Raw genomic sequence first — 72,089 nt, forward strand, 5'->3', positions numbered from 1 at the left:
ATGCACCCCTATGTTCATAGCAGCACAATTCACCATAGCTAAGATCTGGAAACAGCCTAAGTGCCCATCAGTAGATGAATGGATTAGAAAACTGTGGTACATCTACACGATCGAATACTATGCTGCTGTAAAAAAGAAGGCACTCTTACCATTTGCAACGTCATGGATGGAACTGGAGAGCATTATGCTAAGTGAAATAAGCCAGTCAATAAAGGAAAAATACCACATGATCTCACTCATTCATGGACAATAGAGACCATTATAAACTTTTGAACAATAATAGATACAGAGGCAGAGCTGCCTCAAACAGATTGTCAAACTGCAGCGGGAAGGCCGGGGAGGGTTGGGGGGCAGGAGGTAGGGGGGTAAGAGATCAACTAAAGGACTTGTATGCATGCATATAAGCATAACCAATGGACATAAGACACTGGGGAATAGGAGAGGCTAGGGGACTGTCTAGGGCGGGGGGATAAAATGGACACATATGTAATACCCTTTGTAATACTTTAAGCAATAAAAAAAAAAGAATTGTTTTCTATTTCTAGGTTCCTTAAGATTGTATGACAAAGAAGTGTTGAATTTTATAATACTTTATTTTCTTCTGGGGAGTAATCTCATGTGGTTTTTCTTCATTAATTGTTTACAATAGTGGGTTGCCTACATAGATTTCTTAATATTAAGCCAACCTTGCATTCCTGAGATATACTCAATTTGATTATGATGTATTTTTTATACATTAATAGCTTGTTGGATATATTTTATTTACAATTTGTTTGATTTTACTTTCTTAAATTGTGGCAAAATACACATAAGATAAAATTGACTATTTTAATAATTTTAATGTGTACAGTTCAATATTGTTAAGTAAATTCATATTGTTGTACAGCCAATCTCCAGAAATTCTTCATCGTGAAAAATGGAAACTCCATACTCAAATAACTACTTTCCATCCCTCCCCTCCTGAGTCCTCAACAATTCTCATTCTACTTTCTGTCTCTATGAATTTGACTATTCCAGGTCCCTTATATAAGTAGAGTTATAGATTATTTGTCCTTTTATGACAGTCTTATTTCATCTAGCATACTGTTCTCAAGGTTCATAGGTTCACTCATTTTGTTATGTGTCAGAATTTCCTTCTTTTTTAAGGCTGAATAATATTTCATTATACATATACTAGAGGCCTAGTGCATGAATTCGTGCACAGGTGGGGTCCAGCCAGTCAGCAACAATAGGGGCCAATCGGGCAGGGACAGCTTGGGGGAGGGGCCATGGGCGGTTGGCTAGCCGGCCTTATCCCCTGGTCAAACTCCTAGTCGAACTCCCAGTCGAGGGAAAAATTTGCATTTAGCCTTTTATTCTATAGGATATGTTTGCATATATATATATATACCACATTTTCTTTACCCATTTATCCATTGATGGACATTTGAGTTGCTATTGTAAATAATGCTGTTATGAATATGGTATACATATATATCATTTATTTCTGATTTATCATAAAGTCCTTGTCTGATTTAGATATTAAGTTATAATAGCTTAATAAAATTAAGTAAGAACTATTTACTTTTGTTTTATTCCTAAAATGATTTATATTTTATTGGAACTATCTGTTCCTTAAATATTTAGTGGATATGATCTTTAAAATCATTTACTTTTATTGTGGTGGAGTTTTTACTACTTATACAATTTATTTACTGTTTTCAGGTCTATTCAGATTTTTTTATTACTTTTTTTGTCAGTTGTGGTAAATTATAGTTTTCTAAAAATTTTTTTACATTATCTAATTTTCTGATATATTCACATAACATCTCACACAATTTTTATTAAATTTGTGCACTTTATACTTATGCTTTAGTTTTTATTTTTAATATTTCTTTTATATTTTCTTTATCTTATATTGTATATTTTTCCTCTTCAACCAATTCTGTCACAGGTTTGATGCTATTTTAGTCTCTTCAAAAAATCACTAGGATTTTTAAGTTTTTTCTCTTGTATCTCTTTAAAGTCTGCTCCAATTTTTAACATTTTATTTCTTTTTATTAATTTTAGATATATTTTATACTGTACAAGGCATTAGTAGTATTATTTTAACAGAAAATATTAATTTTTATTTACCTGCATTATTTAACACTGGTCAATGATTTCTTCCTTTCTTTTCTCTCTCTCTCTCTCTCTCTCTTTGCTTTTTGTTTTTGACATTGAGCTTTCTTTAAAGTAGGTTGTTCTGCTACTAGAAAAACTAGCAAAGAAACCATTTACCCAACAGATTACAGTTTCAGCAGAACAATTTGCCTCATGCAGGCTCAGACAAGGTGACCATGAAAGGAGTCTAAAAACCTGAATTTTATGCCGGACTCACACATGGCTGGCTATAGAATATGAAAAAAGTTTCTCAACTTGCCTATATCCATATTCTTTTATCTTTAAAATGAGGGGATGGGATTATGTACAGTTAATTCTAATTTTAGCTTTCTGTTATTCTAAGACATTTTTCTTTGCCAGTCCTACTATAATGAACTTTGCCATAATACTTATGTAGGGAAGTTCAAGGCAAGGAATGTTCATGTCTGCTTTAAATGCTGTTCTCTCTTGTTTTCCTTTATCTTAAAAACTTTGTGCTGAGATCTGTTCCTAATGTTTCACTTATTAAAGTTAGGCATTATCAGCATTATCACTTATGAAGTAAAAGTGAACTATATTGTTATGCATATGTCCACAGTCCAAAACTTAACTCACCCTGAGAACAATTAGATATGATTAACTTGGCAGAAAGAACATTTTTGAAGTTTTCTAATAAGTTCTCAAAATCAACTTTCCTACATTTTTCTCTTGGATGTATATTTCAAATACTCACTCCTCTTCTAAGTTCATCTAATGGTTTCTCTCTCATATCCCATCAAAAAGTTCTGCCTTTCTAGGCTTTACTGTGGAAAAAAGCATCACATTGATTTCAGCAATTGAGAGTGAACACTAGGGACAAAAGGGACAAGTCTTATCTACATGAAATAAATCTGGGGTTCTTCCGGAAGGATCTTCAGCATGTCTCACAGCCTTCTAAATAGTATTGCATGCATTTGACTCTCAATATAAAAAACAGACATGTTCATAATATAAAATTTGAAAAAATAGATAAAAGTGTATAAAAAGGAAAAGTAAAAAGTATCAGTAATTTTATGACACAGATATAATATCTGTTTATTCTATGGTGCATTTTATTTTATAGATGTACTAGAATGTATTCATTTCCCAGTTGATTAAAATTTAGGCCATTTCTAATTTTTAAATATTTTAAATATTTTATTTTTTTTTAAATATATTTTATTGAGTTTTTACAGAGAGGAAGGGAGAGGGATAGAGAGTTAGAAACATCGATGAGAGAGAAACATCGACCAGCTGCCTCCCGCACACTCCCCACTGGGTATGTGCCCGCAACCAAGGTACATGCCCTTGACCGGAATCGAACCTGGGACCTTTCAGTCTGCAGGCCAACGCTCTATCCACGGAGCCAAACCGGCTTCGGCTATTTTAAATATTTTAGATGTATACTATTGTCCACAGATCTTTATGTTCATAGCTAATTATCTTCTTACGATGTATTACTAGCCATGAAATTAGGTGTGCCTTTGACAAAGTAATTTATAGCTCTAGGTAAGGTTTCAAAATTCCCAAGAAAACAATTTTTTGTACTCCCTGCAATGATGTACAAGAATAGCCATTTTTCAGCAACTTCAACGGATTTGTTATTATAGCTTTCTTTGCTCTTTTCCAGTTTTTAGAACAACAAATGCATCTATTAGTTTCATATGCACTTTTTTCACAACTTATTCTTGAAACAGAGAAGTTTATTGTGGAGAAAGGATTTAAGCAGAGACTGATCCCACTGAAATGCAGATACTTGCTGCATCTGAGCAAATCCAGTTTCCTCACTTCTCCAGTTGAAAGGATGGCTCACTTACTTGCATATAAAGTGCCATAGCTTATTCCCTATGTAGTTGGCCCACCAAATCCCAACAATCTATGTCATTGAGAGGTCTGATTTGTGCAGACAAGATGAAGCTATTGATCACCTTCTGATGTCAATGATTTCCCTCTGACAGGGAAGGATTGTTCTGCCCTGCATGTAGAACACTAAAGTTCCTACACGAGTCTCATGGAGGAGACTCAAGTTCCTAGAATCTGAATTTACTGTACGGTTGTGTATTATTACATTGTGTAATGAAAATGAAAAAATCAATGTTGGACTTAATGCCCAGAGCAATGATGTTGTGTATTCATTAAATAGCATCAACTTTTCAAAAAATATCATAGTAAGTCAACACCCTCTTAGATGATTTATAACCTCAAGGCGTTCTAGAAACAAATATATTGTGGACAAGTGCTTGGCTTTCTTGCAGAAATTAATAGTTTATTCATAAACAAATTTTAATGCACCCTGATGATTTTTTTTTTGTTTCCTGTGCTAAGTGTTCTTAAAAAATCTTGCCGTGGTAAATGAAACTGCATTATAACTGTTAGGAAACTTCTACTGGCTTATGCAACATTCAAACAATGTTTATCAGACACAGGCAGTAGAATGTATTAGTGGGGAATGTAATGGCTCCAGTCCATCTTTTCCACTTAATAGCCATGATCCTGGGCAAGATAGTTAACCTCTCAAGGCCTCAGTTTTCTCTGTAAAATGGGGATAATTTAAATCTTCCTTCAAGAAGTGCTATAAGATAATGTGTGCTTATAGCAATGCCTGAAACCTAATAAGTGATCTGTAGACAGTATTGATTGATGTAATTATTCCATAGATCAAACATTCTGCTCAACACAATTATATATATATATATATATATATATATATATATATATATATATATATATATATATATGACATGATGACTAATTTCAACTAATTTATAACATAGCAGGGAAAATAAAATATGTATGCAAAGCCTACAAATTCTTCAAGATTAAAGGCATTAATTTCTTCATTAATCTCATCTTGTTCAAGGTAATCTTTCCCAGTGCAGCTTACATGAACTTCTCCTTATCATGTTCTACCAAGTTTTATAATTAATTATGTACATGTCTATTCTTTTCTACCAGATTCTGATCTCCTTGAAGCTGATTTATTTCATCCTTCTCCTCCATGCTTTGTCCATTAGCTGGAACATAGTCAGTGCTCAATAATGTTTGCTGAATGAATGTACGAACGAACAAGTAAATGACTAACAATACAAAGCAATATTTGGCAATTGCCGCAAGGGCATCACAATCAAAACCCTGCAGACATTCACCTTCATCTCCTTCCATTAAAACTGGAGAGGTCCAGGAGATCCTCTCCTGATTTGCCTTATTAGGGATAGTTTTATGAGAAACACGGCATTGGAAGAGCTTCTTAAATGATTGAACAAGGCACTCAGTCTCGCCTCACTGGGGTCTCAGCTTCTTTAATCAGCCTTTTCTAACCCTGTCTCTACAGTGTGAAATTCAGGAACCATGCATTTCTTTGCTGGATACATGCCTCTTTAAATGTACAGAAATAGCCCAAGCATTGATTTTGACAACGTACTTCACCCCCACAGCACATGTCCTAGGAAACAGGAGAGCTATACGACAGAGATACACATTATGTGTGCAAAGATAACTTCATAATGGTCTCTGGATTGTTAAAATTGGAGGAAACCAATGCCTTTTAGAGGAAAGTTACAGTAAATGTCACCATATGAATAAACATTGTAGTGACATGCTTAAGCCTGTTTTTACTTGTTATGATTATGTTGCCTGACTCTTACAGCAGAAGTACTTCTCTCTGATTTTCCTTCACATTAACATTTACGACGAAGGGGCAGCATTCCCCTTTGCTCACATCAGCCAAAATGAGCCCCTTTCACCCAGCAATATTTCAACAGTGAGCGACCAGCACAAACCCAGCTTGCTATGGACCTCAGCATGTTCCACCAGCTTTACCCCAGCCAACAGAACTGCCATTTGAAATCCATCTGCCACATTTCATGGACCGAAATTTTGACCTAGCGGGTAGTCGTTGAGTTCGAACTGAGCAGAAAGGAGCAGGGGTTCTAAAGGGAAACATTCTTCAGCGCTGCTCGGCGTTCCCTGAGACATGAAACACCTAAGACAGCACCGCAAGGCATATTTTTCCGTGCAGAAGCAGCAGAAAAGAGAACATGACTCCCCACCCTTTCTTTATATCCCAATGAGATTTGCTAGTTTAACCAGGGCTGCAGTACAAAAGCACTTGTGGTTCATGTTATATTAATAGTGTGGCCTGATTATCAAAAACCATTACTCTTGGTTATCTTGCAGCGGCTGTACGGAGCTGCTATAAGTCAGAGCAACTGCCCACACAACGTTTGCTCCATGCGTATGATAACAGTATTCTTAATGCAAAAGTGCATTTGTAAAATTATTGCCTTTTAAAGATCAGATGTGTTATAAATGAGATGTGATCACGCAATTGCTTTTCCCTGCATAAAAAAAATTAAATACATAAATTAAACATCAGTATCCTCCTTTGTCATGGCTTCACCGGGGTCAGTTTACTTGTGGTCAAACTCAGAGGGATGGCTTTCAAAGCAGATGCGCTGTGAGCTGAATCCTGGCCAGGGGCACAGCGGTGGTTTTTCCTCTTTGCTTTGATGTTGTCTTCTGTAGCATTGCTTTCTTTCTCGGCCTTGTGAATCCACCCCTTTTTTATGCTGGTCGAGGGTGCTTTGTTTAGTTTAGTTTTGTTTTTTAAATGCAGTCATGATAATGGATCTGAAACCTTCAAATCATTGTTTCCGGTTCTTTGCAGAACTCCATGTGGCTCTGAGTGGCTGCATTCACAGCGCCCTCATGCAAATGCCACGCCTGTGGTTGACTTTTTAACTTCGCCCTCCCTGACTATGACACTTTCACAGGCCCGGCTTTGTAAGAAAGAAGAAACAAAGATCAGGAAGGAAAGCAACTCTATTAAAGTAAAGGAACTCAGTTTTCATGCTCACTAATCTTCTCTGGGTTACATGTTTCATTATACATGTTACACCGACTGGGAATAAGAGAGCTATGGCTTTACTTGTGAAAACGCAAGGGACTCTATTACTGTACATCTTTCAAGCTCCCAAGTTCCCTTATAAACAAACATGTAAGCGGTAAATATACAGGGCTCTGTCTTCCCTTATGTTTTTCCTATCTGAGCAACATTTTCGAATCCTTGATTGTTATAGACAGTTAAGCTTTTCAGCCCTAATTCATTAAAAAAATATATTCATGACAAGTTGTTTGAAATGTGGTCCCTTAAGCTTTTTCTGTCTTTTAGAAACTGTTTCATATCTCTATCTAAGAAGAAAAGCCAGCCAAGATTTACATTTTAATTTAGTTAACCAAATAGTTCAGACTGTGTTCTCCAAAGACAAAGACTGGTCTGTAAGTGGGCCGGATTTTCCTGTATTTTATTGCTGTAATTTGCATGAGAAACACCAGATCCTGTATAATTGTTGCTTTGTTGTTGTGATCCGAGTAGCTGTTTCCAATGTCAATAATTATAACTTGAAATGAAATTTAGTAGCAGTTAGGGGGTGGGGAGTGGAGGCGACTGCCAGCCAGTCAGAATTTCACATCAAACTAACCACAGTCTAGCCTTCTAATGCCATGCAAGCGGCAACCAGCTTCCAACAAAACTCCAAGCAAAGTAAACAGAACAAGCAAGTCACTTGAGCTTTGCCACACTGTACATCTTGTGTTATGACATTATCTTTGGTGTCTAATGAAGAACTAGCATGTTTTATATATGATGACTCCTAATTGCTTCATTACCCATGCAAATCATAAAGGCAAACTGTGTCTTATCATAAAATCTGTAACTAGGCCATTTAAAAGCCGGGCTCGGAAAAGCATTATTATGTCCATGCTTCTTTTGCTCCTGCATTCTTTTTTTTTATGACTCTGTATTAAGTTGGAGCCTTTTCTCTGTGGTCATTTGTTCCTTTAGGTTAGTCTTCAGTTAAGATAAGCATGTAATGGATGATGCGAGGGGCCGTGTCGAGATTGCTGCTGCTGCTGCCGCTGCCGCTGCTGCTCTTGGCCCAGCTGTGTCAGCAGACCCACCCAGCCCTTGGCCCCGGTGATCCCAACTTATCTGAGGGGAGGCTGCAAAGTCAGGGATCTGCCCTAGAGCCATGTGCCTGCTTGGGCCCTCTGTCAACATGGGCAGATGCCACTGCTGGGACTCACTGCTGGGCCCACCTTGTTAAAGGGAACATGAAAGCAACAGGAGTGGAAAAAAAGAAATCGCCAGTGTAAGCTGGGGAGAGAACTGAACACCTTCTAGGACCCCCAGCTGAGTGGGGTTTAGTGATAGACAGCCACCTCTTTGTTCCTGGGAATTTGGAGCCTCCTGAGCTCCTTATTCCAGGTAATTAACACCTCAGCCTTGACCAAGGCTTCTTTCCACATTTTCCTAATAACCAACCCATAGCTCATAGGCAGCATTTTGTTGCTTTTCTTATCAAAGGGAAAAGGAAAGTCTTCCATGAAGGAATTTTGATAAATAAATAAATATATAATAACACGAAATTAAAATCCTACAATGCTGTTTTCAAGGATTGCAGGCATACAGACTGGAAGACGGAGGAATCTGTTACAGTAAATATAATTCTAGACTAACTAGCAGAGGTGGTGTCATGGAAACAAAGAAATTCTGCCTGTGCACTAATTCCTCACCGCAGCTGTTGGGGTGTTAGATTAGGAGGCTGTACACCTTTCGGAGGAATATTAAAGCAGACTGTCTCACCGCCTGTGTCTGTCCTCGTAGCCTCATTCTTGCTGCTAGCAGAGCATGTCCCAACTGTTGTCAATTTATCAATGTAACCTGCACTGGTGGGCACAGTGTGAGCAGCCATTAGGACAGGTGCCTCTATCCATCACAGCCAGTCACTTATTCCACCTTGTCAAGGAAACTAAATGGAGCTTTTGGAGAAATGTAAACAACTCTCTAATGGACAATCAAAGCGCCACTTTCTGAAGCAAACAAGAAGAAGAAATCTGACAAGACATTTTTTTTTTTGGGGGGGGGATACTATTTAAGTGTTCTTTAAAGGAACTTTTTAATGGTTGTGGTTTTAAAACAAGGGGGCGTAGTGGACAGTGGAAATAAGAAGAAGTAAAGGGAACTGGTAAAGTAACGAAAACAAAGTCCTCCTTGTGGGCAAAGATTGAGAAATTAGGATTCAGAAAAAGGTGATGTGTTGAGTGGACTATTCTGGGGGGAAGAGTGACAGTTGACAAGAAAGTTAACTTACAAAGAGATTCTTAATAGAAAATGAAGGCTTGTCGTTATTTTTTATTAATGTGTTTAGAGTTTCAAATCTACATGAGGAGAGCAGAAAAACACTATTTAAATATCCACTCCCCAAGACCACCCTTCATAGCAGAAGCCTAACTAAACAGATGGCTGTTCCACCGTGTCCCTGAACACAGAAAAGTCAGCTTTGTCAAACCAGGAGAGGAAGCAAATTCCTCAGAAAATGCCCTGACTTTCACCCCCTGCTTGGGACTGCTCTTAGCTGATCAGCATCCCCCTGCTGTGATGGTGCTGGAGGGGAGGAGACAACCTTCAAAGCGGCAGTTTCAAGCCTGGGCGTTCGGGGCTGCACCTTGAATGTCACTGAAGTGATGAGGTAGCCAGGGCAAACTGTGGAGAGCAGGTGTTCCTGGCGCGGCCTGCCCGTGCCTTTGGGCAGATGGACAGAGCCACACTGAGCCAGCTGAAGCTTCTGAGTGGGCTTCCAGAGACGCTCTGCGCTTATCCATTCTGGAGGCAACAAAGACAAGAGTAGCTGCCAATAGCTGCATCATGGGGGAGGAGAGCTGGCCAATCTCAGAGCTGAATGCAAATAAAGAGAAAAGAGAGATGCTCTGGGAAGAGGGTACTTTCTGGGAATCAGGTAGCAGCAAGGGGCCAAGCGGTCACTGCAACCTTCCTTGCTGACATTTCTGGGAATAAATAGGAAGCCTAACTTGGGAGCCTTGAAATTGGCCCTGACACTCTCTCAGGAGAAAATGCCTTCCCTGGTGGCGTTCACCTACTTTAGTCTCATTACTGTTCCTAATTTATGGTTACCCTGGGATCTAGAGGTCCATATGCTATTCACATAATGTGAGCAAATGGTGGATGCTATCAAACATCTAGTGGCACTATGACCCCGGTTCTCTAGTCAAGCCGTCCCAATAGTCAGGACCAAATAGGAGGGTGGTGGAAACAAGCCACCCACTGGGGGGTGAGCCATTCTCCAAACCAGTGCCCTCCATTGGAACTTTCTGTAATCATGGAAATATTTGGGGATGCCCAATGTGGACACCACTAGCTGCATTTGGCTTTTGAGCACATGAAATGTGGCTAGCATGATTGAGGAACTAACTATTTAACTTTTCTTTTATTTTAATTAATTCAAATTTAAATAGCCCCATGTGACTAGAGACTACTCTGGGAAAAGGCAGCCTTGACCTATTTCCTAAAAAAATTTGACTGTGTGTGAATCAGATAAAGTTCTGCTGGAGCTGTGCTGTCCAGCACAGCTGTCCACATGTAGTATTTAAATTAATTATAATGATAAATAAATTAATATTTAGATCCTTAGTTTCACCAGCCATGTCTTCAGGGCTCAACTAACCACTCATACCTAAGGGGTACTGTATTAGCCAACCACAGAAACAGAATATCTCATTTTTATAGCAAGCCATATTGGACAGAGCTGCAGTGGGAGTCAGTGTAGACACCAATGCAAGAAGCAACTAACCCACTAAAAAATCATCCCCTAATTCAACATAATGTTCACTGGGTATCTACTTCTTTTTACCAGGAGCTATGTCAAATGTTAGGGCTATAGTGGTAAATAAGAAATGGATAGCCCTATCCACATGAATCTTAGAAACTAGTGGAGATTGCCTGGAGAGTATTATGCTAAGTGAAATAAGCCAGTCAGAGAAAGATAAGTACAACATGATCTCGCTCACATGTGGAATCTAATGAACAAAGTAAACTAATGAAAAAAATAGGTCCAGAGACATAGAAGCATGGAACACGTTGTTGAATTTCAGAGGGAAGGAAGGGAAGGAAGGGAAGGAAGGGAAGGAAGGGAAAGAAGACTGGGTGGGAAGAGATCAACCGAAGAACTTGTATGCATATATGCATAACCCCTGGACACAGACCATAGGCATGGGGTGGGGGCAGAGGGTGGGCTTGAAGAGGTCAATGGTGGGAAAAAAAGAGATATATGTGATCTTTTCAATAATAAATATTTTAAAAAAGAAAGAATATCTATATCTCCTGTAAAATATGGGAGAATAACATACATCATATATAATGGGGTCATTTGCGCTCAAAGTTGGTGGTTCTCAGCCTTGGGTACATGCTAAATTCACCAGAGACTTTTGAAAATAGAATTCTTAAGATAAAAGCCAAACCAATTTAATAAAAATATATTTTAAAAACAAAAGTAAATATTGTATTATTATATAGTTATTATGAGAGGTGACCAGAAAAGCTATGGTAGAATGTGAAAAGATCAGCTAACTGAACTTCAAAGGTCAAAAAAATTGTCTCTGAAGAACTATCCATGCTGAGTCAGGGAAAAAGAAAGCATGACCAGCTGTGTTAGAAGCTAAGGGGTATTTGCAAGGGGTGAAATGGCTAGAAATGTAAGCAAAAGCTAAGTCACATGAGGCCTTGTAAACCCAAAGTGTTGGCCTTAATCTCAGAGCAGTGGGAGCCACTGAAAGACTTTACTTGAGAAAAAAGATTTGCCATAAGGGGCAAGACAGTAGACCAGTTAGAAGGATATTGCGATAACTCAGGCATCACATGATGGTGGCCTAGAGTATGTAGGAGTGAAGATGAGAAAAAGTAGGCCAATTTGAGGAATATCCTATATAATAAAAGCCTAATATGCTAAGTGTACAGTTGGCCATTCAACCAATCAAAGTGTAATATGCTAATGATATGCTAAGGCTGCTCAACTGCTCGCTATGACATGCACTGACCACCAGGGGGCAGACAGTCAACTGGTTGACCAGTTGTTATGATGTGCACTGACCACCAGGGGCAGATGGTCCAACCAGTAAGTTAGCTTGCTGCTGGGGTCCAGATGATTGGGACTGAGTGAGATAGTCCAGACATGCCCTGGAGCCCTCCCGTGGTCCCTCCCCAGTTGGCTAACCTCCCACGTCCCTCTCCGGCCCCAATTGTCCACTGGTGGGGTCCCTCAGCCTGGCCTGCGCCCTCTCTCAATCTGGGACCCCTTGGGAGATGTCAGAGAGCCAGTTTTGGTAGAACAACCGGTCACTATGACGCGCACTGACCACCAGGGGGCAGACGCTCAACACAGGAGCTGCCTCCTGGTGGTCAGTGCGCTCCCACAGGGGGAGTGCCACTCAGCCAGAAGCTGGGCTCACAGCTGGCAAGTGCAGCAGTGGTGGCGGGTCTCTCCCGCCTCCGTGGCAGCACTAAGGATGTCCAACTGACAGCTGGGAAGCGGGCCTAAGCCGTCAGTTGAACATCCCACGAGGGCTCCCAGATTGCAAGAGGGTGCAGGCCAGGCTGAGGGGACCGCCCCCCCCCTCGCCAAGTGCACAAATTTCATGCACCGGTCCTCTAGTTTAGAAATAAGCACATTTAATCCTTCTTCATGGCTCCATGAAGTCTGCTCACCCAGCCAGGTTACGATTATTTATTCAAATTTAGTCATCTAAAAATGAAAATAACAAACAATTGGAAGCTTTTATATTGCTCATTCTGCTAATGTTTCCCCATAGTTTAATGTGATCTTTATCATCAATGGTATATATTACAGATTAATATCCTCTTAAAGCCAGAGGCCAAGCTTATTTCAGTTTTCACAGCACTCAGTGTAGCTTCATAAGTAGATTGGTAATTAATTAAAGCTTTCTGGTACTTTGGAAAGGCAGTTTAATACTCTTTAGATAGAAGAGTGAGGTATTATCTATGTTTCAAGATATACTTCTTTTTAAAGTAAGACTTGAACTTCAGTTTTTCAATAGAAGTTGACACATTGGATCATCTTAGTAAGAAAACTTCAAATTTCTCAATTTCACATTTAAGATATCAATGATTTGCCTTTTAATTAGGCACATATATTTACTCGAAAAATGAATTTTGCTTGTATAAATATAGGCATTTGCAATCATTAATTATTATGATGGAGATTTACTGACCGCTGCTTTACAGCTTTCAATAGGAGGCTAGTTTTTTTGTTTTGTTTTGTTTTGTTTTTAGATATATTTTTATTGACTCCAGAGAGGAAGAGAGAGATAGAAATATCAATGATGAGAGAGAATCATTGATCAGCTGCCTCCTGCACATCCCCTACTGGAGATCAAGCCCACACCTGGGGCATGTGCCCTTGATCAGAATCAAACCTGGAACCCTTCAGTGGGCAGAGCTGACACTCTATCCATTGAGCCAAACCAGCTAGGGCAATAGGAGGCTAGTTGACTTCAGATGAAATGATTCTCTTATCCCCAATGGCAAAGTAAGGAAGAACAGATAAATAATGGGCTAGCCTAGAATAGAATCATATACAGTAAGTCCTCACCTAACGCCATGGATAGGTTCTGTAACTTTAAGCACAAACATATCATGAAACCGATTTCCCTCATAGGCTAATTTATATAAACAAGAGTTCATTTCTTATGCGTCTCATCAATGGTGTAACAAAATAACGTTGAATGAAATGATGTGTTTTTTTTTTGAGAACCTACTATACAAGTGGAAGATAGTCACGAACCACTTCATGGCTTCCTTGGAGCTTTAAATTCCAAGTCCAGCCACCTCAGAAGTTACTATCTGAACTGGGAAACCAAGGTATTTACTCCCACCTGCAGCCTACTAGCAAATTTGTTCCCCCAAACAATTCAGAAGTATGATAACATTTGAGACCTGGAACACTTGACACTATTATTGCCACTTGCACCCTAAAGTTGCATTATGTGTCTTCACATTCATGGATTTGACATTCGTGGTTTTCCTTATCTGTGAGTGACCATGAATAAAATCAATCACAATGGCATCAAAAGGATTATAATGTAAACAGACCCAGAGAAGCTATGTCAGTCACCAAGGGCCCTAGTTCGTAAATTTGCAAACCAGGGTTGTCTAACTCCAAGGTGAGTGTCTCTGACCGAATTATCCTGCTCCCAACAACACAGTGATTTAAATGTTATTGAGGCATGAAATTCTATGGCCGAGGCAGAACTGAATCAGTCCGCTGGTGGGATGCCTGGTGACCACCCAGGACCTCCTCCCCCGGGGACTTGATTGCTCTCCACTCCCTACGAGGAACAAATAAACAAAATTGCTTGATGTGAAACACTGCTGAAACGTAAACTAATTGTTGGGGACTGGTGAAGAGAAAGTCACCCTTTTTAAGAACTTAAGGCTTTCCGAAGGTCTCAGTCAGTGACTCTCTTACTGGGATCAGGTGCAATGCCAGTGGAGAAAACAGAGGGTGTGGCTGTGCAGTTGAGAAGCAGCTCTGGGTCATTTCTCTTCTGATGAGCTGGGGCTGTTGCCTGGCAGTTTACTGTCTGTGTAATCACTGCTCTGTTTGGATGTAGTAGATGTGATTTGTGTCTGACTGGCACCATGTGACTGGATCGTATAAGTCACAGTCACTTCACGAACGTTACATTATTATTGCCAAGAATATGTATGTATATGTATGTATATCAGGGACCGTTTGACATGGGAAAACTTACTGTAAAACTAAATTTTCCAACTCACAATTTTTTTATGGAGTTACAATAAAAGGAGGAGGATAAAATCTAGGGGTGGCTTTTCTATGTGCTGATTATTTTAGTGCTGCTGGGAAAACTACCTGCTGAAGGTGTGGAAATCACACCACAATTCAAAAAAGCATGTGCCATTTTTAAGGAATAAAATCAAAATTACCATAGATGTTCTCATCCTCCTGAGACATTCTCCCAGGTTCGGTTTTAGCCACCCAAGTCCCAAAGCAGTCTTCACTGGACTACCTTGTTTTGTTTGAAGGGGCAGGGAGGGGTTGAAGAATGTAGAAAGCTGGGGTGCTTTAAAGAGAATTCCTAAAATCAATGTTTTTCTCCTTCCTGCCCCAACTCTCTACTTTCCTCCTTAAGAAAATCTGTACTAGATACAAGACTCTTAGTTTGCTAAACGATGCATGGGGTGGGGTTGGGGTGGGGGGTTGTTCTTTTGCTCTATTTTGTTTTGTATATTTAGCTCTTGGTCATAAAATTAGGAGTGGACACAATTGCCTTCGTTGGTCTGCTTTTCCTTGTTTTGGATTCTAGCAGCATGGGCAGTCGGTCCTCCATTTACCTGGAGCCATTTGTTTTCTCACAGAGCAAATGAATACTGAGTAGCTAAGGTGAGGCAAGCATTGTTCCAGGTCCTGGGGAGACACGGGGGAGGGGGAGAGAGAAAGAAAAAGACAGCCTGCCCTCATGGAGCTTATGTTCTATATATATGAGCAGTTTTTAACGGGAGCAACTTTGCTCTCCCATCCCACCCAGCTGACACTGGGCAATGTCTGGGGACATTTTTGACATTTTTGTGTGTCAGAACCCATGGGAATATTGTTACCAGCACCTGATGGGTAGAGGCCAGAAATAATGTTAAGTATCCTGCACTGCACTAAGCTATTTGGTCCCAAATGCCACAGTGCCAAGGTTGAGAATTCCTGACGTATGCACACACGGTGTGCTGAAAACTGAATGTCAGATGGGTGTGTTTATATCAACAGAGGTTGCTGTATTATATGCATCTGCTCTGGATGTAGGGATGAGAAGTGGTCGGGGCTCTGAAGTGAATGTTTCAGATCTATAGCCCAAATGTGTTGGTCAGGCTCTTTTTAAGTTGCAAGCAACAGACATTCAACTCAAATGAGCTTGAAAACAAAAGTGGTATTAGCTTACAGGGCTGAAGATGAAGCTTCATAGCTTTCAGAAGTGAAGAAAAGACCACCAGCAAAGGGCCCAGGCCCTGAAACCAGGACTACTCTGCTCACAGACTCTCCTGCTCTCCTTTTGCTTCCCTCATCTGCTGCTCTCTTCTCTTTGAGCAATGGCACCTCGTGTGCTGCTGCTGCAGAAGGGATTGCACCTAGTGGAGCCTCGCCTCTGAAAGCCTGGCTTAGAGACCCCAGAGGAAGGGATGACAGTTTAAGTTTAAGCAAGTTTAAGCATGGCATCCCTATCTTGAACAATTTCTTGGCCTTGTTCTGATCATGTGCCAGTCTCTTACCTGAGATGAGGTTCTATGATTGGTCATACTCATTCTTTAATATATATATATATATATATATATATATATATATATATATATATATATTATTGATTTCAAAGAGGAAGAGAGAGATAGAAACTCCAATGATGAGAGAGAATTGTTTGGCTGCCTTCTGCATACCCCATACCGGGGATCAAGCCCAGAACCTGGGCATATGCCCTGACCAGGAATTGAACCATGACCGCCTGGTTCATAAGTCCATGCTCAACCATTGGGCCACGCCTGCTGGGCTGGTCATACCCATTCTTAAGACTAGGCAATAGAGAGGCAGGAAGGGAGTCTGGGATATTATTGTTCACAACTCATTACACCACAATAAATAGGCAAAAGGAAATAGCTCTGCAAAGGAAAAAAATGTGGGTGGGGAATATGTATATCTAAGTATACTGTAATGGAGGATGTCAAATTGTAGCCATGCTTTAAAGCAGTCATTTCAAACCATTTTTGCATTAAGATCCCTTATATTGACACCCTTCTCTTTCCCAGACTTTTGCCATCCAAAATATGTGGCATATATTGCTATATTTATTACATTACAGAAATTTTTTTTCTTTTAAAGTATACTCTAAGCATTATATGGAAACTTTTGATTACCAGTAATAACTAGAGAACAAAGAAACCTTTCCATTGATTAGCACATTTATTGGACACCTATTATGTGTCAAGCTTTCTACTGAACACAGGAGAACACAACAAAGAAGAAAACACAGCTCCTGCCTTTGAGCTTAGAGTCTAACTGGGATATAAGGCAGATGCACCTGAAACTTCCAATAGAGATATCAGGTAGGCTGGATATCAGCATCTTCTGTCCCTGCCTCAAAGGGAAAATGTCACTATCATCTCTGAGTTTTACCAATTGGGTTAGAGAGCCAACTACTCCTGCCTCGAATTCTCCTACTTGCTTTGACTTGTTTCTCCTAGATCCGACACTTTTCCTGCTGAGCCTGTCCCATCTGCCAGAACCTCTAAGATGCAGTGGGACCATCTACTCTGGCCCCATATGGCAAATTCCAACAACAAAAAAGTGCCATTTTTTATTGGGCACTGTGCAGGGTGTTTGTATCCCCATCACACTAATGCTTTTGAGTCGTGCTGTGAGGTCAGTATTTATGCCCATTGTGCAGTGTTGGGATCTGAAGCAGCAAGCCTGGTAAGTTCATCCAGTGATGACACAGCTCCAAAGCGACCAGGCCTGAATTTGGCCCCAGGCCTATCTGACTCCAAAGATCGTAGTGCAGAGTCTCTTTGCCATTTCTACCTCCATGAAACAGCCAGACAGTAGATATGATGAATATCTTTTAAGTGACATAGATACTAAAAACTATAGTATTAGGATTATATAGTATAGGATTCAAGAAGGGAGAAATAGGGAGAAAATTTAGGACAGCTTTGGCAGAAGAGTCTAGAGGAGGTATTCATCCATTCCAGATGTTCTATTCCCAGGCTCAGGCCAAGTACTGAGAAGTGACTTCCGTGTACCTTGCATTAGCCCAGTGAGGTAGCGATGCCGTCCCCGTCAAGATAACCAACCCTGGTGGTGAAAAGAAACATAGAAGAGCCTACCTGTGCCAGGCATTCTACTAGACTCTTCCACACACTATCTCAATCAATCCTCCTGGGGCCCCAGCTCATAGTCCCTGCATCCTCTCCTTACAGGTGTAAAAACTACTAACTAACCAGAGCAAGGTCACGGGCAGGAGTGGAGCCTAGGTTCTACTGACTGCTTCTGCCCCACCCTCACTATCCTCATTCCATTCCTTCCCCCAGGAAATATTGTCCTATTCAAAAGAAGGGATTAAAAAGCAGAGCCTTCGCTGCTGGCCTTCCCGGTTAGCACCATGCATTTCTTAGGCTAGGTAAACATGGCAACCTGTGCGGGCAATGAAGATTCCATCCATCATGAGCAGAGCTGGTGCTTCCCCGCTCTCTGCAAAGCCTAATAATTAACTTTTGTCAAGCTTCACACAAATGTTAACAGGGCCCTGCCACTCTCCACATGTACAGCCACATTATTACTTTTTCAATATGTGACAGTGGTTTCCTCCAGTGGCAAATGCATTCACCCCCACGGTCTAAGGCATCCAGCCCCTGAAATCATCATAGAGGAGAAGGGGAGGATGCAGATTGAGGGCTAGAGTTTGTAGACCTCACCCGTTTTTGAAATAAAGGATGACTTCCAAAAACTGACGTGAGTACAGAGCTTGTGTAATCTCCGTTCGCGGTGATTTTTCTTTGATTGATGTGCCATTAATACTTTAATTGGCAACAGGTGCAGTTGATTGTTGGTTCCTACGCTGAGAAATCTGAAATTGAACATAAGGTTCTGATAAATTAATAAACTTCTCTGCTCCAAACAGTTGTTGCTGTGAACTAACTTTCTATGAAGCACTGCTCCATCAAGCATGCTGAATTCTTTATGTTAAAAAGCAAAGTGTTACTTAATGATAAATTAAAATTACACAAAGAGCCGGAGAAAGAACACAATAACATCCCCCCTCCCAGGGAAAAGGGAAATTGCTGGAAGGAGCAGAAGAATGTGATTTATGAAATAAATTGGTTCCCTTTTGTAGACCAAAGTGTTTTGTCTCTAGATTCCATATCACATTATTAAAATAATTTTGTGTTACTTAATATAAATGGGGGAAGGGAGAATAAAGGATTTTTATATAAGGTCCTTTTTCTCCCTGAGGTAAAAATTAATATTGAGCGGAAACTTAGGGGGGGAAAAACCTGAAGTTTCTATAAAATCCCTTAAAGTTATGTTTGTTTTATTTATTAACCCTATATATATTGAAGCCATTTGCAATTATTTTATTGCAAAAGATTGTCTCTGATGGGGACAAAGAGCTATAGGCTTTAATTTCTATCAGTGAGAAAGAGACTATTTATTCACAACCCTGGTTTTGATGGTGAATGAGCACAAGCTATTATTTTTGTTCCCTGAACCAAACATAGAAGATGATCCAGGATATAAGGAGGTTGAATGGTATCAGAGCTTCACCCTCCCACCAAACAAAGAGTCTCAAAAGTGGAGAGAAATCCCAACAATGTGTGGGGAATGGGAGCTTGAGCAGGGGAGCCCCATGGACCCCAGAAGTTAAACTAGACAGATAAGAGATTTCTAGTTGTGTGCCTTCTCCTTCTCTAAATGGATCTTTGCTACATTGTGGCTCTTATAGGTCAGAAAGTCAGAAACCTAGAGCCACTGGGGCACCAGAACTAAATAAGGGGAATGATGCCAGGCAAGGCTGGGAAGCCAATGTCATTGAGTACAGGTGACATTGCATTTCTTCCTCTCCCTCGTAGGTTGTGCCAGGGCCAAATCATTATGAAATAAAAGTTGTGGGGGAAATGTGAGAATATGTCAAACTCAGAAAGTGATTTCTACAAGTTCTTACTCTCCTCATACCCATATCAAACAAATAAAAACTTCCCCGAAAGAGCACATACTCTTCTTTTACAATCTACTAGTAACAGATCAGGCTGAAAAACTAAGCAAGGATATGAAAGATATGAATACTATCCTTACTAAACTTTATTTATTATCAAAATATATGCAGCCAGTTATTGTGCGGTATCAATTCAATGATAATAAGCAAGAAGTGGTTTTATCATTTCCAAGAACTTCTTTCCACCTTACCTTGCCAAATTTCCCTTTAGCATTCTTTACTGATAACTTGGACAAATGCCCTGACTCTTTGGTCACTGCTGGTTATTAAAAGTTCAATCTAGTTGAAACTTCAGACTCCGTGTCAATATAAATCTTTTCTCTCTCCCCGCTCCTAAAGCAGATGGAGCACAGGAATCCACAGCAGGGAGGGGCCCACAGCGGCCTCTTTCTCTGCTCTTCTCCACTCTCAGGGGAGGGGTGATGTCCAGTCCGGTGATGATTCTGCCTTTTCCTTTGTATGAGGCCTAACTCGTTTGCTATTGGGAATAAGAAATCTAAGCTAACTATTCGGGTTGATGCTTGGGAAGTTCCTTGCTCTCTCTCTGGTTCAACCTGGTTCTGTGGTCTTATATGGTGGCCAAGAGTCAAGAACCCAGTCCTGCTCCACAGAAGAGAATAAAATCTTCTTATAGAGAATAAAAGCTTCTCACCATTGTAAAAAGCTGCACTTTTTACAATGCTGAGCATCCGGGACCAAACTAGGATGAAGCAGTGACAGTCACCTCAGGTACAAAATGTAAGGAGGCACTCAAAAGCTCAATAATCAAGATAAATAGTATTGCAATGTAACATTTTTAAAAATAAAAATTAATTCCTAGCCGGTTTTGCTCAGTGGATAGAGCATCAGCCTGTGGACTAATTGGTTCTGGGATCGATTCTGATCAAGGGCACATGCCTGGGATGCGGGCTCGATCCCCAGTAGGGGGCATTCAGGAGGCAGCCAATCAATGATTCTCTATCATCATTGATGTTTCTCTCTCTCTCCCTCCTTCGTCTCTGAAATCAATTAAAAAATATATTTTTAAAAATAAAAATTAAGACAAAAATATCTATCATGAACCAAATATCGAAATTTTCAATAAAGATAGGATCTATATGGATTATTTTTCCTTTGCCTCAGGGTCTAAAGTGTCACTGGGAGGTCCTGATTTTGACAGCCTCTTTCCCTGACTTCCACAAGACTTTTACATCGAACAGAAAAGAGGGTTGGGTGGTGGCTGATGAAAGTGGGTCCGTTCTGCTTCTCATAGTAAGTGAGGAGAAGACATGTCTTCTCCTATTGATGAGTCCTTTTACAAAGTAGAACACTGGGTGCCTCATTGTTTCCAGCAGATGGCCTTGCCTTCTGGCCATTCAAGAGCATTACCGAAAGCCCAGCAAGAGTTTTAAAGAGAGAGAAACTAGAGTACCTCTTACAAATACAGAATGCATATTATTTTATACGCGTACATTTTTAAAATCTCCATATTCTAGATACTAAATCATCAATAAAATACAAAAAAAGCCACTATATATTGAAAAAAAAATTAAGTGGCAACATTCTCCTGTGTTAGACTTATAAAAATGGCAACTTGATTTGTCCAAACCAATATATTCTGTAAACTGTATATTATCTGACCATAATGCTATACTATTAGAAGTAAAAAAGGAGAGCTTGGAAAATATTTCTGAAGTTTAATATAATTACTAAAAAGAAAAATTTTGCCTTCAGTAATCTTGATTTGGACTAAGCTCCTTCCCATTAAAATCTACAATAAAACCAGTATAAGGAACATAAAATAAATAAAACATTGAAGAGCAACACACACAAACAGAACCTGAGACTCTGATCCTTGATAGAAAGAAAGCACTCAGTGAAGTCCACATTCACCTACTTTTTCCCAGGGGACATTTGCAAATTTTTTATCATGAAAGAAGAGAATCTTAGCAGAAAGTGGCAGTTCCAATAGTCTGAAAGGACAGATCTTAGAGTTCAGGACAGCTGAAGCAGCTGAGACTTGAAGGGTAAAATCCTGAGAGAAGAAAATCACAAGTTAGCCTAAAAATCTCTACTAAAACTCCACTTGAAGCTTTAAAATGCTACCAGGCACCTGCAGCTAGAAGGCCAGAGAATTAAGCAGGGATTTTTAGAAGCCTTGTGATTCTAGGGAGACAGAGAAAGGTATTCAAGGCCTGCTAATGTGGAGTGGCCCTGGTAAACATTCTAGGCTCTCAGTTGAGACTTCGGGAAATATATATCCAAGGAGTAAAGATGAGAGGAAATATAACAACTCTAAAATAAATCTTCAGTAAGATTAAGGTGATCTGCATATATTCTCTGCTGCCAAATCTTAACCCTCTTAGAAAGAAGATTCCATCCAGACTCTATAATTTTAATGCAATTAATATACACTGTCCACCATCCAAACAAGAAGTATGAGGCATGTTAAAAAAAAAAAAAAAAAGGAATCAGTATGGCTGGTGTGGCTCAGTAGTTGAGCATCAACCTATGAACCAGGAGGTCACAGTTCGATTCCCAGTCAGGGCATATACCCAAGTTGCAGGCTTGATCCCCAGTAGGGGATGTGCAGGAGGCAGTCAATCAATGATTCTCTCTCATCATTGATGTTTCTATCCCTTCCTCTCTGAAATCAATAAAAAATAATTTTATAAAACGAATCAATTGATCAAAAAACCAAGAAGAAACAGCCCTAGAGATAATTCAGATATTAGAATTATTAGACAGGGACATTAAAATAGCTATGTTCAAGAAAACAGAGGAAAATATAGAGATTTTAGCAGACTTGTATTCTATACAAAAAGTAGATTTACATTTATATAGAACTGAAAAATATAGTAACTGAAATTAAGAATTCAAGAGATGTGCTTATAGCAAATTAGGCAGTAGGAAACATTGTAAACTAGAATATGCTAAGTTTTAAGTAAGGTAAGTTCAAGCTAGAGCTTGAAATACAGAAAGAAAAAAATATAGAAGTTAGGATGAAGAGTAAGAGAGATATACAAATGTTCAACATGTATAATTGGAATCCCACAAAGAAAAGAGAATGAACATGAGACAAAAACAATATTTGAAGAAATCTACTTGAGAATTTGGAAAATTGAAAGGCACCAAATCACATTTTGATTAAGCTTTAAAAATCCAGCAGGATAAATATAAGAACTACATCTAGATACAACATAGTAAAACATGCTAAAATCAAAGGAAAGAGGAAATCTTGAAAGTAGTCAGAAGGAAGAAAAAAAACACATGTTGCCTTCAAAGGGGTAATAATAAGTCTTGAAGCTGTTGAAATAACAGTAACAATAAAATAACTCTCAGAGAACAATGGAAAGATATCTTTAAAGACACTGAAAGAAAGTAACTACCAACCTGTAATTTTATATTTAAATATTTAATTTAATATTTCTCAGCCAAAATATTTCTCAAAATAAAGATGATAAAACATCTCCTTATGCTAAAATAAAGACAAGCCCAAGGAATTATGAGGACATATCAAAAAGACACAGAGCCAGCTTAAAAAAGGCTCACAATGATTGAATCTAGGACAATTTAACATCAAAATAAATAAAAATAAATAATGACACTGAGGGATTATATCTCATTGAATAAAATAAGAACACTTGAGTCTATAGAGTTAATAAATATATAATTGAATTAAAGTAGAATGTTAACCCAAAAACTGTAGAGGGAAAAATGGAGTTGGAAAATGACCATTTGACAACCATCATATTAATAATTGATTCAGGCAAGAATCATCAATGACTAATAAAACTACTTGGTGAAAAATTGCTGAGGAAATAGGATATTTAAATGGTTTCAAAATATCTTCCCACAAATTATTTATTAATTACAAAGAAACATCATGTACCTTCTAATGTGATGCACTGAGAAGGGAGGCTATGTTACTTATGTACTATTTCTGCCAAAAATCTATGATTTGACTCCAAACATAAGGAAACTGAAAATGAGGACATCCTGCAAAACATCTGTCCCATACCCTTCTAAAATGTCAGTGACAAGGGAGTTAGGAAGCTGTTTCTGTATGTAGTTCAACTAGAGATGATTAGGATAAAATAAAATACCACAAAGCAATGACAATGGAAGCTTTGGGGAGGGATCAAAAACATGATATACAAATTCTACATTTATAGCATTTAAAAACTGCTTATTGCCTGGCCAGTATGGCTCAGTTGTTGAGTGTCAACTTCTGAACCAGGAGCTCACAGTTTGATTTCCAAGTCGGGGCATATACCCAGCTTGTGGGCTCAGTCCCCAGTGTAGGGTGTGCAGGAGGCAGCTAATCCATGATTCTCTCACATCATTTTTGTTTCTATCTGTCTCTCCTTTTTCCTTCCTCTCTGAAATCAATAAAAATATACTAAAAAAAGAATTAAAAACTGCTTAGATGTGTCAGGAAAGGAAGATGAAGAAGTCCACGTTTTCCAGCTTGAGGTATTTACCCAAATGAGATTTGGAAGATTACTCCTAGATGACAAAGTAGGATGTGCTCTGTGTTAGAAGTAAACTTACAGTAAGATACACATTAACCATTAGAGCAAAGATGCCTGGCTAGTGGTTGGGTTGCAGGATGAGACACAGATAGACTGTGGAGACACTTACGGGAATGGCTGAAGCCATGGGATCAGGTGAGAGCACCCAGGTGAGCATGAAAAATATTAAGAGAAGAAAGAAAGATGAAAGTAGGAACCACCAAAGGACTGAGAAAAGAAAGAAGAGGAGCCAAGACAAGTAAAAAGAAGGATCAGAGAATTTAGAAGAGGCTTTGCTGAAAGGCTTTGCTGACCAGGAAATCAAGGAATAAGAGGATTAAGACCATGTGCCAGGCACTCCAGATATCAGCTTTGTCTACATATCAGCATATAGGGGTGACTAACTGCCCCCTCAAAGCTCAAAGAATGTCAGAGGATAAAACAAAAGCAACAACACAAAACACTTAAATCCTTAAACATGGATCTACCCAGTGCACAATGGAAGAAAAATATAGATGCAGTACAGTGGGAACACAAGGGGGAAAATGTTTCAACACCCCTAGGACGTTCTTAGGAATGTGTCCCCAGGCCCCCATAGAGCATCTCTGGGTGTTCTGGAATGAGTAGTTAATGGGTGTGGTGGCACTTGTTCGTGCTGTTATTACTAAGTCCAGGACAACCACTGCTTATGCTTGAGTGAACTAAGTATCTACCTTCAGAGGATCATGAAAACTAATGAATGGGCATCTTACTGTTTACATTGCACAGCCTAGTCACTACCTTTTACATTCAGTCGCCTCTTTTTCTAAAGGAAACCAAGAAAATATTTCCCATTATCAGCCCCTTTTTCATGTTTGGCCTTTTTCTTATCATGCAGTTGTTTGGAAACTGTGAAAGAATGGATATTCCAGGTAGGGAAAATCTATACAAAGTCATGAAAACTTAGTTAAAAATGCAAATAGTTTAGAGCCAATGGGATGGCAAGAGATAAAATTGGAAAGAAAGGCAGGTAGCATCCAATCGAAGAGACAAGTGGTGAAGGAGACAGATGAGAAAATCACAGAAGTATGCAGGTAGAGCTTAATATATGTGTCAGGTACTGTTCTAATTATTCTACATATATTAACTCATTTATCCTGCATCTGACATAGCTTCTATCATTAGCCTTATTTTACAGATGAGAAAACTGAGGCACAGAGAGATTAAGTAATTGCTCACACAGTTGTAAATGGTACAGCTCAGATTTTAACCCAAGCAGTGTAGCTCCAGGGTCTAACTGTGCCCTTAGCCATCACAACCTAGCATGGGAATCAGACATCTATACTAATAAAAGCCTAGGTGGCCCTCATGCATGACATCATCACAAGATGGCCACATGCACAGTGGAGGCGGGGCCTGGCGGCTGCTCCATGCAGTGAGGCCTGGGGTTCCCGCAGCTCTGTGTGGCACGGAGGAGGCTGGTCCCAGTGTCTTCACCACCTGCGTGGAGGAGGCAGGTCGCGTCAGGGGAGGGCAGTTGTGGGCAATTGGGCTGGCAGGCAGAAGCAGTTAGGGACATCAGGTAGGCAAGCAGGCAAGCGGTTAAGAGCCAGCAGTCCCAGATTGTGAGAGGGATGTCTGACTGCTGGTTTAGGCCTGATCTGGCAGTCAGACATCCCCTAAGGGGTCCCAGATTGGAGAGGGTGCAGGCCGGGCTGAGGGAATTTCATGCACCCGGCCACTAGTGAAATAATAACAATTATGGTAAGCACTGTGAAAAAAAAAATAGAGGTCAATGAGAACCATTTTTCAGATGGGGAAACCTTAAATTGAGGGTAAATGATCTTCCCATGAACACACCTCATCAATAGTTGAGCTGAATTCGAAATTTGATCCTCCAAATTCATAGGCTAGTTCTGGATGGTATTCTCCTCCCTGGTGTTGCAGCCTTGAAAAGGAGGAAATAAAGTTGAGAAAGGTTTTCACTATGAATCAACTAATAGTGCCTTATTGTGGGACAGAAAGATCTCAATGGGAAGATAATGACTTTGGGTCTTGCTTCCCTGGTTAACAACTGTGAGACTGCAGGTGGGTTCATGGCATTCTGTGCCTTCATCTCCCCCTTTGTAAAATGAGAGTGCAGCACTAGATAATTACTGCAGCCTTCACACCTCTCTTATGACCTCAGCTTTAGATCGGCCTTTCAATGGGGCTGTGGACACTTCTCAGTTACCTGGAAACTTTAAGATATTTATCAGAGGCAACAAAATTATATTGCCTAAAAGAATAAGCTATTTTAAATGTATGTTAGCTAAAAAAAAAAATAGTTACTTGTTAAGAGATAGAGCTATATATCTGTCAGAAATAAAACCTATCCTGTTTAAAACCTGTCCTGGCTATAGAAGAACACTCTAAACTATCAGAAATATTTGGCCTGACTACAGCTAAGATGAACAAATACCTATCAGTATGTGACTGTGCCTAGCAGCATGCCTACCCATAATGGATATGCGAACAGCATTCATCATTGCCCTTATTTATCATCCATTAGCTTCTGTCTCCATATTTCTTATCTCTTGGTGGGTGCTTTCTCATGAATTTATTGTCCTATTTATTCTTTTTTTATGAGCTTGGGCCATTTTACAATTACTCATTGTCTCTCTTAAAAGTGAATTAACCTCTCATATATATACTAGGGGCCCAGTGCACAAATTCGTGTACCTTGAAAGGAACTATGGGCTGCGAGGCTGCGGTGGGCCCAGGGGCGGGTCTTGGTCCCTCCTCTGCATCCCTGCCCAGACCCTCCCACCACAGCCCCCAGTCCCCTGTCTGCCAGCAGCCCCGCTCCTGCCTTCGCCACTCCCACGCACTGACAGCTCTGGCCCTGCTCGCACTTGCTGATGGTGCAGAGCAATTGGGGCTGGCGCCAGCAGCAGGTGCAAACAGGACCAGTACCATCAGTCGGTGTGAGCTGTGGCTGCTGCTCCGATTGCCACTCAGGAGCAGGGGGAGGTGGAGAAGCCCTTAGGGGCGATCAGGGCCAGCAGTCGCCGCTTGCACCTGCTGATGGCTCCAAGTGATCAGGACCAGCACTAGGCACCAGCAGTGGGTGCGAGAGGGGCCTGTGCCAGCAGCAGGTGTGAGTGCCGGGAGGGACCGTGGTGCGCTGGAGCAAAGAATTTTCAGTAACCACCAAAGGCTCGCCCTGATGATAGCAACCAGTGCCCCCCACCTTGGTCTGGCACCCCCAATCACCTGCTCCACCATCCCACCGCGGCCAATGCCCACCATGTTTCACACGTGCCCCTGGTGGTCAGCGCATGTCATAGCAACCAGTTGTTTGGTTTTTCCGCTTTTCAGTCTATTTGCATATTAGCCTTTTATTATACAGGATTTTTTTGTACTTCTACATGCTTCCCCACTTTTGGAAAAAAACTTTCTACCCAGTAACAATAGGCCTACCCATCTGCAAATGGGCACATATCTAAGCATTTGTCAGGCAAATTAGCCTGGTTTGATTGAAGACACCAGGTTCAAAGACTCCAGCCTTTGAGAAAGTAAAATGTTTGGGATAAAAATAGAAACTAAGCCTCTCAGGACTGATTGGTATGTCTTTAGACATCTCACATTCTTAGGCATCAAATGCATCATCATTGTGACATTGGTGAATATAAATGGGCTAGCAAAATCTTTTAGATGAGGGAAAATTGAGATTTGATTGATCGATTCTCTCTGCAAAATAAATGGACTCAAACGTAAGTGCAAATTCATATATCGTGGAAAGTTATAAAGAGATTCTCAAAGAATAGTAATGTCAAAAACAAACTAGCATTTATTAAGTGCTAACTTTATGCCCTTGGCATGCTAAGTGTTTTATATGTGTTTTTTAAAGTTAATTCTTACAGCAACCCTGTGAGGTCAGTATCATAATCCTTATTTTGAAAAAACTGAGATTTAGAGAAGTTAAGTAACCAAAAGAATCACCAGAAAAAAGACCGTTGATTCAAAAAGAGTGACTAGCTTTGGAAGACTTAAATGGGGGCATGAAGACAAGCCTCATTGGGGTTGCAGCTGTAACAAATTACCACAAACCTGGTGACTGAAAACAACTCTAATTCATTCTTTCAGAGAAATGGAGGCCAGAAGTCCCAAATCAGTCTTAATAGGCTGAAATCAAGGTGTTGGCACAGCTGTACATTCTCCCATGATTCTAGTGGAAAATCTATCCTTGCCTCTTTCAGTTTCCAGTGGCTGCTGGCATTCCTTGGCTTATGGCTACATCACACCAGTCTCCAAGGCCAGCATCTTCAAATCTCTCTCTGTTCTGCCCCCACATTGCCTTCTCCTCTTCCCTGTGTTATATCTCCCTCTGCCTCCACTTAAAAAAAGATACATATGATTTCAATTAATCAAATCTTTTTCCAGATGAAATAATATGCACAGGGGCCAGGGATGAAGGCCTGTTATCTTTGGGGGCTACTACTCAACCTACTACAAAGAGAAATGGCATTCTCTTCCATTTGAGACTTTCAGTTGTACTTCTCACTCTCTCCTGGACTTCATGACATTTAAAAACAGTAGTATAGTATCTATAGTCAATTACTTATCTATATCTGAAATCCTAAAAGCTCTGAAAACTGAATATTTTTTCCATAAATTTGGTATAAATTCAGTGTAAGAGAAAACTGATTCAAAGTGACATAAGGCTCCTTATTTATTCTCTTGGTATGAATGTTCATACCAGTATATTCACTAATTTTACTTGTTCTACTGGGTGTAGTAGGGATATTAGATAATTTACATTATTGCTATTCTAAAATCTAAAAAGATCTGAACTCTGAAATACATTTGAACCCAAGAGTTTTGGATAAGGGATTTTAAACCTATAGTAAAATAGGAGCTAGAAATAATCCCAAAGGATTTCAGAAGTAATGGATCCTGTAAGACAGACTAAAAATTTCTTAAGGACCCTAGAGTATAGCTGGAGCCTTCAGGGAGTCATGAAACCAACACATTTAGGAATTCCTGTGAGATGGTTAAAAAAAAATTACTTCTGGGAAGATGATAAGTGCCATAGATAAATGTGCAACCAATAGAAAAAAAGACAAGGTATTCAGAGATTAACACTTTCATCCCGTTATCTCCAGGAAGCATTGTGCCCATATTTGCTTGAGTGTCTAAAGCTCCCCCAGCTACCAAGGCTGGAGCCTCAGTTTCTGACTCCTAGGCAACATCTCCTGCTGTGACCAGGAGTGAGGAAGTCAATAGAGGGGTGGCAGACAGTCTGCCTGAACATGGAAACACCTGTGCCTCAGCCTCTGCACAAAGCCTGTCAGGGAAGGGCTTCCCCTTTTCCACTTGACCAAGCTCTTGTGAGCTTAAAGTGGATGTTAGGGCCAGGAGAATCTCGGATTTTTTTTATCATCTTATGGACTCAAGCTTTCCCTGTTGCCATCACTACCACCACCACCAACAGCAACAACATCATCAACTATAACATTTTTCCCTCTTCAATATTGTCCTAGTAAACCTAGTTCTTTCTTTCCAATACATACATGTGGGGCGCGGGTACAGTGTTTTGGCCAGGTTCAAGCCTCGGACTAATGAAAAGACAGGGTCCTCTCATTGCCACGTGCAAGTCCCAGCTGGAGGGCAGGGCTCTCCCAGCACAATCAGAGCCAACGGCTGTGGTTGTGAGCTTGAACCTATGGTCCGAACACGTGGCCCCACGTGCCTTGTGATAGAGTTCGGGTGCCTGTAGTTAAGTGGGGATGAAACTCACGAGAATGCTGTAAAGAACGTAATCACGCCCCTACTTTGCCTCGTGGCATCTGCTATAAAATAAAGACACGGCTTGTGGGCGCTGTCTCCTTATCAGGGAGCAGCGTCCCACTGAGACCCAGCTTTCATTCTATTGTCTGTCTTTTCTCAATCTTTTCACCACCACCAACCCCCCCCCCGCGCCCCCCCCACCCCCACCCCCAGGATCACCCTTGGCTGTGCTGGCGCGGCACACATACACACACACACACACACGCACACACAGATACACACGCTTTAAAAAGAATGTGCCTTCAACACCTTGCAGAAGGTGGTCTCATTATACATATGAAACAAGTAAACACTCTTTCTTAGTTATTTGGAAGGATCTAAATACAGACCCTTAAAGTTTATTACAAAAATATTTTAATTTCTAGTGACTATACTAACATACTCCTCTGGGGTCAGCTATTTTGAAAATGCATACCCTTGGCCAAGGAGAATGTGTATTGCCAAAGAGGGCAAATTCATCATGTCAACAAGAAAAGAATTAGTCAAAAACATGAACTACTTTGTAAAGATGAAAGAACTCTAGTAGTATCATTTCCCTTTATAAAAGATAATGTATTGTTTATGAAGATATCCAGAAAAAAATTATGCTATCTCACTTGGTGATTCACTCAAGTTTGTCATAAACATTCTTCTTCTTCTACTTCTATTTATCATCAATATAAATGGTGACATCCTTTATAATTTGGATGCAATTTTAAGTTGGCCTCCAGATTCCTTATTGGTGTTATGAAAAAAGGAGAGATTGAGAGATTTCACATAAGTAATTTTTTTAAAGAAATAAAGCATGCTTTTATAAAAGGCAAAATGTGAAAATGAAATTATAATCATTTTAATGGAAATATTTATAGTGCATTACCCTGTTTCCATATGGAAGGAATAAGTAATGCTTGACTTCTGGCTATTTGATGGACAGCCATTCCTAATAATGGAGCTAGTTTGCTATACCCATATGATCAGCTCTTAGCAGAGAGAGCAGGATATACCCATATGATCAGCTCTTAGCAGAGAGAGCAGGATATACCCATATGATCATCTCTTAGCAGAGAGAGCAGGATATACCCATATGATCAGCTCTTAGCAGAGAGAGCAGGATAGTACCCATATGATCATCTCTTAGCAGAGAGAGCAGGATATACCCATATGATCATCTCTCAGCAGAGAGAGCAGGATATACCCATATGATCATCTCTCAGCAGAGAGAGCAGGATATACCCATATGATCAGCTCTTAGCAGGGAGAGCAGGATAGTACCCATATGATCAGCTCTTAACAGAGAGAGCAGGATATACCCATATGATCAGCTCTTAGCAGGGAGAGCAGTATATACCCATATGATCAGCTCTTAGCAGAGAGAGCAGGATATACCCATATTATCATCTCTTAGCAGAGAGAGCAGGGTAGTACCCATATGATCATCTCTTAGCAGAGAGAGCAGGATATACCCATATGATCATCTCCTAGCAGAGAGAGCAGGGTAGTACCCATATGATCAGCTCTTAGCAGAGAGCAGGATATACCCATATGATCAGCTCTTAGCAGAGAGAGTGGGATATACCCATATGATCATCTCTTAGCAGAGAGAGCAGGATATACCCATATGATCAGCTCTTAGCAGAGAGAGCGGGATATACCCATATGATCAGCTCTTAGCAGAGAGAGCAGGATATACACATATGATCATCTCTTAGCAGAGAGAGCGGGATATACCTAATGATCAGCTCTTAGCAGAGAGAGCAGGATATACCCATATGATCATCTCTTAGCAGAGAGAGCGGGACATACCCATATGATCAGCTCTTAGCAGAGAGAGCAGGACAGCGACAGACAAGAGGACCCAGGTGATTCCAGCAGCAGCCTCCAAGGCTTCACAAGAGTTCCCTGACCCTCAGTCTTAGTTTGGCCCTCTGGCTCGCCTCATGAATGCACAGACACCCCAAATATCTGCAACAGACAGCAGTGTCACTGACCCCTTAGGGTTTGAGATGAAGATGGTGGTGCTCTAAGTAGTGAGGGAAGATGGATAATGTTGAGACCCAGTATGACTGAGAAAACATAGCTAAAAATAAATTTTCAAAGAATATTTTGAGTAATGACACCAACATTTGAATAAATGCACAGTATCCCAAGGGAAATGTGGACTGCTCATTAGAAAGGACAGCTTGGAAAGAGCATTGGCTTAGGAGTTAGAGGACCTGGGTTCCAGTCCCTCATTCTGTCTCTTATTAACTGTCTATTACTAGGAAAGGACATGTAATGTCATTGACTCTCAATCTTCAGGAGCAACAATTAAAAATAATAATAATGATAGCCCTACTATCTACACTAATAAAAGACTGGGGTGCAAGAGGGAAGCTGGAGCTGGCAGCTGGGGGAAGGAAAGCCTACTCTTGCACGAATTTCATGCATCAAGCCTCTAGTCTACACTAATAAAAGACAAACATGCAAATTGACCATACCTTTGCTATGCCTTAAGCCATGCCCACCAGCCAATCAGAGCAACTATATGCAAATTAACCCAACCAAGATAGCGGCCACCAGCCACGGAGCTGGAGCAAGCAGGAAGCTTGATTGCCCCAATGATGGAGGAAGCCAAGCTTCCTGCTTGCCACGGCAGCTCTGAGCTCCACTCAAAGCAACAAAGTTTCAATTATAGAAGGTAAATGAACCCCAGATTCCTGCTTTCAGGTGGCCGTGGCCACGGAGCTGGAGCGAGCAGGCTTCCCTCCCGCCTGCCCTGGCAGGTGCTGACCTCCTCTCAAGGCTACAAAGTTTCAATTATGGAAGGTAAATAAATCCCAGAATTAAAAAAAAAAAAAAAAGGATAAAAGGAGAGGCTGGGAGCTTCTTTCGCTGGGGGACTTGGTCAGCCTGAAAATGGCCCTCAGCCCCTCACCCAGACTGGCCAGGCACCCCAGTGGCGACCCCCCACCCTAAAGGGGGTGTGGCCAGCCTGAAAACAGCCATCAGACCCTCACCCAGGCTGGCCAGGCACCCCAGTGGGGACTCCCACCTTGAAGGGGGTGTGACCAGCCTGCAAATACCCATAAGCCCCTCACCCAGGCTGGCCAGGCACCCAAGCGGGACCCCCACCCCGATCTGGGACACCCTTCAGGGCAAACCAGCCAGCCCCCACCCATGCACCAGGCCTCTATCCTATATAATAAAAGGGTAATATGCAAACTGACCCTAACAGAAGAATGACTGGGAATGACTGGTCACTATGACACACACTGACCACCAGGGGGCAGATGCTCAATGCAGGAGCTTCCCCTGGTGCTCAGTGCGTTCCCACATGGGGGAGCTCTGCTCAGCCACAAGCCAGGCTGATGGCTGCCAGTACAGCGGTGTTGGTGGGAGCCTCTCCTGCCTCCTCAGCAGCATTAAGGATGTCGGACTGCAGCTTAGGCCTGCTCCCCACTGGCAAGTGGACATCCCCTGAGGGCTGCCAGGCTGCCAGAAGTATGTCTGACTGCTAGCTTGGGCCTGATCCCCCAGGGAGCGGGCCTAAGCCAGCAGGTGGACATCCTCCGAGTGGTCCCAGACTGCAAGAGGGCATAGGCCAGGCTGAGGGACCCCCCAAGTGCACAAATTTTTGTGCACTGAGCCTCTAGTTATATATAAAAAAGAACTTTAAGACTACAATGAGTTAACATATAGGAAGTTTTATAAATTTCAAAGTACAACACAAATATTTATTATTATAAATGAGAAATCCTCAGTACTTATTAAAACATCACTCTCATTTATTTATAATCACATAGGACACAACTTCTCTAAAGTTTCCATTGAGAGGGTCAAACCTCTGATGATTGTTAAAACTCTTTAAAATTTCCCACAGATCTGGATCAAACTTAACCTTGATAGTGTTTTCTACTGTTTAAGTAAAAGCTTTGAGCCTCTATTGACATTGTGTAGAGTAGCAAGGTGAGAAAATAAACATTTAAAAATGTTTTGTTTGTTTTTTTATATTTGGTTCAAAGTCCATTTTCCTTGAATAACCTCAGGGTATAAATGAAGGTACTAATCCTAGTGCGATGGCAGTTCAGGAAAGCAGAAAGACTTTATTCTTGATGGTAGCTGAAAAGTCAACATCTTGACCTCCAACACTTAGTATGGAAACTATTATAAGAAAAAGAAGAAAGCAAAGCATAGTCTATCAACTCTTCATAAAGGGATTAAGCAGCCCCAATAGCCTCCAAAGTCTTCTCAGATATGTCTGTGAAAAGTTTTTCAAAGGATTCCTTCTGATCCTGTGATGCCGAAATACCCATCACTTGCCAATGTGAAAGAATGTCAGGAAATAAAATAATAACTTTGTTTAATATTTATGTTATTCCCTCATATTAAATATAATTTATGCTATTGGTTTTTGTATTACCCTGTTTAATTATGTATATTTGAAGACGCTTTATATTACACATGGTTATCATTTATAATTAATTAATCCAATATGGAGTTTGTGTTCATGCCCATAAAACATTGGCACAAGGCCCTGTGTCAAGATCATAATCCTCCTCTATATCATTCTTGCTACCAGAAAATCAGGTCTAATTTACAGCATATTTTCTAGAAATACCTCATCCTAAGTGTAAATATGCCTTCTTTGTTCTTAACATAATTTGATTTTTTTTTTGATGGATTGGAGTCATTGTTGAGTGTTAGGAAAGTGCAGATGAGATGGTGGATGAGGTGTCACCAGTGCTGGTTTTTCGCAAGTCAGACGACCTGAGTTGTTCTCATTGAATGTCTCTCCTAAAGGTCATTGGTAAACTTCAAATTACAGACATCAAGGTCTTTCTTTTTCATTCCCATTCTACTTAATATTTCTATAACAATCTCTTCTTTCTTAAAATGTTCCTTCCCTTTGCTCAAGATATCACTTGCTCATTGTATTATGTGTGTCCTCTGGATGTTCCTCCTTATTCTCCCAAGCTAGCTTTTCTTCCATCACTGAGTCGTTTCTTGTACCATCCTTGGTCTGCTTCCCTTCTTGTGCTATGTGGTCTCTAAAAAATCTCATCTACTCCTATGGATTCAACTATTCTCTATAAGATGACAGCACCCGAAACTATCTCTTTCCCTTACTGCTCTTCGCACATGCTTATTTGGATATCAGTAGGACATTTCAACCCAATGTTCCAGAGACTCCTCAAGTTCAATTTATCTAAAACACAAGTAATTAATCTCTCTCCTCCTGTGAACCACAGTTAACAGCTTCATTATCTCTTTTCTCTCCCAAGGGTCATCAACTTTGAAGTCTTCCTCACCCAATCAAATTGTAGTCGTTCTATGCCTGTAATGTTTTTATAGCATTATTTCACCACTATTTCCTTGTTCAGGTTCTTATTCATTAACTAAGATAAGAGAAAGAACAAATATGTTCAAGTGCTCACGAGACACTCTATATACATTTTCCATTCATCCCTCCAAGAACCATATAGCACAAGTATTATTTTCATCATCATTTTTCTGTTGAAAAAAAACCTGAGTCTCAGAAAGATTCAAATATTAGCTAAAGGTTATAGAGCCACAATGGAACTTGATTTTAGGTCTGACTAGAAATCTTGGTCTCTCCCCCCCTCCCATCTTGGTGTTTCTTTATACTAAATAGTCTTCCTATCACTGGTCACTCCCCTCCCCTGTCCAGTCATTTCTAGCACTGATCTCTACTCACTTTTGATGGAGCAGTTCAGTGGTTTGTGGGCAAGGTGTTATTTTTATGCCTGCACAGTATTTTGGTCAACATTTTATATTTCAGAAATCACACAACCCCATCAACAACAACAACAAAAACCCCACAGTTCATCTTTTCTTTAAAATGTCAGACAGTCCTGGAATGCTAGGCCAGTTTCTCACACACCAATAATCAATTGACTCCACCAAGTGCTGGGTGAAAACTTTTGACCTAGCTGTCACTCCACAGTTCAGCTGGCTCCGTCACTCTCAAGTATCTGTTATGTATGCCCAGTACCACTTTATCACTGAGGTTTTTTTCATTAAGCTTATACTATTGCATTTCTAAGAAGAAATTGTTTCATTTAATAACATTGCTTATGTCACTCTATTGTAATTTGAGTTTGCAATCCCTAGTCTGTAAGTGTAGTAGTCAGCTTGAGCTACCATAACAAAATACCATAGACCGGGTAGCTTAAGCAACAGACATTTACTTTCTCACAAATCTGGAAGCTGGATCCAGCATCAGACTGCCAGCATGGTCAGGTTTTGGTGAGAGGTCTCTTCCTGACTTGGAGATGGCCACCTTTTAGCTACATGGTCACACGGCATTTTCTTGGTGCATGAGATCTCTCCCTCTACTTAGAAGGCCTTCAATTCTATTCAATTAGACACCACTCTTATGACCTTATCTAACCTTAATTATCTCTTAAAAACACTATCCTATCTCTAAATACAGCCACATAGGGAGTAAGGACTTTGACATGTGAATTGGAAAGGAGGGGGGCAGGAGGAGCAATTCAGTGCCCCATAGCAATAGGCATAATAATAATTATTATTATTGATTACCTAGTATATACCAAACACTGTTCTAAGTACTTTGTGTGTGTTACTAATTTAATATTCACAATAATTATATAAGTACTTTATATAATTTTATTCATTTTTCAGATGAGGAAATAGAGAGTAGCCAGGTAATGTCCCCGAATCCTACAACCAACAGGTGGCAGAGGCCTGAATTTGAACCCAGGTGGTCATGTTTTTAATTTCTACTTAATGTTGCTTTTTAAACTCCTGAGAGTTTAAAAGTGGAACTTCCCTTTCCAATTCATTTGATATGGTTTTGATTTTATTGGGGAAAATGGAAGTAGGCCTAAAAAGGAGTGATTTTTTTTTTCTGGGTTATTCTAACATAATGTGGTACTTACTGTGTCATATGATACCCTGCACTTCAGGTTTCTGGAAATCTCTTTTCACCTAAGTGAGATGTTGCTTGTTCTTAATTTTTTCTTATATCACTTTGACTTATTTGTAGCTCACAATGGAAACAGAACCCGAAAGTTGACCTGGAATGGATGTGCTCTTGTGAGATGCATCATCCTGGCTAAAACACAGCCCCACAAAGAAGAAATTGAGTCGACTTGATTCCACAGCATCATATGAAGGAGCCTGTAAAGCATGTTGGACTAAGCTCTTTATGGCCCTGGTTACCATTTCACATGGATTTCTCTCATGGGGTGGGTATGAGCATGTAATGAAAGGTCAGAATTCAGTATTTGGAGAAGAAGTAGGACAGTAGGAGAAAGGGAAATGCCCAAGATTTGCACAATGTTTCATCCATTGGTTTTAACTTACAACTCTACCAAATGTCTCATCAGATAATAACTGATGTTTGGTAACTGCATTTTTCAGAGAGAGCATTATGACATGCATTATCTAATTTTTATCTTCAGCATAATTTTATAAGGTATCATTATTCTTATTAACATTCTCATTCTATAGACTTTTAGAAAGGTTTAAAGGCATGCCCAAGGACACAGAGCCAATTAATAGTGGGATTAGAATTTGGATCCAAACCCTGCCATCCTCAAAGCCCAGATTCTTCCCATGAGACTACAATGGCTCAGATTTGCCAGGTTAACTGGTTGGCCTTTCATTGTCAGTTACTCTCCGTGGTGTATGGCAGCTGGCCAACAGGAAAAGTGATAGAAAAGTTTCAGATTATTCACAAGCTAAAACAAAACAAACAAAACCAGCATCTGAGGAATGCAGAGCTACCTGGGCAGTGATTAGGGTATAGTGGTGGTGGCCGCCAGAGAATTTTCCATTCCTGTCTTTCATGCTAATGTACTGGTATCTCTGTCCCTTTGGGAAACCACCATTTTGATAATTCCTTTAATCCTTCCCTGGTCATTGCACCTGGTATTCTTATAGGGGGGTTTATACTGCCCAGGACCCATGCATGTGTATGGATATGTGCAAGATCCAGTTGGAACATAGTATGTGGGAGATGAAATGTGGTGCTTACTTTGTCATATGATACCCTGCAAGAAATGTTAGCCTTTCACATGAGGCAAAGTAGTTATTCAGTGTTGTGCCCGTTCCCAGCCTTTTTGTATTTTCTTTATCTCCATTAGCTTTTACTATATGGTATTAAAACAAATATTTTAAGGTCTCTATTCTTCTTCTTGTGTGTTCTTTTTTAATATCAGGGGATCTTTTATATTCATTTTTGTATTGCCACTGTCTAATACTACCTGCTATTGGAAGAACTCTTCTTTCTCTACACCCCAATTCCCATGGTAAGAAATGTCCATGAGTATAGTACTCCAGGCAACTGTCTGGCTCTTCGCTCACCCCTTTATGATCTCCATGCCTCCTTGGAAGGAGAGGGGGGAACTTCTTTAGTTGGCAAGTGTGATGGGTAATGCTATGTATTAACTTGACTGGGCCATGGGGTACCCAGAGAGTGGTCAAACATTATTATGGGTAGTCAGTGAGAGTGTTTCTAGATGAGATTAACATTTGAATCTTTAGAGTGAGCAAAAGACATTGTCCTCCTTAGTGTCAGTGGGCCTCGCCCCGTCAATTAAAGAACTCAATAGAACAAAATGAGCTAAGTAAAAAGGAACTACTTCTGCCTGGCTGCTGAGCTGGGACATTGACTGGTCTTTGCTGGTCTTAGGGCTCATGCTGAAACACTGACTCTTGGGGCATCTCAGATTTGCCAGCTTTCATACTGGAGCCACACACCAGCTCTCCTTGGCCTCCAGCTTGCCAACTGGAGATCTTGGGACTTCCCAGCCTCCATAATGGTGTGAGCCAATTCCTAATAATAAACCTCTTTACATGTATACTAGAGGCCCAGTGCACGAATTTGTGCACATTGAAAGGAAATTAATTAGAAAGTGGCCAGTGGGGCAGGACTGGGTGAGATGGGCCAGACACGCCCTGGATCCAACCTCCTGAAGTCCCTCCCCAGCCGGCCGCACCTGGGGCAGCACTGGGGCTCAAAGGGAATCTGCGGAGTGAGTGGGGTCCCTCCGGCAGGTGGGGTCCCTTGGCCTGGCTTGCAGGGATCAGCCGAAACCGGCAGTCTGACATCCCCCAAGGGGTCCCAGAATGCAAGAGGGCATTCTGCAAAGTTGCTGTCATTCTGCTGTTCCTGGGTTGAGCCTCTGCCTCCTGGTGGCCAGTGCACATCATACCTATTGGCTGGTTGGCCAGTCGGCAGGTCGCTTAGCCTTTTATATATATAGATGTGGCAGACAATCATGGATCACTCGGGAAGGAGTGGACCTGCCTTCAGGAATTTCTCTCCACTGTGCTGAAACCTTAGTGAGCAAGTTGGTCAACAGATTTTACTCGGAGAGTGGTCATCATGTTAGTAAGTTTATATGGTCATTTTGTCAATTAGTCTTACTGGTAATAATATTTTGATCTTCATATTTCTGACTGTGCATCTATCTTTGAAATGGTAAACATGAGGCAGGAAAGGGTAATATTATTTATGGAGACTCCAAAACCCCAATGAAGGTGTTTAAGAAGTGTTTGTGAATGAAAGAAATGAATGTATACCAAGATCTCTGATCACTGTCCTTTATAATGGTACATCTTTCACAGAGAAGTTTGTTTTGCCCTGTGCTCAGTGAGAGTGTTTCTAGATGGAAAATATACATAATGGTCAGAAACTTGCACATTTGAGTTTCAAAAATGTATGTGGCATGTAGTTCTGTTAAAAATGCTTAGAAGCATGAATAATTAGAGGAGGCTCTGACCTTTATTTAATTTAAATTCTTTATTGTTTAAAGTATTACATGAGTCTCCTTTTTCCCCCATTGACCTCTCCCTGACCACCCCCACCCCCAAGCACAAGCCCTCACCCCCTACTGCCTGTGCCCATTGGTTTTGCTTATATACATGCATATAAGTCCTTTGGTTGATCGAGGGTCTGACCTTTAATGAGTAAGCATCACAGCCTATTCCATACGCATCCACATCTTTACATTTCTGTATGTGTCAACACTTGACTTGAAGCTAATTTTAGTCTACTGCTTAATTATAAAGTGTCTTTGGAATGGTCATCCAGAAAACCTACCCATGCTTCTCCAGCTCCGTGTTCTGGGTTACTAACCCTCTTTTCCTGTATACGTGTTTATGTGCAGGGAGAATGGAAAAGGAAAGAGAGACAATGTGCATGTGATTGGAAAATGCAAAGGTTTCCTATGGGTCCTTAAAGAGAGCTTGGTAACTTTCCCTGAGATATAATCACAGCAATTCTCCTTATCTGTCAGTTTCATTACAGAAAGAATTAGGACAGTGATGGAATAAGGGAGCCAAACCCCCATTTCCATCAAAACAATACTAGAATAAGAAAACCGAAGGACATTAGTGCTCCCAGAAGCCAATGAGGGTAGGGTACTATAATAAGTTTGTTATTGTTATTGTTTTATATCACCTGACCAAAAGGAAAGAAGGGTGGGAGGGAAATGAGCGGGCTGCATAAAACACACAAGTTACAGATCAGAACATTTTGGGTTATTGAAATGGAATTTCAAGAATAATCATTAATGATTGTGAGTCAAAAGTAAAAACTCCCTTTGCTCTTCCTTGTGCTGAAATCCAATACTCTACTCCAGCAAGGCACCCACTGATGGCCTTGCCCCTCGCACGGCTGCTAATGTTAGCTTCCTCCCTGGGAGCATCTCTAGAACTGCAGCCGCTGCCAGAAATGCCTGGCACCAGATTCCTCTCCAACTCAGTGCCTAATGCCATTACACGTCCTACAACAGCTGCACCGATGCCTCAGTGAGCCATTTCAGCGTTTCAGAACGGATAAAGGACTGCCATTTACTTATGCCCAACACTAATCCAAACATGATCTTTCACAAAATGATCTAAATAAAATGGCCAACTGGGCTGATAACAAAAAGTTTACAAATAAAGCTTTCAAGGAGAACTTCTTCCCAGCACCATGAAACATGCTATGCATGCTACAGACATCACACATACGGAGTAGGGCAGAGAGAGCAAGATCTCATTATGGTTTTCCTCCAAGCACAGTACACAGGTTCGCCTGCTTTCTTGTCTATATGGTACCTTTCAGCTCACCTCTGTCATTGAGTGGTCACACACAGCTAGGTGCCCTCATTCACAAGCAGTCATTGCATCCTGCTCAGCAAGTACCTGGTGTCCAAGATAAATAATATTCCACCCCGTCCTCTCCCTTCACAGCCTACGCATGGTCGGCAAACTGCGGCTCGCGAGCCACATGCGGCTCTTTGGCCCCTTGAGTGTGGCTCTTCCTAAGCCTTAGGAGCACCCTAAAGTTAATAACAATGTACCTACCTATATAATTTAAGTTTAAAAAATTTAGCTCTCAAAAGAAATTTCAATCGTTGTACTGTTGGTATTTGGCGCTGTTGACTAATGAGTTTGCCGACCACTGGGTCGGTGAGCAGGTTCTTACACAGAGACATGCAAACACACGTAGATGTTCTGTCTGACCTCTGCTTGGGGTGAAGTGGGGGTTTCAAAGGAGAAAGTGGCCACTGTCTTTGAGAAGAAGCAGAGAAGGGAATGATTCGCAGAGGATTCCACCTTAAAGATGATCTGGTCCAGCTTTTTTCCAGCTACACTTCCCTGAGGGCTACATGGCTCAGAAAGTGAGGGGCTGGGCCTTCCCCCACAGCTTCCAGCAGAAAGCATCACTCCATCAATTGCATACGGAAGTGGCAAGCGAGGCATTGTTCATAAAAATACTGTATTTGGCACACAAATTCCTCCAGGTGGGCATTCTATTCAGGAAGAGAACAGGACTTGCTGCCTGGGAGGGCAGGTGGGCCTGTGAAAGGTGGAGTCTGAAGGCCACAGGTAGAGGGCTAGTCTCTGCATGGGAAGCAGAAACCTGGGAAGGTCAGCGAGCAAAGGAAGGAACACGGGAGAGGAGTGAAGGGAGAAGGGCCAACATGCCAGGGCTTGGAGCCCAAGTTTTAAAAAGGGCAAAAATGTTTAGTGACATGATTCTCTACTAGGAAATTTAAGCTGTTTGTTTGTAAGCTCATTCATTTTCTCCCCAAAATTGGTAATTTATTTTTCTCCATACACTCAGACTCTCATTACTGTTGTTTTCAGTGGGAATGAAGGTAAAGAGCCAAATGTTATGCTTGAATCCATGATGTGCAGAACAGACAAAGCAGGGTCCCTCCCCAGTGCAGTGGGATCCACGGGATGAAGCCCTGGGATTGGTACTTCCACGGGGTGTGGACTGAAGCTTGAGTTAGCCCTTCTAGATTTTTAAGGCCAGCGTTTCCCCAACACCTGGGCCAGGCAACAAAAATTTCATTTGAAAAGAAAGAACGGATTAGGTATGCAGCTAAGATGTGTTTGAAAGCCATTTATTTAATCCAAGCCCTTCACTTAGTGATGAAAAAATACAGACTCCAGAGGTGAAGAGGTCCATGTGAGGTCACTTTCTATCTCTTAACTGGCAGAGTCAAGACTGGAACTCATTTCTTCTGACCAGAGAGAGGACAGGCCTCTGTCCACGATGCCAAGTTCAGGTTCAGCAATCTGCTAAAACCACGGTGTTTAGAGGGAACAGAAAAGTTAAATACCTACAAGTCCCAATTTCAATCCTGCAGTGCAGTAAAGAGAACATGGGCTTGGGAGGCAAAGCGACTCATGGATTTTGCTGTGCAACCTCAGGCAAGGGCTTTAATCTCCCCGAGCTTCAGGTTATTGTCTTAAAATGGAGCAATAGTACTTACCACAGAGGCAGAATTTCCAAAACTTAATAAAGCAAAATAGGTAAAGAATATGCCATATACTAAGCAATGGATAAATGGAAGCAATTATTATTGCTATCAAATGGAGACCTTTACAAATGTACCACAAGATTTATTTTAAAATGCTTTTTGCTTAATTATAAAACTAATTCATTTTCATGGTCAATAATTGAGAAAATAAAAGGGAATTTAAAAAAAAAAGGATTTCCCACATTCTTTGGACCCTGAAACAACCACAGACAGCACGTTGATGTAGTTCAGCAGCAAAGATTTAGGATGTGCCCTGTGTCCTGTGCCTTGTAACCTTCCAAGAGCACTCAATTTAGAAGACAAAATTGGCAGGAATGGAGTCTTTTCTACCATTTCTTGATTGTTTTATTAATTTTAGGGGGAGTGGGAGAGAAGAAATACACAGATATAAACCATGCCAATGCAATCATTATCAAATTTTAAAATCATATTTTCATCCCTTTTTACAACTAAATCAGTTCCAATGTAGTGTCTTTCTTAATGTTCTTAACAGCCGAGGGCACTTGGTATTATTATTATTATTGTTATTATTATTATTATACACATTTTACAGATGATGAAATTGAGGATCAGAAAAGTTAAATGATTTACTCTAGGTCTCCCAGGTAGTGAGAGCTTGGACTGAAGCCTAGGATTTTTGACTCAAAGCCGGTGCCTCTCTGCTCATTAGCCTTACCAATGTGAACTCTTTCTAATTAGCCCCAAGCACCTGAATGGCCTCAAAGATAAATTAGGAAGGAGCACAGTGAACTAGTGAAAGCACAGGAGTGCGAGTCCGAAGACCTCAGTGTCACGCCTGCTTTCAGTGCTGGCAAATCACTCACTTCCCTGAGCTTCCAGGTTTCTCATTTGATGAAAGAGAGGGGGTGATCTCTTGGGGGAAGGGTGGTACCTGCTAATATTGAATTCTCTCAGTTTAAGGCACATGAAAACGTTGATAATATTTTTGATCTGATGCTTTTTAAAAAATATTCTCTAAAAATGTAACTACAGTGAGACCCCTTCCACCTAAAATGTCAAAAATCCCCCATGGGGCTCAAGCAAGAGAATGTACCTGCCCTAGGCCTAGATCACCTGTGGGCCCTGGAGAAATTCATTTTGAGAATCTATAGTATTGCGGGCTCTAATCTGGCAGAGAGAACTCAGCCAAATATGAATATCTCAAGTGGAAGTCCAAATATTAATATCTATTTTCCAAGCGTGTGGGGCTCACCCAGTTGAGTCCTGATGACTGTTTTATGATGTGCTATCTTGTATTAGCTGGATGTCAATTTGAGATTTTTGGAACACATATGCTTTTGAACCAGATTTTAGGAAAGATGGTAAGAATAACTACTTTTTGTGGGACAATGGGGGAAGACTTACTGGAGTTAACATGATACGCTGAATTCTCTAGATCTTAACATGATAGGCTGAATTCTTAATCCAAGAAATGCCTGATGTAGTCATCAGTATCCAGGATGTCCAGCCAGGGAAACTCAGGCACCAGCACCTGCCGAGCACAGATGAATTGTTGTCCGGGTCCTCCTGACCTGACTTTGCTGACCTCAGACGGTAGCAGCTCCCTCGCTCACGGAAGGCAGGAAGGACAGGGTCCCAGCTGTTGCATTGCAAAGGGAGAAGTAGGTGGTACCTCTCTCCCATGCTGAAAAAGCAAAGGCCTTCTGAACACATTCCATTTCCTAGGTTGTTAAACAAACTCAAAGATGATGATTTTCTAAGCCATATGCTTAACCACATGATCATGCTTTTTCTTTGAGTTCTGTTTCTATATATTTCTCACCCTGGCATTCATGGCCCCCACATAGCTACACAACCTCTCTTACTATTTCTTGCCCAGGTTTGCCTGTCCTGCAGGCTGAACTCTGTTTCCCCTTCTTCTGGACCCCAGCATTCTCCCTCCCCACAAAGAAATAATTCTCACCTCTTTACTACCTATCTACATCCTTTATATCCTCAAATCTCAAAAGCAGTCACACCTTCTCCATGAAGCCTTCCCTGGCTAGCATGCCAGCATACATCAATAGCTGACATCTCAGATGCTACGTGTGGCACCTGTTACCTGTCCCACACCTTTAGTTCCTAGTCACACACGGTACTTCATTCCACAGGTGTGTCATGAGTACTGCAGAGCCCATCAGCTCAACCAGATGACCATTTCCTTGAGAGCAGGCACTCTATGGTAGAATCATGCAGTGCACATGGAGACGGACAGAAGAGTGTGGGGTCAAACAACAGGTTTTGTTGACAGATACCTACATGCAAATCCCAGCCACATCTTTTACTTGTATGTGACTTTGGCCAGGAGCCTAATATCTCTGTGTACCTGTTTTTTCATCTGTAATATGGGGGATATTGTTATACTCCTGCCTCTCAGGTTGTTGGAGAATTTTAGGAGGGTGTGTGTGTGTGTGTGTGTGTGTGTGTGTGTGTGTGTGTGTGTTTTCAGGAAACATGCTTAGGATAGGACCCTACACTCAATTGTTGTTGTTGGCCACATGTAAGAAGGGCTCAACCTACTCCATTATCCATTCTATGGACCATGGGCTATAGGTATGAACAAATTCCATCAAATAATGGGAAGAAGGGATGGAGGGCAGACCTGGACTCAATGAAACTACAACATAATCAGCATGATCATAGAGGAAAACACAGAAACTGTGTAGCCCCCAGTGCCTGACACAGGGCATTGCGGTACTAGGTGCCCAATCCATGAGGAATGATGATTTCATTTGAATGGTGCTGGTGGAAATCTATTAAGTTGGTAATCACATACACCGTACCTCAAAAGAGTCCTTTAGTGGCTTTATAATGCAGAAACCACAGACGGGTTCAATTTGGCAGTGTTATTAAGCAAATAAATGGATTTTTAGATATTTAACTTCTAATCATATGTGAACTTCAGGAAGCTAAATGCTCCAATGACACTGCTAAATACCTCTTTGTTAGAAAGCCATGGTTTAACTTTTGAGGCAAAGTCGAGAGCCTAAATTCAACCCCATTAGTTCATATTTTGTCCAAAATGCAGTTTATAATGAAGCCAGCAAATTAGGTCCCTTGATCATAAACCTCACAGAAGGAAAGCAAACAGAGCATGAATCAAAAAGGCTTTAGACAGCAGTTGGCTATTAGTAACATATAAATTAAGTGTAAAATCAAAGGGGGGGTTTAAGTTCAGTGGTTACGGTCTCCGTGTAACTTAACACAAGCAACCTGAGTACAAATAACCGTAATACTACAACTAACGATGAGGATGCAAACTCTTTCATTATGTTTCTTGACAAGATGACAAGCTCACAAAGTTTGAGTGTGCCTCCTATTTTAATTCACTGCCACTGTCCTTCACTTGTCAGCTGCTTGTACCAAGTTGTTGTAGCCCAGATGGTGTCGAAACATCACAAGCTGCTCCCAGACCTCCTCTGTATTTTTGAACAATGGGGTGAGTCACCGTTAGCCACAAGTGTGATTCTGTTACCACTCGCGGTTTGTATCACCAAACTTGCACAACTCCGCCTGAATCATGTTAATTAAGTTTTGAGTACTGCTATTTAAAGTTATTTAATTTTCCCCTAGAGTTACACAGAGTGGGAACTCGGCCCATTGCTTTCAAAGGAGTTTGAAAACTCCCAGCCGACCCCATTGTTTTCCTACATATTGAGAGAATGTTAGAACACACTGCAGCGGCTCCTCCAACTGTGGAAGCTCCTTCCCAGTCTCTGCGGTCTATTGGCTAAATTTATATTGACGGATACTTCAGAGCATGGATTATTGAGCTAATAGACCACAACGCCTCGCTATTGTGTACATCAGAACCGTCACGCCTGTTTATAAGGCAGATCTGTTCCACGTGATTGCGAAGAAAAGGATATAAGAGAGAAGAGCTTTGAAAGGTCGCCTCACTAGCACTGATGATGTTAGTCTTGTAAAATCATCTGTCTAGAAAACCTGGAGTACTCCAAGAACACTCATGCCTCATAATGGCCTATAAATGCTTTTGTAAGAGTTCCAAAAAAGTGCACAACCAGTACATTTCTGTTTTCTATTTTTGTGCCTTAAAAAAAAAAAAGTAGAAATAGCCAACGGGCTGGAGTTTTTTTTCCCCTTTGACAATTTGTGAAAAAAAAAAAAGTTCACTCTAAGGCTGAAACTTTGTGTGCCAAGTTTTTGCTTGGAACTAATTTTTATGGCTAAGTTATAAAGCCCCTGAAAAGGGGGTGGGGGGCTCAAATGGAAATGCTGACACAGCTTTATCCACAGTGGCCAGGAGGGAGGGGCTAGAATGCCTGTTTGCACCCTGTTTACTTTATTGTCCCCCGGGAGAAGTCTCTTGGCCTAGACCTGGGCATTTTACTTGGCTTAAAAGCATACGTCTATTCATATGTTCCGATTATCTCTGGTTTGCAAAGTAGCTCACATGGAAGCCTTCTCTGAAATGAATCTGTCACCCACTTGTAGGAGAGGACAATTTTTTTTTATTGTTTTACTTTTAATAGATTTCATTATCCCAGAGACACACCTTCCCCTGGATTTCACAGCAGTAACTACCAATAGAAAGTGGGAGCAGTTCAAGTTTCCTCTTTAATAGTTCTTTAAATCTTGATTTCTAACAATTGTCTGCTGGTAAAATTAGAAAAATTAATGATGAGCTGTTTGTGCAGATTCAACAATAATGTGAAATTGCTTGGACACAGGGATATGGGGATCTGAATTACTTTTCGTCTACATCACTACTAGTATCTTAAGGTGGCTATCTAATAAACGTATTTGAAGTAGAAAGATTATAGTTGGAAACTTTGAGAGAAGCAAGAGCCTTTTTAATTCTCCCAGCTGCAGATGCTGTTCAAAAAATGCTCAGCGACTGCTGTAAAAACCTGAACCTCAGAGCCCTACGTCCTGATCATGTTCTAAAAAAGCAACAACAATAAATAATTATTCATTAATGTCAAGAAAACCCATGAAATCTGTGGAAACTACCAGTGTTTCTGTGGATTCCATATTATCGCTCAGAATTCCTAGATGTGGACACTATAGCTTTGTGTTTTGCTGCTGTTGCTAAACTAATGGCGTCCAGTGGGGTCCTTCAGAACTGGGGTCCATTATGACTTTGGTAGTTAGGTTAAGGCTACTAAACCACAGCTCACAAAAGCATCCCTATTTTAAAAAGGTGGGGAGGGATTTGCTTCATTTAATTTTTCCAGTGAGTCTTTATTCCATCAAATAAAAGAAGGAAAAGGGCTTTTCTGAACTTCAGTGTTTTGTAGCCTGGGCTTTATTTCCACCTTAAAATCTTTACCTGGCCATGATCTGTTGTTCCATTACTGGAGGGCAAAAATGGGAGGAATTGTCTGGGCTAAATTGCAATTAGGCAGCCCTGAGTGCGGCTGGCACCAGTTAACTTGGGATATTGGAGTGAAAAGGCCCGTAATCAGCCTTCGGTCATGTAGAACAATGCATAAAATTAAATTGACATTAATGAATAATTGTGTAATGAAAATGGAAGAGGAGAGTTAATTGCATGTTACAGTGAGTGTAATGCCTAGATAACCTTGCATTTAATGCTATTCTTAGCCCTGCTGCCAAGACTGCTACAGAACCTCTCTCAGCAGGAAGTCATTAAAGCTGTGAGTAGATAATGCAGGCTCAGTGAAACCTAAGTGGCAACAATATAACAAGAATTTCTTTCAGACCTTAGTGTTTTCTGAAAAAAAAAGAAAAAAGGAAAAAAAAAGGAGGGCATGTTGAGGTAATTTGTACACATCTGAATGAAAACAGGAAACTCCAAGCAATCTATTTGCAGTTTGTCCGGTCCAGGCAGATTTCCCAACTCTCCTGGAGACCAAGGTCAGCTCCTATAATCAAAGACAAGCCTAAACCAGGAGGGCTTACAAGGCAATAAGCACCCAGCTGTCTACCAGCTACAACTTAGTTTTGTTAATCACTTAGTGTGGCAGAGTCTGTGAAATGTTTGACCTCAGACTTAAAAGACCAGAGAACTATGTCCTCGGGACCGGTGCATGGGCAACACCTGCTCAAACAGATAATCGTTGCAGGGGCCTACCTTTCTCTAATACCCACCCTGAGACTCTCACTTTGAGAAATGTGTGCTTAGACTTTGGCAAACAGTCAGCGCTTTCCGGACCTGCGTTTTAGGAGAGGAAATATTCCTCAAAATTTGCAAGAACAAAAGCTGCCATATTTTTCTCCCCACTAGGTTTCTTTTTCCTCTGGTTATTTCTAACGTTTGGTCATGGCAAGATGCTTGCAGGCTTTATTTCCCTGCTCATCTGTACACTGTCCAGAAGGAATGTACTGTAACAAAAGGACACTTGTTCAGCCTGAAGGACGTGAGGTGAACAGCCTACTGCTCTATTTATTGATCACTCTACGATAGCCCCTGGCCAATGGCCTGGGTGGAATGTACGGTGAGTGCAGTTAAAAAGACCAGGTCAAAGCAGATTCCAGGGAAAGTGCTTAGAGGAGGTAGACAAGTTCAAATATCCGTCAGTTTGCATTTTTACAAAATATAGTTTTAAACCTCATTTGGAGAACAAAACTCTCTGAGTGTTAGCAATAGTAGCCAAGATGTACTCACTGAAAGGGGACTCTAATTCTTTTTCAGTATCATATTTCTGTTTTGCAAAGCCAGGTGTTGGTACATATTTCAGCCAGTGGTTTTGTTTGAGGAATTATTTCATCCTCAGGGCTTCGTTTTGTTATTTTTTTGATTAGCAAGGAAACGTGTTTTTCTCACGTCATTCGAGAGGGATCTTTGGTGTGGCTTGATGGATGCCTTCGGTTCCCCAGTCTTTAACTCCAATTGGAAGTCTTTGCTTGGCAGGGATGGCAAGGAGAGCCCACGCTCTTAGAACTCAAACAGCAAAAGATGCTTCTTCCATCAAGAAATTGTCAGAAATACTGAACCTCTGACAGAAAGATAACCAGCCCAAATGGAACAGGTCCTAGGTTTAGGGAATGTGTCTAGAACACTATACAAATTCTATTGACCAAGTAAATCTCAAACTCTTAAAATTCTCATTAACATAATAATAGTAATGATAACAATAAAGGAAAGGAGGAGAGGAGGGGAAAGAAAGAAAAGAACATAAGAATTCTTTCTTAGAATAGACTCAAGCCATTTGCATATTTTTCCCCCCAGAGATTAGTGGGTCAGACAGTTCTGTCACTTACTTGCTACCTGATTTTGGCAATTTCTTACCCTGCCTAAGCCCTCACCTCTAGGATAGCAATAGCAATGGTACTCACCTCCTAGGAGTGTTTTGCAGGCTAAATGTAAGAATGTTTGTTAGTTAGTGCTGCTAAATACCACTACTGGTGTCTATTGTCTTCTCATCTGCATCAATTCTAAGATCCTTGCTCTGTGGGAACCACTTTTCCCCTAGAGCACCACACAGAACATACCTATTTCTGAATGCCTTTGATACCTGCAAACCCTAAGCCTCTTAGACAAACCATTCTATCCACCTTGGAGTCTCTCTCTATAATTTCTATCTGAAACTAGAGGCCCGGTGCACGGATTCGTGCACCAGTGGGGCGCCTCTGCCTGGCCTCTGGGGATCAGTGGACCTCTGTGCCACAGCAGCCCAGCCATACCAGCCAGCTCATCAGGCTTCAGCCCGCTGTCCATGTCGATCCCGCACAGCACGAAGTAGTGTGAGAAGCAGCAGGTGGCTAGGGAGGAGACAGAACCCAGGCAGGCTGGATGCAGCGCCACTCCCTCTCACCCCCATCCCGCTGCACCTGCTGCTGCCACTGCCACTTGGGTGCACAGGGGGAGTATCGAGGGAGAGGCTTGCGCTGCTGCAGCTGTGCTCACTAGCCATGAGCCTGGTGTCTGGCACCTGTCTGTCAGCTGAGCAGCACTCCTGCTATGGGAGCGCACTGACCACCAGGGGGCAGCTCCTGCATTGAGTGTCTGCCTCCTGGTGGTCAGTGCACATCATAGCTACTGGTGGGTCATCTATTCATCTGGTCGTCCGGTCATCCAGTTGCTGAGGCTTTTATTTATATAGATGATCTCCCCCCTTTCTATTTTCCGTGACTTATATAAATATCATCTTCGAAACTTTATTTTACTCTTTTACGTACAGTGTTACTAGTGAGTCTTGTTTTATAACATCTGGCTTGTGTGTCGCTACTCGATTAGAGCAAACAATAGTATTTAATAGATGTCTTTGCTTTTATTCTGCATTAACTCTAAAATCAAAGTTCCAGAGACAAAAATACTCAAACATGACAACATAAATACTATAGTTAAAGGTATATTTAACTAGAATTTGCAGAGAATATAGAATTTCGATCAATTAAATTTCTGGTTAGGAAGGAAAGATTTGTTTCAAAGCTTTCTATAAAGACTTTAAAATTATGTTAGTACAAAAGTTCTCATCTTAGTTAAGGACAGTGTAGCAACTATATCAATGCTTATTTGGTGAAGAGGGTTTTAGCCAGGTATCTGCCCACCATGTTAAACAATTATAAGTACCAGACAGATAAAGATGAAAAAGGTATTAGAGACTAAGCTAAGTATATTCTGACTCTTAAAGAGATCATAACTAATAAGAGTTAAATTTTTTGGCATTTTTTTTTTGTGGGGTAGAAGTAATTTATTGGAAGAGAGAAGGAATGGTTTATGAAGGTTTAAGATTAGGTAGGATCTCTCGGGGGAGGGGGGAGTGGTCTTGCTATGTACAGATCAAGAGGTTTCAAGATTTATTGTTAAAACTAATGAGAGACAATGAATAATTAGAAGAAAGACTTCATTTGCTTTTTCTGAGTCCCTTTGAGCACATGAAAAGAACCCAGATTTAAGAGGTAACACAACTTAGAAAAGAGAGCTCCCCTTTCTGAGCTCTAACAGTTAGTACCACAAGACCTGGAGGAGAAATCTGACCTCCCCCTCCCCCACCCCATTTTCTTACCTAGGGAGTGAGGAACTCTATTGTTTGAGGTTCCCCAGATCTTTGCCAGGACAATATTCTCAGCTTGTCTTGCAAAATCAAATACACTTTTATTGAGCATTTACTAAGTGGAAAGCATCATGTCATTTTACAGGATATAGAAATGCTAACACAGTACCAGCCCTGGAAAAATACCTGTCCTCGGGAGCCAATGGACATACCTTTGAGAGATTTTCCAATCACACACTGTTTCCCTTAGAAGGGGCCGTTCCCGCTGATGCACGCGTGCTGAAGAACAATAATACGCTTTTGCCCTGGACCAGTGGACGCCAGGTGCCCTGCAGGCTTCAGTGAACATTTTCCTGCCTTCTATGTGACAAACCACGCATTCGCTCGGGACTCCTCTAAGTAGTTGGAAAGCAAATAATTAGTCTCTATTTGATTTGAAATAACAGTAAAATTGCTGATAATAATCATGATAACGAGAACAGTAACAATAAAGGAACCCACCTGTGAGTTATTTCAATTCACCTAGGGATTTAAACTAAAAATCATCTCTGAAGCTAAGCATAGACTGGTGTATTTTAAATATTCTTTAGAAAGAGTGGTGAACTATTAATCTAACCATCTAGACAAAAATCTGGGAAGATGCATGTGGGAAGTCAAATATAAATATATCAAAACTGAGCTTAATACTTCTTTTCTGTTAACTGATATTTTGCCAATATGTTATGGGCTTCATCAGAGAACACGAACACAAACTCTTGTTTGGGCATCAAAGCATTTTTCAATTCTGGCTTAGGTAAGAAAATAAATGTGCAAAATCACAGATCCAGAACCTGCTTTGTGTAGCTAGTTGTTTTATCACAGCATTTAAAAAAAGATAGCTATGTACATTTAACTTTAGTACCTGGGAAAAATTTGGAAAGTCGTCAAGAGATTGATTTGCAAACAAGGAGAAGATGCTAGCTATTTCTCAGCATGGCTTATTCAGAATAAATTTCACTGGATTAATCTGATCTCTTTAGACAGAGTGACGTACCTGACAAATGATAGGCTGTGGGTGTTTGAGAAGAGGGAACGAAGATAAAATATATAAGGAGATGTCAATGACTCGGGTACATGTAAAATTAACTCCATGTTAGTTTATTCTAGACACATGAACACATACTACTTTTCCAAATAATCCTCCAGCTCCGTTCGAGGCTCCATTACCTCCTCCATAGAATATAAGGCTGAGCTAGATTAGTGTTTTTCAAGTTGTGTGCCATGGCCTTCTTGCAGGCCGTGAGAGTAGCCTAGTAGGTAACAATTAGCAATTTAAAGAATACGAAGTAAACTAGACTAGAAACCATCAGAGTGCATGTACTAAGGGTAAATACTCTTTTGTGTAACCTTTGTTTCAGTTGTGTAGTGTGTGTGTGTGTGTGTGTGTGTGTGTGTGTGTGTGTGTGTTTAGTGGGATATAAAATACATTTCTTACTGTGGGTTGCAGTAAAAAACATCACAAAGCCACTGGATGTATTGATATCTAAGATCCCATTTTACTGTTTTTTTCTTGCCTCAGCTAACACTTATGGCACATACCAGGTGTCTATCGTCCCTTCTGGAAATAACATAATCTTAGATGAGGCACCCAATTAACAAAGACATATAAATGTTAAAATTATTAGTCTGATAGATTACAGTTCTATTTTGCCTGTTCATATAACAATAAAGTACAGTTCAATGACATCACATATGCATTTCACTTAAGTAGGTTCAACTAGATGTATTTAGCAAGCACAAAATTAGAAACATATTTACTTTGGCTCCTAAATGCAAACCAAAGACTTCATTTGGTGCTCTTCTGAAAACAACAACAACAAAACAAAACAGAAAACCACCAGTAATCCTTTCCAACACTATGAAAGAAACTATTTAGAACTTATTAAGAGTTGGCAAGTAACCACCAAGCCACATGCATGGTACTTAAGAGAAATTAGAAATAATACGATTTTACATAATAGACTCTAAAAACCCAGCCCTGTGTGAGCTTCAACCACATTGGAATCCCATTGTAAAATAGGAGCTTAAATGGCTGCCTTTCTCACCTTCCTTCTGAAGAGCATAGGTCATTTTTCTTCTTTTTAACCCCCTTTTCTTCCTCTTCCACCTCTTCCACTTCCCCCCTTTTCTCTACCCTCCCCATCCTTTTTTTCTTTTTTTACCACAATTGAACCTTAACCATCTATATACATAAAAGCCTAAGCAACCGAACGACCGGTCGACCGGTCGCTATGATGCGCACTGACAACCAGGGGGCAGACGCTCAATGCAGGAGCTGCCCCCTGGTGGTCAGTGCACTCCCACAGCCAACCTCCCATGACCCCCACCCCACCCCCCACCCCCCACCCTGCCTGCCAGGCCTCATCGGCCCCTCCCCCCTGGCCAACCTCCCATGGACCAAATTGGACCCATTCACAGGCCAGGCAGAGGGACTCCACCTGTGCACAAATTTGTGCACCAGGCCTCTAGTCTATAATAATAAAAGGCTAATATGCTAATTTGACCAGATGTCATTCGAGACGTCCTTCCTGACAAAGCCAAGGCCAGAGGGAGCCAGCCTGGATCTCGGGTGCCTGCAGGAGGCCCGAGGGAAGCCAGCCCAGGTCCAACGTGCCTGCTGGCAGCCAGAGGAGGGAAGCCGAGGTCCCGGGTGGCAGAGGGAAGCCGGTGCCAGCAGCTGGGGGAAGGAAGGCCTACTCTTGGGTGAATTTTCGTGCATCAGCCTCTAGTTTTATATAATTCATTAAAAATGTCAAATGTAACTTGTATGTGAGTTATAAAGCCTAGTAATAATTTAACCCACTATCAACTTAAGAACAAGAAAGTGCATGTAAAACTAACTTCATGCTAGTTTATTCTAGTGTAGGTTCTGTTCCAGCGAATCCTTGGCATCTCTTTCCCCAAAAGGTAACAACAACCTGAGTTTCATATTTATTACTTCTTTCTACTCTTGTCCCCATTACATAAGTGTATCTCTAAATAATATCTTTTGCTTTGATTTGTAATGACTTTTATTAAAATGGTATGAAGCTTTGAGTATATTTGACAATTCACGCATGCAGCTAGAGTTCATCCATTACCCATGTTGTAGAATGTTCCATTCTCTGACTAACCACAGTTTATTTAGTCACCCACCTTCCAGGGAGCTGCTATGAATGTTTCTGGTGCACATATGCCCGAAGTTCTCTTGGATGGAGTTTCCCCATCTTTTTACATCATGGCAGTATCAGACCCTGCACTGACCTGCGACTGGCTTGAAGATGGAAGCTGCTCTGTTCCCACTATACAACCCCAATAGCACATCTGTGGCTTCTCCTTAACACATGGGTCTACCACTTCACATAGGTTAGAATCTCTACTATAAGGTGCACCTTGTCTAGGCAAAGGATTGCCAGGTCCCAGGGTGCTAGAAAGCTTAATTTCACAATGTAGTTTTTCAAAATAGTCATGCCAATTGTTAGTATGAGTAGCAACATATGTCCCTTGTGCCACATCCTTACTATAGTGTATATTAGACATTAATTTTTTCCAGTTTAGTGAATATGAATTATATCTTATCTTGCTCTTATTTGTATTACTAATGAGTTTGAGCATTTTTTCATATAATTATTGTCTTATATATTTACTCTTGGTGATATGCCTTCGGTTTACTTTTTTTTTTCTTATTGACTTGTAAGAGTACTTTGTGTATTCAGTATAATACTTTGTTGGTTATATGTTGTCTTAGTCAGCTTGGCTGTTATAAACAAAATTCCATAGACTTGCTTAAACAACAACAAAAAAATTATTCCTCACAATTCTGGAGCCTGGAAGACTGGTCAGGGTGCCAGTGTGGTCGGATTTTGGTGAGAACACTACTCCTGGCTTGCAGAAATCCACTTTCTCATTGTGTTCTGAGAGAGAGAGAGAGAGAGATCTCTTCTTCTGAGGGCACTAATCCCATCATGAGGACCCCACCCTCATGACCTTATCTAATCCTGATAAGCTCCCAAAGGCCCCACTCTCCAAATATGACCACAGTAGGGGTTAGGGCTCCAACATATGAATTTGGGGGGTAAAAGGGGAACACGTAATCCAATAGTATATGGAACTTCTGGTTTTCTATTGATCTTTTCACTTTGCTTATGATATTTTTTACAAATAACAGTAAGCTTGCTCACAAAGTCATATTTTTATAGAACAAAATTGTATTGTAAGTACTTCTAAGAGTTTTAAAGCTTGACTTTATTAATTTAATTTTTAATCCACCTGGAATTTGTTTTTGTGAACTACTGGAGGTGGAGATTCAATTTCATTTTTGTCCACATGGATAATAGTCCAAGTACCATTTACTGTGTGGTACATACTCCCCCAATGAACTGCTATGCCACCTGTGTCATAGTGAACACTTATAAAAAATTCTATCAAGTTTCCATGTAAAAGTGGATTTGTCTCTGAGTTTCCTATTCTGTTGCATTGATCAATTTGATTATCCCTATGCCAGTACACTGTCTGAGATACTATCCTATATAATAAAAGCCTAATATGCTAAGTGTCTGGTCATTCGTTCAACCAATCAAAGCATAATGTGCTAATGATATGCTAAGGCAGCTCAACTGCTCACTATGACGTGCACTGACCACCAGGGGTCAGATGCTCTCACAGGAAGGTTAGCTTGTTGCTGTATCTGGCCTATCAGGACTGAAGGGGAAAGGCCGGACACACCCTGGAGTCCTCCTGTAGTCTCCATTTGGCCAACCTCCTGCATTCCTCCCTGGCCCGATTGTGCACTGATGGGGTCCCTCAGTTTGGCCTGGGCCCTCTCACAATCTGGGACCCCTTGGGGGATGTCGGAGAGCCAGTTTTGGCCCGATCCCGCAGGCCAGGCCAAGGGACCCCACTGGCACATGAATTCATGCACCAGGCCTCTAGTACATTTATAATACTCTTGACATACAGAATAGCAAAATACTCTAGGTTGTTATTCTACTTTACAAAATCTTGACAATTCTCTGGCCTTTGTTCCAACATGTAAATTTTATAATCACCTTATCAAGTTCCTTTGAGGATTTTTATAAAAACAACTAGAGGCCCGCTGCACAAAAATTTGTGCACTCAGGGGGAAGGGAGGGTCCCTCAGCCTGGCCTGTGCCCGCTCGCAGCCTGGGACCCCTCAGGAGATAACGCCCTGCTGGCTTAGGCCTGCTCCCAGGTGGCAGAGGGCAGGCCCAATCCCTAGGTGCAGCCCCTGGTCGGGCTCAGAGCAGGGCCGATTGGGGAGTTGGGGCGCCACCCCCTGTCATGCACAGAGCAGGGTGGATCAGGAGGTTGTGATGCCACCCCCAGTCATGCTCAGGGTAGGGCCGATTGGGGGGTTGGGGCACCGCCCCCTGTCACACTCAAGGCAGGGTCCATGGGGAGGTTGCGGCACCATCCCCTGTCATGCACAGAGCAGGGCCAATCCGGGGTTGGGGCACTGCCCCCTGTCACACACAGAGCAGGGCCCATCAGGGGGTTGGGGAGCTGCCCCCTGTCACTCAGAGAGTAGGGCCCATAGGGGAGTTGGGGCGCCGCCCCTTGTCACACACAGAGCAGGGCAGATCAGGGGGTTGGGGCGCCACCCTCTATCACCCACAGAGCAGGGCCGATCAGGGGGTTGGGACGCCGCCACTGTCACACTCAGGGCAGGGTTGATGGGGAGGTTATGGCTCTACCCATCACACACAGAGCAGGGCCCGGGGGGGAGGGAGGGGTTGTGGCGCCGCCCTCTATTACCCACAGAGCAGGGCCGATCAGGGGGTTGGGGTGCCACCACTGTCACACTCAGGGCAGGGCCGATGGGGAGGTTATGGCTCTACCCCGTCACACACAGAGCAGAGCCCGTGGGGGGGAGGGGGTGCGGGTTGGGGCGTGGCACCCTGTCACACACAGAGCAGGGCTGATCAGGGGGTTGGGGCACGGCACCCTGTCACACACAGAGCCACAGGGCGATCAGAGGTTGGGGAGCTCCCCCATATCAGGCACAGAGCAGGGCTGAATAGGAGGTTGGGGTGCCTTCCCCAGTCATGAACAGAGCAGGGCGGATAGGGAGGTTGTGGCCCCACCCCCTGTCACACACAGAGCCACAGGGCGATCAGGGGGTTTGGGCGTTGCCCCCTGTCACGCTGATCCCGGTGCCGGGAGGCCTCTCGGCTCCTCTGATCCCGGTGCTGGGAGGCATATTACCCTTTTACTATATAGGATAGAGGCCTGGTGCATGGGTGGGGCTGGCTGGTTTGCCCTGAAGGGTGTCCTGGATCAGGGTGGGGGTCCCCACTGGGGTGCCTGGCCAGCCTGGATGAGGTGATGATGGCTGTTTGCAGCTGGTCACACACCCTTCAGGGTGGGGGTCCCCACTGGGGTGCTTGGCCAGCCTGGGTGAGGGGCTGAGGGCTGTTTGCAGCTAGTCACACACCCTTCAGGGTGGGGGTCCCCATTGGGGTGCCTGGCCAGTCTGGGCAAGGGCTGAGGGGTGTTTTCAGGCTGGCGGGTGATGGAAGCTCCCAACCGCTCCTTTTTCTTTTTAATTCTGGGCCAGCTTTAGCTCTGAGGCTCCAGCTCTTAGGCCTCTGCTGCTGAAAGTAGGTATCTGGTTTGTTTCGGTTTGAAACAATGTATAACTCCAGCTCTGACTCCAGCTCTGAGATCCCAGCTCGCTGAAAGCTGGTTTCTGGGGTTTTTTTTAGCTTCTATATTTGTTAAAATGTTTCAAACTGCAGGCTCAGAGGCCGGCAAGGCAGGCGGGGAACGTTGGTTTCCTCCGTCACTGAAGCAAGCAAGCCTCCTGTTAGTTTCAAGCTGCCTGGCTGCCGGCCGCCATCTTGGTTGACAGTTAATTTGCATATCACCCTGATTAGCCAATGGGAAGGGTAGCGGTCGTACGCCAATTACCATGTTTCTCTTTTATTAGATAGGATAAGCTATAGTTAAAATTGGGAATACCTGAAATTCTTACAAATTAAGATTTCCTACCCAAGATCATGGTTTACATCTCCAATTATTAGCTCTTCTGTGTATTTCATTAAAATTTTAAATGTTTATCAAATGGGTCTTAAATGTTTCATTATATTTATTTCTAGGTATCTTATATTTTGTTGAAATTATATATAATTTTTGTTTTGTTTCCTATATATAGATGTGTAATTCATTTTTAAGTGTTGGTTGTATATGCAGCCATTTGAGTAAATTTTCATTTTAATTCCAAACACCTCTATAGATTTTCACATATAAAATAAGATAATTTGAGAATAAAAGCATTCTGTTTCATCTTTTCCAATTTTAATTTAATTGCATTAAAAAACTTTATTATTGTCCTAACTAGGTCCTCCAGTAAAATGTTTAATAGAATTAATGACAGTGAACACCTTTGTCTGCTTTCTGATTTTAAAACATATTCTTCTAACTTTTGACAATTAAGAGCCAATGTTTATTACAGGTTTTTCTAAAAAGTTTCCTTTATTCCTAGTTTTCTAAGAATTTTGTTTGGATATTAAATCATGAATGTGTGTTGAATTTTATCAAATTCTTTATCTATCTATCTATCTATCTATCTATCTATCTATATCTATATATCTATATGTCTATGTATCTATATCTATATCTATACCTAATCTATATTTATATCTATATATATATATTTCTTCTTTAATCTATTACTAAAGTAATTATATTCATTAAGCTTCTAAAGCTAAACTTTCCATGCATTCTGGGGACAAATTAAACTTGGCCATGCTGAATTAGTGTTTCTCATGCACTACTATGTCCAGTTTTCTAATAATTTGCTCAAGATTGTCAAGCTCATGATTATGAGTAGAATTAGACTGTAATTTTTTCATTCTTTTACTCTTGTATTTTTAAATTAAGTAATACTAGCTTTATTTAATAATTGGAGAGTGTTTCTTTTTATTCAATTTTCTAGGAAAATTTAAATTTGAAAGAATATGTCCTTTGACTATTTTGCAGAACTTATATGTAAAACCACCTGTTCCTACTATTTCTCTAGGTGAGATTTTCAACCACTAATTCAGATTTTTTTTTTTATTATGATAGTACTATTTGGACTTTCTGTTTCTTCTTTTGTCAGGTTTTGAAATTCAGATTTCTAAAATATTTGTCCTTTCTGATTATAGTTTAAAATTTATTAACATACAGTTATTCATATTTATCTCTTATTTTTAAATATGTCATATCTTAGCCCCCTTTTATCATTATGGATGCTGATTATAAATATCCTTTTACGTTTTAAAATGATTCTTTCTTGGAGGATTTTGTATTTCATTAGTCTAAAAGGATTGGCATTTGTCTTTATTCATCCTTTATATTACATTTTTTTTTTACATTAACTTTTTTTAGATTTTTTTAAATTGATTTTTAGAGAGAAAGGAAGGGAGAGGGATAGAGAGGTAGAAATATTGATCACAGAGAAAATCATCGATTGGCTGTCTCCTGCACATCTCCCACTAAGGATTGAGCCCACAACCCAGGCATGTGCCCTAACCAGGCATCTAACCAGTGACCTCTTGGTTCATGGGTCAACACTCAACCACTGGGCAACACTGGCCAAGCCACACTAACTTTTGATCTTCATTACCTCTTTCAAATACATTTGTTGAATTAATTCTATTGTTATAGCTTATTTAAGGGGTTGGCAAACATTTCCATAAAGGGCCAGATTATAAATGTTTTAGATCTTATAATGTAAGCCATACAGTCTCTGTTGCAACTATTCAATTTACGCCATTGTAACAGGAAAAGAGCCATAGCAATATGTACATATGCATGATTATGTTCCAATAAAACTTTATTAACAAAAACAGGAGCAAAATTTGGCTCTTGGGTCACATAGTTCATTTAACCTTGGTCTAACTTTTTGATTCTCAACAGTTGGTCTGTAGATTTCTTCAAGGTTGTGGGGTCCCTGAGAATCTTTCAGGAGGTAAGGTCAAAACTATTTGCACAGCCCTAGCTGGTTTGGCTCAGTGGATAGAGATCTGATTGCAGATTGAAGGGTCCCAGGTTCAATTCTGGTCAAGGGCACATGCCTGGGTTGCGGTCTCAATCCCCAGGTGGGGGTGTGCAGGAGGCGGCCAGTCAATGATTCTCTCTCCCTTCCTCTCTGAAGTCAATAAAAATATATTTTAAAAAAAATCTATGTGCACAATAATGCTAGGTTGTTATTTGACTTTTTCACCATGTTACCTTAAATTGACAGTACAAAAACAAGGGTGAATAAAATTGCTGGAACCTCAGCACAAATCAAGGCTGTTGTCATTATATTTTTCACCAATGCATTCTTGCTATAAAAATAAATGCCAATTTTATTTAATAATGTCTTTAATGAAATTGTACAAATTATTTTATTAAATGTTAATCCCTGGTTGCATTTTTAAAATATTATACCTGTGGAATTGGGATTTATACATAAAGCAATTACGTAACTGTTGGAGTTGCAAGCTCAACTAGCCATTTTCATCATGGAACACCATTTTAACTTTAAAAAAGAACTAGACAGATTATGGGTACTAAGCTTCTAATATTTGGCAGACATTTTCCCCAGAATGAATGAAATGAGCCTGAAAACAACTGAAAATATTTATTACCAATGTCAAAATTTGAGCTTTCAAGTAAAATTGGAAATTAGCATTGTATCTGTCAGTGAGCTTGACAGTTTGCCAATACTTAAAGGCTGTTCAAATGAAATCAGTGGTGATTTTAATAAGTGTGTTTTTCTGTTATAAGATAATAAAATATGTCAACATTCAGAAGATCTTTGCAACTTAGTGTACCAATATTTTCTTGATTATCAATACATAGTATTACAAAATCATGCATGGGTAAAAAAATCCTTTTAAAGTGCAAGACATACTGATAGCTTTCAGTGTAACAGACCATGAAAGATTCACTGCTGTGATTTCAGATTCCACATTGCAACTAACCTTTAAAAGATTATCACTAGTGGAGATTTGGCATAGTATCAAAGAAAAATTTTTCACAATCATGTAAAAAGGCTGTTAAAATACCCTCCTTTTCTCGATACATGTCTGGGTGAGGCCAGATACTTTTGTACATTTCAACCAAACTAATGTTTTATAACAGGTTAAATGCAGGAACAGATGTGAAAATCTAGTTCTTTTCTGTTGTCCGACATTAAAGGGATTTTCAATAATGTAAAACAATTCTACGTTTCCAACTAAATTCTTTAGTTTGGGAAAATATATTTTATTAAAATGTAAGGTATATATGACGTGTTATTATTTTTAAATGAGTCCATAAGTGTCTTAAAAATTTACTTCTAATTCTATAAATATTGACAGTTATAATTACATGAATAAAAGCTCTTTTTAATTTAATTTTATTTCTATTTTAATTGTTTGAAATTACCATAAAATATATTAGATATGAATGTGTCATGATTGTGGCTTAATAAATATGATTTAATTATTGGGAAAAAAAACTAAAAATAAAAGCTCTTTTGGGGCCTTGATAATTACTAAGAGTGTTACATGGTCTTAACACTTAAATGTTTGTGAATAACTGGTCTAGATTATTAAATTGGATATGTAGCCTATTAATGTTTAGCCTTTATTCTTTTTTAATGTAATAATTTTAGATTATAAATGGCCCTCACAATCTGTTTGCACCTGCTTCCCATAAGATTTAGTATACAATATTGTTGTATCCCTCATTTCTAGATAAATTTTACATGGTATTGGTGATGTTCGTTTTAACCCAAGAGTAAGTTAGAAGAATGGTATGTTTTTAATTTCCAAAAATGTGCAGATTTTAATTTATCTTTGTTATTGACCTCTAATTTAATTGCACTCTGGAAAGAGATTATAATCTATATAATAACAATTCTTTGAAATTTTTTGTGACTCAGTTTATGTCTTAATATGTGCCAGGAGCCGGCCCATCCTTGCTGTTTCAAGGGACCTGGCATATATGGCATACTGTTCTTAATATGTTTGCTCACCTTCTTGGCACTATGTGTTTTAACCAAGGTCACCTCTCTGAGAAAGGTTGTTTCCCCAGGTAGGGATTTTCCCCTGAAGTTAGGGAGGGAATAAAACCCCTCAACTAAGTGCCAGGCGGGTAATTAATCACTTTAACTACGAACAATCATGCTTAAGCTACATAATCTTTACTCCCTGGAATGGAGATAAGAAACGCCCTAACCTTTGGAATAGAGATTGATAGGATTGGAATCAACTGGTATAAATACAGATGTAACAAGACAACAGGACACAGAACCTAGACACAGAACCTGCACAGAACCTAGAGACAGAAGAACTTCGCTGGAGAGAACATGGCAAAAGATCCTGGATAGAAACTGGCCACATAACCTAGAGACAGAACCTAGCGAGAGAACCTGGCTGAAGAACCTAGAGACAGAACCTGGCTACAGAACCTGGATAGAACATGGCCAGAGAACCTGACTAGAACCTGGTGACTGAACCTGGCTGGAGAACCTGGACAGAACCTGGCTGGAGAACCTAGCAAGAGAACATGGACCCAGAACCTGGCTGGAGATCCTAAACAGAACTTCGCTGGAGATCCTGACCAGAACTTGGCTAGAGATCCTGGCTAGGCACTGATCAACTGAACGCTGTCTCCGTGTCATTCCTTCTTCGCCGACTCCGTCCACACCTTTGGGGACCCCTGGACCTGCTGGGGTTGGACCCCAGCAAATATGTGGTAATATTTATAAATATCTCATATGTATTGACAATATGTATTGTCTGTTTTGAGGGTGAATTCTATAGATGTCCATTGTATCATTTTTGAACATGAAAAGCTTAATTCTTCTCTATCTTTACCAAGATAGTGTTTACTTGACTTAATAATTGAGGGAAGCATGTTAAAATCTTTCACTGCAATAGGGATTTTGTCCATTTATCCTTGTAACTCTATACTTTTTTTTCTCATATTTTGAGTCTACGTTAGTAGGTCAAGTCAAGAATGGTATAGTTATACACTTTTGGTAAATGTAAATTGTTATAATTAAATAGATAATCCTATTACTCCCCAATAATGTTTATTTATTTTTTTACTTAAAGTCTATTTTTTTAACATTAATACAGCTGCTCTACTTTTAATGTGGTTAGTATTTGCCTATTTTTATGTTATTAGTTTCAACCTTTCTATATCTTTAAATGTTGCTGGTATTTCTTGTAACAGTATGTCAATGATTTTATTTTTAATCAATATAGCAAACTGTCATTTAATTAGAATATTTAACCTGTATTTATTATAAATAATGATACTTTTAGATTGTTTCTACCAACTTGCCTTTTTTTTATTGCTTCTTATTACTGATTGAAAGTTAATTTTGTTTTTTTATTATTATACTTCCCTTTTTCAGTTTAAAAGTTATGTATACTATTTCTATAATTTAAAGGTCACTCTTGAAATTTTTACTTGCATGCTAACTTAATGCAGTATAAATTTTATAATTTCTTATCCTGAATAATATAAAAATTTTAGAACATTTTTACTCTGACCAACCCCACTCTTCATTGATGTGGTAGCCAGGCCCAGTATTTCAATCCTGTCTCTTTAAACTCCATAAATTAAATATTATTTTAAATTAATTTATACAGACAACATACTTTAAAACTTATTTTTGAGTTTAGTAAATCATGTGTTCTCATCTTTTCTTACATTGCTACCATCCCTCCTGGACTCATTTTTATTTGACTTGAAGCATATTCTTTCTTTAGAAGTTCCTTTAATGAAGATTTGCAGATGATAAAATGACAATAAATGTGTTTTGTTTATACTAAAACCTTTTTATAGCCTCATTTTTGAAAGATAATTTACTAGATACACAATTCTAGGTGTATAGCTATTTTCTTTCAATATATTTTTTTCTGCTTTTATTGTGTCTGCTATTGCTGATGCAAACTCTTCTGTTGGTAATTATCATTCTTTTGCAAGTGATCCCTTCTCACTGGCTGCTATTGAGATTTTTCTTTTTGTCTCCAACAATTGCAGAGTCACTACACTATGTCTAGAAGTAAATGTCTTCTTATTTTTACAACTTGATAAAATTTTGCTCACTCTTATCAGTTCCAGGAAGTTCTGAGCTATTAATTGATTATTAGAACTCATTCATTCCCTCTAGTTTCTCTTTATGACTCCTACTAGATGTCTGTTAGACTTCTCATTCCAGCTTCCAGGTCTCTTACCCTGTTTTTCATATTATCCACTTGTCTCTCTGGATGACATGTAATAATCTATTCAGATCTACATTTATTTTATTAATTCTTCTTCTACCAGTATCTGTTTCTAATTAAACTGATATTTTTATCTTTAAATTTTTTAAAAATATATTTTTATTAATTTCAGAGAGGAAGAGGGAGAGAGAGATGGAAACATCAATGATGAGAGAGAGAATCATCAATTGGCTGTCTCCTGCATGCCCCCTACTGGAAATGGAGCCCGCAACCCCGGGCATGTGCCCTTGACTGGAATCAAACCCGAGATCCTTTGGTCGGAAGGCCAACACTCTATCCACTGAGCCAAACCAGCTAGGGCTAAATTTTGGTTTTTATTCCCAAAACTTTTAAGGGATTTTTCAGGACTCCTGTAAATTATCTCATTTTATGCCCTATACATATTTTGTATACTTTAATATTTGATATTGTATACCTACCAATTTAATAACTGAAGTCCTTGAAAAATCTAGATCTTTGTTCATTGTTTTAGCTGACGTTCACTCATGATCACGTGTTCATATTTAAGTGATCTTCATCTATGGGAACCACCAAGCTCTAAATTAGGAATGACTTCCTATAAAAAAAAAAAAAGTTATTCATTTGCTTCTGCCAGAAAATTACCAAGCAGAGAGTATTCATTCTCATTTGAGGAGCCTGACTTAATGCGAAAATACTAAGTTTAGCTTTCCCATTACAGCTATTAGGTTTTTTATAATAAAAAAAGGGGGGGGGAACCACTGGAGTATTTTAGCAAGAAATTAACTTATCTCACATAAGTTTCAAAAAGATCACTCTGGCTTCACAATAAAAATAGACTATAGGAAAGATTCTAGGCATGGGGAAAATAGGTGAGATCATGACCAAGAGAGTGACTATAGTAACGGGACATGGAATTTAAGCCAGGCAGTGAGAGAAGTAAGATCAGCAAGTAGAAAGATGCAGAAAAGCTGGTAGAATCAAGGATGGAAGATCACAATGGGATTAAAGAATTGTGGGAGATGGACCAGAGGGAGTTAGCTGCACAGATAAGAACTGATACTGAATGCATGAAACTGAGATTATCCAGAGGTTTTAGCTATTGATAATGATAAGGTCGAGACTACCTATGGGAGTGTGTGGCTGAGATAGGTTGGAAGTCAAGAGCACTAGAGAATTGATCAATGACTGGCAAGGCCAGAATGTTCAAAGGATCATCTACTTACAGCTTGAGAGCCCCAAGAATTAAAATTTAAAGCAAGAAGGGAAATGTCTTTCTCTTTGTTGATATGTACGGACAATGACACTTTACTTAATCATCATGATACCTTGAGGAAGAAAATAAACAAACCATTTGTGTTTCCAATTTAAAAAAAAAAACTTGGTAAATGACTGGCATAGTTCCCCAAATTCCATTTGGCATAAAAATTTCAAAATCTCCTAGGAGATGGCTATTATTCACCTTTTAATGGATGATATTTCTATTTTATGTTTTCTTACTTCTACATGAAGCTCCCACTGTCAGAAAGGTCATATTTATTTCTTAAAATCAAGTCTAAGTATTACCTAGTCAAGGTTTAGTTCTTTTTATTTTGCTGTTCTTTCTGTCCTTTTAATTTCTTTACTTCCATCTCAAACACTTGAAAATGTTTGTCATATCCAATGCATTTATCCAATTCTGTCATTATTCAGTAGAATTATACACTTTCTTTAATCTCTTCTTGATAAATTATTTCCAGTAACCATTTAGCATTATTCTGCTCTGGATTCTATATTTCTTTTTCCTTTTGGTGTTGACATTTATGCAACAGTGGTAACCTAGCCTTTTAAAAGGTAGAGGTCTCTGTTTCCTGCACTGAGACCCAAGGACAATAGGTCTGTTTCTAATTGTGTCTAAGGCAATTTCTGCCTCTTCATCCAGTGTTACCTATGGCAGGCCCAAGCAAATGATCACCCATTTAAAACAATTTATGTTCTTATAAAACTACCTCTTAGAATTTACTCTTCAGTTTGCTTCACAATTTCAACCTCATGATTTGCTGTCACTTTTATCTGGTTTGCTTCATTTTCAAAATCACTAACAAAGGCAAATGAATAAACAAATAAGGACTAACTACTGGCTTTGAAACCCATCTATAGAAAAGCTTCTTCTCCCACGCCCAGTCAATCTTCAGTTTACAAACACTGTCTGACATTTTGCTGTAGGGAAAAACGTATGTGTGCCAGATGCGTTCATATAGTACATTGTCTCCTTGAGTGTTCACATCAACTCTTTGAAGATGTTGTTTTTCATATGTGAAAACTAAGGCTCAGAGAAAGGAATAAACTCCAGAAGGTCACACAACTAATTAACAACACAGCAAGGATTTGAATTCAGTTTTTCCAGCTCCAAGTCTAGTTCTTATCCCACTATCCTATATAATAAAGATGTAATATGCACGTTGACCATCACACCCTTGCACAAGATGACCGCCCCATGTGGTCAAAGATGGCCACCACAAGATGGCCTGCAGGGGAGGGCAGTTGGGGGCAATCGGGACAGCAGGGGAGCAGTTAGGCATCAATCAGGTTGGCAGGGGAGAATTTAGGGGGCTATTGGGCTGGCAGGCAGAAGCAGTTAGGGGCAATCAGGCAGGCAGGCAGGTGAATGGTTGGGAGCCAGCGGTCCCGGATTCTGAGAGGGATGTCTGACTGTCGGTTTAGGCCCAATCCCTAAACCAGCATTTGGACATCCCCGGAGGGGTCCCAGATTGGAGAGGGTGTAGGCTGGGCTGAGGGACAATCTATAAAAACACTGATTCTTGTTGCTTATTTTATTTTTAGGTTAGTCTCTTTAAATAAGCATGTCTAAATCTGAGTTTAATTTGATCTTTATCTAAAATATGTCATCAGTTGTTTGAGCATATGACACATAAGAATTTTTAATCACTTATTCTATACTAAATGGAAACAAATGAGCTTAGGTTAGGTTGATTTTTAATTTTTTAACCTGAGTTTTCTAGCGAGGCCCATTTATATAACACTCTGCTTACCTGGAGAGGAGGAATCCTAGAAATGATTTCAGCTGCTTTTCTGCCCAAAGATGAAAACATTGAGTACTTTCAGGACAGATCTTCACACTGTGAGAGGGTCCACTTGAGTGAGCCCCTCTTGTTAAGAAAACATGGGAAAGGGGCGTGAAGATTCATCACCATAGGAAAAGACCATAGCACAGCCCTACTGTGGCTTGAACAAGATGGCACCTTTTGGCATCTATAATACAGAAAGTTCTGGAAGTGGAGTTGACCAATTTTAATAAGGAAATCAAGGCTTTCTGTTTCTTTAAGATTCAAGGAAAGGGGTAGCTCTCATATTGGACTACAGTTGCTTTGTTGAAGGTCCAGTTACATGAGAGGTCCCCCGAGGCCCCAAAGTCAAACCTACTAGTAAGTATAGGGACACGGGGACTGGCTGTGACTTGACCTCAATACAAACACCTAAAGTTTGGGCTGCAGAACTGGTTCCAGCATAGTTCGTACCTGTGTCTGAAAGGCCCTCTGGATTTAGCCACTCTGGAACAGTGTTGGGGTTTGAAGAAAAATATAGCTATGCAACTAAAATTGACATGAAATCTGTTATTCTGATTTCCTGGGAAAGGCATGCAGGCCCCACTGCATCCCCATGGGTGTGGAGCTGATACATGGAATTGTTCTGTCATCCTCTGGACAGTGCAATCCCCCAGAGTTCCTGGACAATTCTAAATTGAGTGGACCTCAAAAGCGAAATACTAAACTTCCTGAATATAAATGCAAATGGGATTTCATGCAATTGCTTTAAAAACTAAAACTGATTTGTTGTTGTAACCTCAGCTTGGAAAATAGGCTTTTTCATGTGCACACTGTATTCTTGATGCATTTTCATAGCTACCTCTTTAGGAGTCTCTTTGCCCCTCTTCTTTTCCTCCCCTTTCAAACTCTTTTCTACCTGGTTAATCTTTCTAAGACATCAACTTTGCCCCAAAAGTCTGCAGTGGCTTCTTATTGCCCACAAAACAGTATCCACACTCTCATCCTGTCTTTTGACACAGTCCACATTCAGATCCCTAACCCCTGAAAGGATGTGGAAAGAAATACATATTTATTATCTACTAGGGGCCAAGCGCATGAATTCATGTACCTTAAAAGGAACTGTGGGCTGTGAGGCTGTGGTGGGTACAGGGACAGGTTTTGGCCCATCCTCCACACCCCCACCCGGCCCCTCCTGCTGTGGTCCGTGGTCCCCTGTTAGCCGGCAGCCCTGCTCCCTCCACCGCCACTCCCACGCGCTAACAGAGAGCATCTGCTGACAGCACCGAGCCATTGGGGCCGGCACCAGCAGCGAGTGCGAGCAGCGGCTGCTGCCCCAATCACCCCCCAGGAGCAGGGGAAGGTGGAGAAGCCCTCAAGGGAGATCAGGGCCAGCAGCTGCCACTTGCACCCACTGATGGTGCCAAGCGATCGAGACTGGCACCAGGTGCCGGCAGCAGGTGCAAGCAGCAGCTCCGGCACTGGCTGAGGATGCAAGCAGGGCCAGCACTGGCAGTGGGTGCACACCGGGCTGGCAGCAGGTGTGAGTGCTGGGCAGGACTGCAGCGTGTGGGAGCAAAGAATTTTCAGTAACCACCAGAGGCTTGCCCTGATGACAGCAACCAGCGCCCCGCCTTCGTCTGGCATCCCCGTTCACCTGCTCCACCATCCTGCCATGACCAATGCCCAGGCATCTGCACTCTGCTGCCTGCTGCTGATGCCCGCCATATTCTTTGTGCGCCCCCTGGTGGTCAGCGCACGTCATAGCAACCAGTTTTTCCACTGTTGGGTGTATTTGCATATTAGGGTTTTATATAGAGAGATTTTGTGAGACACTTTATATGTGCTATTCTCATTTAATTTCCTCTTCAACTTTATTTTCCACTACCATCTTAATTGAGGGGTGGCGAGTTACATAAACTACACAACTCAGTAAGTTTTTATATATGCTATCCACCCAAGAAACTGTTATTGAAATAAAGTTGCAGAACAATTATCAGTCCCCCCAGGAATCTCCCTCATTCCCTTGTCAGACTATGCTCCCCAAAGGGTACCACTATTCTGACCATATCACCAGAGATTAGTTTTGCCTATTCTGAGCTTCACATAAATGCACTTGTATGGTGTGTACTCTTTTGTGTCCATCTCCCTTCACTCAGCCTTATTCTTCCATTCAACATAGTGAGATATCACTATAGAGTTGTTTGTTTTAAATACACATTTAGCTACATCATGTGAATATAACACAACTTAACTATTTAATCTTTTATTGATAGACAAATGTTTTTTCTCTCTGGGGGCTTTTATGAGTAAAATTACAATGAATGTTCTTGTATATGTATTTTTGTAAACATACTCACTTATTTGTGTTGGGTATATTTCTAGAAGTAAAATTTCTGGGTTAGAGGGTGCATGAGTATTCAAGTTCCTAGAAACTACCAGTTTTCCAAACTAGTTGAAATAATTTATACTCCAACCAGCAAGTAATGTATAAGAATTTCATTTGTTCCACATCTTTGTCAGCCCTTGGTATTAAGTTTTAATTTTCACCATTCTGCTAAATGCATAGTAGTATCTCATTATGATTTTAATTTTTATTTCCCTGCTGACCAATCACATTGGCCACCTTTTCATATGTATATTAGCCATTTGAATATAATTTTTATAAAGTGCCTGTTCAAGTCTTTTGACCATTTCTTTTATTAGGCAATTGTTTTTTTTCTTATTGTTCTGTAGAATCTCTTTTTATATTCCGAATATGAGCTCTTGGTCAGATATATTACATATATTTAAATATTTATGCATATATAAATGTAGATATAATGTTATGCAAATATCTTCTCTCAGTCAGTGGATTGTCTTTTTATTCTTTTAATGGCATCTTTTCATTGACAAGTAGTTCAGTTTATCAACCTTTTATTTTACGATTAGTGCTTTTTGTGTCTTAAGACATCTTTCCCTTCCCAAGATTATGACAATATGGCAATATTTGCTCTTGTTCTCTTCTAGAATTTTCTTTTACCACGTGCAGACACTCATGTACAGTGCGATTGAAATTTCGTGGCCCATGTGCAGAAGTAGGTATTTTGTGGAAGAACCACACTCAAGGGGCCAAAGAGCCGCATGTGGCTCGAGAGCCGCAGTTTGCCGACCACTGGTAGACTCCTCAGCCTAAAGTGAACTTAACATTTACTGCTTTACCCTGTAAGCTATTTTTACATATGCGTTACCTTGCTTGCAACTAGATTGCAGAACAGTTGACGGTAGGAATTGCCCATAAAGGTCAACCAATACATAACATTCCACAAATATGAGATGGTAGCTGATAAACATGGGCGCCTTTTTTTTTGTAGACCATCATGTGGACCTGCTGAGGATTATCTGCTGTACAGCCATTCCTGTGAGTGATGCCGCTGTCATGCTCCAGATGTGTCAAGTTGAGTGGGATGATTTTTAATTTCATTAAGGTGGTATTGTCAGGGCTTCCCAAGAGTATTTTCTTTGTTTATATCCATAGTGTTTAGATATTCACTACCTTCTTTCTACATTACACACTTTTGCTTAATTGTTAGCATTCCTCAGTTTTTCTAATGTGTTGACCAGTGTGTTTTATTTTATTTTATCATTAGATAGAAAGTACAGGTAATTTTTATGTATCTTCTATAAAAAAATTGAATGAAAGGAGAGAGAAAGTATCAAACATATTCAAAGCCTCCTGCACATTCGCTTTCCCACTTTTCACAGAGAGGAAAATCAGTGGGTCTAAACATCTGTCTTCCTTATCAGCTGTTTTATGTCTGTCATCTAGTTCTGTGGATTTCCAAATATGTCAGTGTACCTGTTCAAATTCTTTTCCTGCTTTGTGACTCTAACAGAAGTGTCAGTATTTTTGGAAGTGTTTTTTTCATGCCCTTTTTCTTAAAGGAGTTTAAAAACAAAGCATTATCTCATTTATTCTGACTTATATTAGTTGCCTTGCTTGCTTTTGCTTTCCATATGAGGTGCAAATGCCTATTCT

The sequence above is a fragment of the Myotis daubentonii genome, chromosome 3, assembly GCF_963259705.1.
Source record: "Myotis daubentonii chromosome 3, mMyoDau2.1, whole genome shotgun sequence".
Taxonomy (NCBI): Eukaryota; Metazoa; Chordata; class Mammalia; order Chiroptera; family Vespertilionidae; genus Myotis; species Myotis daubentonii.